This window comes from Dermacentor variabilis, unplaced genomic scaffold, assembly GCF_050947875.1.
Source record: "Dermacentor variabilis isolate Ectoservices unplaced genomic scaffold, ASM5094787v1 scaffold_14, whole genome shotgun sequence".
In the NCBI taxonomy this organism is placed as follows: domain Eukaryota; kingdom Metazoa; phylum Arthropoda; class Arachnida; order Ixodida; family Ixodidae; genus Dermacentor; species Dermacentor variabilis.
Window position 1 is genome coordinate 11223109 of NW_027460302.1, and position 72089 is coordinate 11295197.

Consider the following 72089-nt stretch of genomic DNA (forward strand, 5'->3'; position numbering starts at 1 on the left):
TGCAGAAAATTAGGTGGCAGGTTGCTGCTCCAATTTCACTGTAGAATTTTTTGTCTTAGATGTAGTTCCACCTGCATTTTTATCGACAAGAATCGTTGCATCGAATGACTAGTCGTCACTCTTTAGAAGGAATGGCTAAATAAAGCTAGTTGCTTATTGACTATAGGCAGGGACTTTCGTTTTCAGGTTTCATATTTGCGTGAAATTTGTAAGGACGTAGGGGGTAGGGGGGGAATCTGCAGATTGCCTTAGTTTAAGAATAAAACCAAAGAGACTTTGAAGTTTTGGCTAACCGGCAGCCCAAAATATTAGATTTTCTAGTAACTTTCACAAACGATTTAACACATGTGATGACCTCTTTTTGGATATCAACATATTTAAATTGCCAAAATAATTCACTGGTACATGTAATAGCAAAGAGCTATTTGCAAGTCACGTGTCGTTTTATTTGTACAAATATTCCTTGGCAGGCATACAAAGTGTACAAAAAACAAGAGACGTGTTTGGCACTTCCGTATTTATTTTGTTCTCTGCCCTTACAAAGAAAAAATATATATTTGTGCACATTGTGCGATGCTTTTCCTTGTCTTGCATGCCCTTGTTAATGTTGTTTATGACAAGAGCATTTCAGTGTACATTCCAAAACCTGTCAGACCTTTAGTGCATTTTTTGGTATTGCACCATATGTTCTTGCAAGAAAATTATTTGAATGCCAACTAGCCAAGTCTTCAACGTCACAGCTACCATTCACAATACAGAGTATTGTCAGTGCTGCATTCCATTACTTTTGCATTACCACCTCTTACAACGGAATTTGACATAGGGCTAGTTGGATTTTCGCTAGCTTTCGCATTTGTCTTTCTATGCCAGAACTGCATTCCTACCACCATTTGCATGTGTGAGACGTGTTCCAAATGCATGGCAATGCACCACTGTCATATTCATGTAAATTCCGTGACTTCAGGTGCTGTCAACTGCCACACGATCGCTTTATACTTAAGCACACTGCGTGGCTGCATAGCTTATGAAATGCATTCAGATGACGTGAATGCTAGTTATGCAGCCATGCATTAGAGTGACAAATGCCCATGCAATATTGAAAAGAACGGGTCGTAATTGACCTTCAAGGTAAGCTTGATGTTTAGAGTCACATCTGGAAATGTTGCTGTAAGCATGAAGATGGCAATGTACTTCCTTGTTATTGTGGCGACATTCTCTGCTTTGGTATTTATTTTTTCATATGTGACTAACTCTACATTATTGCTGTTTGCAGGTGTACCTTCAGTTGCTGCGAGGATAGAGTCACGGCTGCTTGCCATAAAGCCACGACAATGCGTGACCAGGCTGCCGCGCATTTTCAAAGATCGTAGCCACTGGAAGGCATCAGATTGGAGGCAATGGATATTGTTTTGTCCACTCCCTTGCCTTGCTGGTTTTCTGCATCCCAAGTATTGGAAGCACCTGTCTCGGCTATCGAAAGGCATCCACATCCTTCTTCAGGAAGAATTGGATGCCCGCGACTTTGACAGAGCAGTAAATTCTCATTTGACCGTGCTATTAGTAATAGTGCGTTGAATTCTGAAGCACTGCAGTTTTATATTGTGCCTATGTGCTTAGGTACAAGTGCATACAGTTGTGCAGATCCCACGCACTTCCGGAATGAATGTAAGCGAAGCTTTCTGTGCTGTTTTCTTTGACGATAATTAGCGGTCATTTAGAGTGATTGCTTAATTACTTCAACCTTTAGCCCAACACGAGAGTGTTGATTTGATGTTAAACATTACCTTGCCTACACCACTGCTGTTTGTCTGGTAGTATACCTAACACACATGGCGCATCGTATCGTGGCAGAAGCATTAAATGTCAATTGGATTATGGGGCTGTACGCGCCAAAACCACAATCGGATTATGAGGCAGGCTGTAGTGCAAGAGCCCAGATTAATTAACTCCGTCGATTTCAAGTATAGTGGACTTGAAATCACTGAGGTGTATATGCTAGCCTCCTGTCTGAGGTCGATGGCTTTTTTTCAATACAACGAGCTTCGCAGTTGGTAAACCTTCATAGCACATATAAGGTCTGTGCTTCGGCATTGCGTTTTTGCCTTGGAAAACATTAATGCCCGAAGGCGATCGAACAACATGAATCTGGCAACTATTAGTGAGAACAGAATTTCTGTAAGACAGCTATTGCTAGGATGGGACGAACAAAACCAAAAGAACAATCAGTTCTCGTTCTCATATCGCGAGAAAAAAATACGTGCTAACGGTGCACTAAAACCTCGCATGGTCATGCCGCATGCTTGGACCATGTGTTCTATAGAACAAAGTGATCTATAACCCAGCATCTACCACTGCTTCGGAAAATCATGCAGTCCGCAGATGATCACTTGACCACTTGAAGTGTTATTCACATTGTGCAGTATGCTGTTGTTACTAACCAGAACTAGCTTGTTCGTGGGCGGTAACCTCGTTGAACAAAAGAGCCACACAGCCGTGAAATCTATCTGCAGATAACAATTTGAACGCCTGTCAAATCCAACAGCACTACTTATTACGCAACAGAAGAGTACCCATGCTTTTGAGATTGTCATCCACTTCGGAACTACTCATTGCTGCTGAACCATAGCTTAGAATTACAGCGAGAATACCGCAGTAAGATCTCATTATTGAAACGAATTTCGAAAAATTAAGAACTGATCTCCGAAGCTGACATTAGGCTCAAACACGCGCACGCATCAGCTGGGTGCTCCGTACGCGTCAACGCTGCAGGAACTCCGGCCATGCTGACTTCAGTACGTCTCACAAAACTGTTTCCCAAGCTGAATGAGCTGATCGAAAGTTTCCTGCTATCTATTGGATAAAGAGAGCTTTGCAACGAGTTCATCGGGTACGCACCCTTAAAAGAGGCATTTTACGTTTGCAGTTTGGCTTTGTTGGGAAGGGGAAAGGTTACAGCCTCTTAATGCTAATGAACAGGACGAACTTCCCCATTTTCGTGGGATATCCATAACAAGGGCAGTGGAGTATGAGCGTTTCATTATGAAGAAACAAGTATTTAACAGCACTGCCTACCAAAGGGCATCAAAGTCTGACATAAGGTTCATCAGCACAAACAGGGGCTCCTACAAATGCATCGCAAAGATACTCTTTGTGAAAGAGGCAGACATTTGTGCTCTCTTCTGTAGGCCACTGATTATTGCCGATGCAACTGCAGTGTCTCCACACATTAAGGAATGCTTCTTGTCACCGGACAGAAATTTATATATGTTTTTTCCAGAGGAGGTGGCTGACATCTGTATGTATATCGATTTCACGAATGAAGGAAAAACATTCATTTGTGATTTGCCAATCAAAATTGAAAGAGATTTAATTTGGGTGTGAATGCATGATGAGAAAAGGCCCGTAAAGGGACGAGAATTTTCCACTCAGGTGGGAGAGGGGTGTTCACACTGACGCAAGTCAAATGTACAAACGCTACACTGTCATCTCCATAGGCAAGCAGTGACCTTGTGCAAGTTTATGTCTGCTCAATGCACTGCTTTCTTATAAGCCTCTGTATAAGCCTCTTATAAGCCTCAAAAACCTACATGAATCTTCTTATTGTTTTATGGAAGCCAACCGGTGCTTTTCTCGTTCTCCATGTTGTAGCTGGCGATGAGGAATGGCGATTGCTGAGGCACAGGCTGCAATGCATCTCTGTCGAGCGGCATCCTCGGAAGGGAGGTTGCCAAAGGTTCAAGCTATTACTCGCTATGATCAGCACTACTTGGATAAATCTCCGAACATGACATACTATAACTTGCCTGGTCTAATTGTTTAGTTGAACAAAACAAAGACCCAAAAACACAATTCCAGCAATGAAAAATATGCAGGTCTTCACTATATCTTGCAGCTCTGTGCTGTCATTCTAAAACTCCAGGGGAACCACATTTTTGCGTGTTCCGGCCAACAATGCCCAAAATTAAGATTAGTTTTTGTGAATTTGTCTCTGACAAATGAAAGTGAAACTTGTCCTTGGCGAGGAGTAGGTTAAGAGAAAGCCTCTATAGAATATAGTGTAGAAAAAGAGGAAAACGAATGATGCACTGAGGGCACTCGCAGGAGTGTACTGTGTCTCGGGGAAAGTTCTTTGCGGGTGAATAAAATGCGGCAATGCTTCAGTAAATGTGCCAATAAAAAGCAATTCTCATTCATTTTGGGTCTCGTAAATGCAGCATACTTTAAGAGGTAGGTGACACGAACGCTAACGCAAGTATTGGATAGTGCCTCTGAGCTGGTAGTTCATTGTACTGAACAGTGTACACATAGGGATAACACGGGATTTTAATTCATGCCAATAGCTTGTGGCTATGACGCATTAGATATATTGAAAGCCCAGTCTAGGCCTCCGCTCAAGTAGCCTGAAAAGTTGTGCTGGAAAAAAGCAGCTGTGTAAAGAAGTAGCCAACATGGTGCAGGTAGAGTGAAACCATCTAGAAAATTCCACGATTTCTCTGTAAGAAAGTAAAAGACCAGTAGAAACATTATATCACGTAATATCAGCAATGCTGTACAGGACCGAACAAATCCTGAATAAGAAGACCAGAATTCCGAAGAAATGTGTTGACGAAATGGACGTACCGGTTTATAGATTTAGTTGAATTACAATTGAGAAAGTCATCGACAGTCTAGCAAAGCTGTCAGTGATGTCAACCATCGGCATTGATGGCTTGGCCAGGTATTAAAAAATGATAGCTGCTCCTTAAGACCTGAAAGCTGGACTAGCTGATCTTGATTCACATTGAAACCTCAGTGTGAAATCGACATGGAGCAACAAACACACTTGACATTGGTAGCCATGTTTACTTTGTTCTCTTTGCCCTTTTTGCACCTAAATATGAATTTGACAGCTCTTATATTGGCAAAGAGATACTGACAACTAGCTTTGGTGGCAAGAAGGACTGTGGTCTGCCTAAGAGGTGGCAACACAATATGCACAAACCTTTAAGCATTAGGGCCCTGAGGGAAGGCTGGTTGCTGAGACGGCAACATAGAAAAAATTGACCAAACACATTGACCTAATTTTGAAATACAGCAGCAGACAGGAGAATAATAAAGGTGAGAATGCTGATCAGGTATTCTCTGTAAATGTTCGTTGTATTCTATATAATGTGAAAGCATAAGAAACAAAAATTGTTATCAAGATGTTGTACTGCTAGTGATAGGTCACACTTTGATATGGTTTTTTTTATCTATACATATTATAAAGTGCTATAAAGGAACCACGGCCATCATCGGCGCTCTGTGGGCTTGGTGGCTGTACCACAACACGCACCAGTAACCGACTTCTATCCATCAAGCAGTTTTTCCTTTCTGCTGTCACACGCGTGCTGCTGCCTGCGATGGTGGTGTCAGCGAGAGTCGGGAGGGAACCGCCATATCTGTGCACCAGGATTGATGCGACTAGTTGGTGCATACGTGTCGACAGTCATTCCGCCTTTCAAAATGCGCCACAGCCTCGAAACTGGATACTTTAGCAATTACGGAGAGCCCTGCTGTCATCGACAACAATTGCAGAGCCAGCTATACAGGAACCCCGGCCATCATCCGCGCTCTGTGGCGTCGGTGGCTGTGCCACAACACACACCAGTAACCCACTTCTATCCATCATGCAGGTTTGCGAACCAGACTACTTTTATACTAAGAGAACTAGTAATTACTTTTTGGTGCAGCTTCCGAGCCCGCAGTGCTGCTTTGATATTGTTTGTGAGATCTATTTGGTTAGTCAGGGGATATTGAAATGAGCCCTGATCCTGATGATGTGCTTGCCGAACTGAAAAACTGTCCGCTGGCCAAACCACACTAATAGCCGACCTGCAGGGCCTTAAAACCAATGCACGGCTACAAGTGCTGCACTCGCCGGCTTAAGCAAGAGGTTAGCGGATCTAGAGGGTCATTATCAGAAAATGCTAGCAATGCAAATCGAGATACAGAGCATACGGACGGATACCGAGCAAGCAGCAAAGCTCGTTCACGCTCTGAATGCCCGCGTTGACGATGCAGAGAATCGCTCAAGGCGAAACAATATTGTGTTTTACGGCCTTCCTGACACAGCTGCATCAGAAACGCCTGCCGCGTCTGAGGAGAAAATTTTGCGTCTATGCACACACCACCTGAACGTGCCACTTGAACTTCAAGATATAGAGCGAGCGAGTGTTGGTCGCTATTCTACTAATCGCCTGCGCCCACTAATTATTAGGTTTAATCATTATAAGAAAACAGAAATGGTGCTCTCAAATGGGCGCAAACTTAAGGGCACTGATCTCAGCATGGGTGAGGATTTTTCTCCAACAGTTAGGCACGCCCGCAGGCACCTTGTTTCCGTTGCGAAAGCGAAATCTGTGCCATTTTCTTTGCGGTTTAAAGCTATTTTCATTGGTTCTAAGCCATACGTGTTCGATGACGGATCGCAGACAGTGAAAAAAACATAGCAGTCATCACATGATCAAAAGACTAGCCATCCCCCTCGAACGAAAGCTATAGCGCATGTTTCCCTTTTAATAACTTATACTAACATACGGAGCTTCATTCCAAAACGAGAACACGTGTCTAACCATGTGCTGTCGTCCAACAGCAACGTTCCTGTACTCACGGAAACGTGGCTTTGTAATGAAATCTAGGACTCGGAAGTGATGGCTTATTTGCCAAACTTCAGCGTCTTTCGAAAAGATCGTGCCGGGACTAGAGGAGGAGGTGCGCTTATTGCCATTAGTCAACAGTTATCGTGCTCTGCTATTAGCATCACATCAGAATTAGAAATAATTTTTATTCTACGCCACGCCGCCCCACAGTCTATAATTTTAGGTGATGTTACAGGCCCCGTCGCAATAGCGCCGACTTCGCTCGTAATCTAAACAATGCACTAAATGTGGTTTGCTCTCGCTATCCTAATGCCGGCCTTATTTTTGGAGCCTTTAACTTACCAGACATTGACTGGCACAACACAGTACCCTCTCTAGTAAGCCAAAACGAAACGAGATTTCCTCGACCTTTGCCTCAACTTTAATCTGGCACAACTCATATTAAAGCCAACGCGCGTCACCCAAGATACTGCAAACTTATTAGATTCAACCGTCCAGACAGTTTGTCGTACATCACCTTTCTTACAAATATTAGTGATCCCAAGGTCATCCATGCTTCTTTTCGGTTTGCTCCCGCTCTGTGGCAGAAGCGGGAGAAACCTACACACTTATACGACAAAGGTAATTATGATGCAATATATAAACGTTTACAGAATTTTCTACCTTCCTTCCGAGATACGTTTCATATCTGCCGCATTCTCGAAACTTGGCTGATATTCAAACAAAAAATAAACAATTTAGCGAACCAGCTCACACCCAAAATCACATTTCGAACACATGAGCAAAAAACATGGTTTAACAATTCGTTAAAAAGAGTACAAAACAAAAACAAAAGCATGTATCGTGCCGCAAAATGCCGCATGAACACGTGTGAATGGGAAAAATACTACGCGACTGACCGCGATTCGCAAGGCGAAAGATGCATTCTTTGGTGATGACCTTCGGAAACATTTAATCAATAACACAAAAAATTCTGGCAGGCGATAAACCCTCAAGAAAGGCACAGTGTAACACTTACAAATGAAGGAGGTGAAACGGTCGACGATGTAGAGTGCACGAACCTTTTTAATGCAGCTTTTGCCTCTTCATTTACAGAAGAGCCTACCGCGTCCCCTTTTTCTTCGCGTACTAATGAAAAAAGCGTTATCCCAACCATTACATTTTCACCAGATGGTATCTCATCGTTATTTGACAATCTTAAACTCACATCGTCAGCCGGCGTGGATAACATTAATTCGAAACTGTTGAAGAATACTAAACACGCCATTGCGGTGTTCCTGTGTGTGCTATTATCGCACTCACTGTCAACTGGTGAAATACCCCATGAATGGAAGGTGGGGAGGATTATTCCCATGCACAAAGCAGGTGACAGGAATTTCCCGCTTAATTATCGCCCCATTTCATTAAGGAGTGTGCTCTGTAAGCTCATGGAACACGCCCTGTACACAGAAATCATGAAATTTCTTGACTCGAACATATACTTTCATTCTTCACAGCATGGGTTCCGCAAAGGCTTTTCCTGGGAAACACAAATGGCCATTTTACTGCATGATATTCACACCAATTTAGATTCAAACCTCCAAACAGACGCGATATTTCTAGATTTTGCAAGTCGACAAGGTACCACACCAACGTCTACTACTAAAACTTTCTCTTGCGAACCTTCACCCCGACATGTTGCGATGGATTGAAGCGTTCTTCACAAACCGATCTCAGTTCGTTACAGTTCAAGAAAGGCACAGTGTAACACTTACCAATGAAGGAGGTGAGCAACCACGCATCTAACCACCTACCAGTGACTTCCGGTGTACCGCAAGGCTCTGTTCTTGAACCCCTACTCTTCTTAATATACATCAATGACTGACCCCTGCACGTGTCTTGCAACGTTCGTTTGTTCGCAGACGACTGCGTCATTTATCCAACAATTACTAGCACATCCAACCAAGACTTATTTCAGGAGGACATTAACTGTTAACAGCAATGGTGCGACCGGTGGTTAATGGAACTTAATCCTAAGAAATGCAACTTGATCGTATTTTCTCGTCGGCACGACCATTTCCTTACCAATATACAATTAATAACATTCCCGTGTGGGCTGCACAGTCTTACAAGTACCAAGGTATTACTATACCTAACGACTTATCCTGGCGAACACACGTCAGTAACATCATTTCATCTGCTAACAAATCGCTGGGTTTTCTCAAGCGTCATCTAAAACGGGCCGCAAACCTGTTAAACTACTGGACTACCAGTCAATAGTTCGAACGAAACTGGAATATGCATCCGCCATATGGAATCCACACCAAACATATCTCATCAATGCACTCGCAGCCGTTCAAAACCGCGCCGCAAGGTTCATTCATTCTAATTATTCATATTTCGTTAGCATACGTCACTTAAAGAAAGAATTTAATTTACTTCCCCTTTGTACGCGCCGGTGCACTGGAACCCTTTCACTTTTTCATAAGTTTTATCACAGCTCGCTTAATGAACCACTCTATATCCTCCCCGCAGCCCAAACATCTCATCATACACGGCACACTCTTCAAGTTGGGCGCTCTCGCATGCGCACTGTTACATTTTCCGCCTCATTTTTTTGCCATGCCGCTACAGATTGGGACAACTTGCCCCACCAAATCACCGCCATCATTTGCCCTTGCACGTTCATGGAGACTGTCACTGCGCACTTTTCACAATGAAAATGACTTGTGTTAACAGACTTATATGCTCTTCCCAGTCAAAAATTCCATCAAGCTACTGGCTTACATGTCTGATGGCTATAGGTAATTTTGGACCTTGAAGGTCTACCAGTCTGATGGTCTACCGGTCTGATGGTCTACCGGTCTGATGGTCTACCGGTCTGATGGTCTACCGGTCTGATGGTCTACCAGTCTGATGGTCTACCAGTCTGATGGTCTACCAGTCTATCGGGCTCTACCAGTCTATCGGTCTCTACCAGTGTATCGTTCCCTACTAGCTTATCGGTTAATGGCAAAAATGCATGATTGCATCAATTTTAAGACGTATTGGCACAGCTGCTACGCAGGCTGAAGGACTAACATTTTTGTTGTGTCTAAACCAGCTTGTATGCCAGTCAGTAGGCAGGCATGTGCGCATTCTACACTCCATTTTTAACAGGACAAACACAATTGAGGTAACTGAAGCTTTATTTGCACTCGACATGAGCAGTTCGGTTTTGTTGTTGCATTGACGAAATTGGTGCAAAACCAACTGTCTTGAAGAAAATTCTGGAACAGCCTCCCCTTTTGAAGCAGATGGGAAGAGAAAAAACATGAAATGCAGAATATACTGTCTTAATGGAAAATATACACCATTCATATTTTACAGCAAGGGTACTTTTGCAGAAATGTAGGGAAAAAACATTATATGTGGGCAAGAATACAGGCTTACAGTATTAGAGATAATTAAAATGACAAAATTGTACTAAATGCTTTATCATAAATGAGTCGCAGTCATTCAATAACAACAAAATGACCTGAAAAACTGCCGCATTAACTGCTGTTGAAGATGCTTCCTGTACTAACCGAAGACAGCATGAATGGAATGAAGCTTTCATTCTGCTTTCTTTGGCACAGGCTCGGTGAAATGTTCCGCTAAAATGCTGTATTGTAGCAGGGTGACAGCACAGAGGACTGCTCTTGCTGAAAATATCTTACCACTATGATTATTATATAAGTACTTTGTTGTCATAGCAAGAATGCCTGAGGATGCAGAAAACAAAAAAATAACAACTGACCACAATATATTATTACTGGATGAATGAACAAAGGCATGCACTTTACAGCTAACACAGAAGCCAGACTAGATTTCAAAAGCTATATAGCATAACCACTGTCACATAACAAATAGGGCTGTACTATATATACAGCAGCCGACTTTAACAAAGGTGCTGCAGACAACAGAGGGGACCACAAAAACATACATATAGTCAGGCAGCCTGGAAAAAAACTTGTTAACAGGCCGGTTCATTAATTGCCACCTGCTTGCTCAAATATAGCCAACCTTTCCGAGGTACTTTATTCCTGTTTAGGAACCTCTATATCACAGCAAGGTTTGGGTACGGGCTAGTTCGTATTCAATGGTATCAATCGTCACTTACAGCGCCTACATAGACGAGGTCCCTCGTCTATGTATGCGCTGTAAGTGACGATTCTATATCACAATCAGTTGTGACCAGTTAGAAGAGATGCAACAGTATCCTTCGGCAATAAATAAATAAATAAATAACAATGAATAAATCCTCCCACACTTGCATTGACCACCCCTCTGGTTGGTGCAACTTTAGCACAGTCCGTTTTATTTGTAGAACAGATGTAACAGTTGCAACAAAACAGCACAGACAGAAGAGTAAAAGGGCAAGAACAAAACAAGGACACAATGGGTAACACACACTTATGCTTGAGTGTGTCCCATCCTATGTCATCTTGTTGGTGCTCTATACTCTTTCTGGGTGACATGCAACAAGAGGGTCAAAGGCAACAAAATTGCACATCACAGCCTTCATGTTCAGCACTGTAGCGTCTGTCACACTCCCGAGACAATAGCTCAAGTACTTTGTGTGTGCCCTCACTAATCGGGCGAATGAAGAACACTTAAATCTAGTGTTGACTGCTTGGACTATCGCCCCTTTTAGGAAGAAAAGATTCTGGGCACGTGGTGAAGAGTTGACTGTGCCCAACGTGCCATAAAGTCTCTTGAACTTTCTACATGAGACTGGTTTAGACGAGAGCCTCTAGAACCTGCGAGACATGCAGACAGTGCAAAATGGGTTTGCATGATAACTTATTGTGTGGACAAGATTACTCTTGCGTGTATTGCATCTACAGTACGCCTCCGCATATTGAATGTGTATATAGTAGCTCATTGTACCATAACAATCACCCGCCACCTACCCTTCCCTGTATTTACCATTTCCCCTTTCCCCAGGGAAGATAGCAGGCTAGAGACAAGCTCTCCAGGCCAACCTCTTCTCCTTTCTCTTCATTAAAATCTACTCTTCCTCCATGGCATGAGGGTATGCATTGATGTGACATCTGGGAACCTGAAGGCTCCGACTGATAGATTTATTGAACACCTTAATGTTCGTGGCTGATACACACAATTCAGCGCCGCTGCACGTCACCAAGCTTTTGTGACAAATGCTTGCGGACCATTTTCATTCGCTTGTCCGCCACCTCCTTTGTCACGTCGCCCATGTAGATGGCAAACATCGCTGCATAGAAAGTGAAACTATTAACCTCATAAAGGAAACACAGAACTAAGCACAGTTCTTTATTACTCCATGGGCACATTCAGAAGTCACTGCAGCACAGTATGTAGGCAAAGACAAATTTAGTTTGCAAAGGAAGCCACTACTGCTTGTGAACGCATGAATTAATTTCCTTAAAAAAATAAGTGCGCTATTATTGTTCTGCACAGTCGTGTGTAACAGTGGTGTGCTTGATTACTTCATATTTAATATGAAGCTATGAAGCATCCATGTATAAAAGCTGTTACACCTACTGCTAGTGAGATACTATCGACATGAAATGACGAACGGAGCTCCTAACTGAAGGTAAAGCCTGCGCCCAGGCAATCGACACCATTGACGTGCACATACTTCCGGTTTGACCGTCCTACACAATGATGTTCCCTCTATACTGCAATATTTTAGTTTCTGTTCTGGTTCTCTTTTATTTGAAAGCGAAAGGTTATAGCAGAGTAATGACGACAGTGCAAACTGTACCACTGCGTTTCATTTGACACCAATAGCATATACGGTTTCACCGCAATGGGCAATAATACTCACCCTGTACTTTGATATTTTAGCTTCTGTTTTCTTCAATTTTTCTTCTGTCACATTCAAATAAAAGAGAGCCAGAACAGAAACGAAAAGGGGGAGCATCATCATGTAGTATATTCAAACCGGATGAGCACGCCTGCCGATGGTGATGACTGGACGGTCCACCCTAAACCTTCAGTTATGCTCTCCACTGTTCACGTTTTATTTGATGCCGATAGTACCACATTTTGCTCCATATGACTTGCAATGCATGAGCACTGTTAACACCTGACCATAATGAGCATCTTAGTATACCTACAGTGATGAAAAATAAAGATATGGCTAACTATCCGAGTGCAGCAAGTTGCTGCACTAACTTCAGTAATGCACCGGTGATTGCAGCTTGCGTTCTTGTGCAAAATTTTAGTCAGAAATCTAGCGCAGTAAAACCTCGTTAAGCTGTACCCGCTTAAACAGTAGTTTCGTTTTAAAAGTAGTACAGTGAAATCGCCGACTCAGTGCCCATTGAAAATAATGTTTTGTATCCGCATAAACCGTACCAGCTTATTGCATGCATATCGGTTAACAAGTAGCGTTTCCACTTTTCATCGCACAATCACAGCAGTGCGTGGTCTCCATCGAGCAGCCCGGCAGAACAAGCCTCAGAAATCAGAATGGCCTCCAAGCATCCTGTGCGTTTGCGCGTGAAGCCACATCAACATCCTTTCGGCGCCACGCTAGAGAGCATTGTGGCATCGTGCAAAGAAGGACTCGCGTCATACGGAAGCTCGGATAAAAAAGACGCCGAGTGCTCAGCATAGAAGAACAAATAGGCATCGTTCGTGCTATCGAACGTGATACGAAGAAGTCGGTGCTGGCACACGACAAGGATCTACTGTTGGCTACGGTGCGTGGCATTTAGAATGCGAAGTTGCTCGGCAGCGCTGCTGCGACCGCGAAGAGATGTCGGCTACAAGGTTCGACTTTTCGCCATTGTTGCCTCTGTTGTTGCCAAAGTGTCAACCAGCAACAGTGACAAAGACGACATGAAAAGCGACAGCACGGACGATTCAGGCCCGACAGTATCAGAAGCTGCGCGTTACGTCAGCCTCATGAATGCAATCGCCGCGATGAGAACAGCACCCGGCAATGAAAAAGGCGCCCCGCGACTTCTGCAGCGCTACCGCCTGCATGCATGGAGAACATGCAATGTCAATGAGAAGATTGTCATGCGAGTGCTTGGCGAGAAGAGGGGGCTGGCTGAAAAGCTGGCTCGCAGCTTCAGTAACACCAGTGAACACTTTTGATCACGATCAAGCCCGATGCGGATCAGAATTCTCGACTGCGATTGGCTGCCTCACGCATCTTGCGCAAATGAGCAAATTATGAGTGAGCCGACGACAGGCCGCTGTTGTTGCTGCTAGGCCGCCACGGCATCAAACGAAAATAACACTTTTTTTGCGCAAAGTGAATAAATACTGCTTGTTCTTTCCCCCTTTCATCGCACTCTCTCAGAGTTCAGTTTTTGACAGGTAAGTGGGCGATCTCATGCTATTTCGGTTAAGCAGTACTGCTGTTTAGTAAGTACTTTTCCCGAGCTCCGGCCAACTACGGTTTAATGAGGTTTCACTGTAAGAGCAAAATATGGAAAACAGTTGGCAGACAAGTATAGTGAAAGCTCATTAATTCGAACTTCAATAATTCGAATTTATGAATAATTCGAACTGTACGATTTTGTCTGGTCAAGCTCCCCAGAAGTCTGTGTATAAAAAAGCCCATTAATTCAAGCGCGAGAAGGTTCCGCCACGGATAATTCGAACTACGCGCCACCGTGCCGGCGGCATGGCGCCTGGCACACTGCCAGAGAAGCGCACTTACTGCATACACACAAGGCTGCATCGCCTCCGGAACAAAGAGAACGGCGAGAGAAAGCAAAATCGGCAAAAGATCTAACCGGTGCGGGGTCAGCCAGAAGGCAGCAGCGGCTGCCTCCTCTCCGTTCTACGTTGGCCACCCAGATCCCGTCCCTCCCGGTGGACTACGCGGCCAACAGAAAGGCATAGATGACGGGGGAACTGTTCGGACAGTGGCTAGCGAAGATGGACAAAAAGTTTGAGCGTTGTGGACGGAAAGTCCTCCTGCTCGGTGACAATTGTTGGGCTCATAAGGTCAACATTGAGACGAAGGCCATTGAGCTAGCCTTCCTTCCACCTAACACTACAGCGGCACTGCAGCCCATGGACCAAGGTATCATTCAAAATTTTAAATCATTTTACCGGCGCCATCTGTTGGAGCAAATTATTTTGTGCAATAATTATCAGGTGACGCTCCTAAGTGCACTACACATGCATGTGCGTGCTTGGGAGCAAGTAACTGCAGTTACGATAGCAACTTGCTATCGCCACTGTGGCTTCGGCGCACAAGCTCTACAAGGAGGAAACCAGCCACCTGCGCCCGAAGACGGCGTCACCGCTCCCATGGCGGACGTTTTGGACATCTTTGCTGACTTTGTCGACATGGACGAGAGTGCAGTGGTGTGTGGTGCGCTGACAGATGAGGACATAATTTCTCAGGTCAGAAGCGCTGAACCTGTCGCTGCCAGTGACGAGGAGGAGGAGAAAGACGACGCGCCAGTGAGGCCCTCCGCTGCGGAGGTCATGGCTGGATTGAATGCTGCCCGTCTCTTCTTCAGTTTTAAAGAAGGCAAAGAGGAGGCCTTCCGCCACATTAGCTCGTTAGAGCAAGAAGTGCTAGCTGTCACCTTCAAGGAAAAAAGGCAGGCTACGATCACGGACTTTTTAAAGCATTAAATTTCTGGCATGCCCTACTACTTCCAAATCACCGTGTACTGTTGTTCTCCTTCACTTTCGTTAGTTCGAACTGAAGCGGCTTCCCCTTGCGGTTCGAATTAACGAGCTTTTACTGTACTATCGGCTGAAAGACCATGGTAACAATAACTCAAATAAACAAGCCTTCAACTTTCTTTTTGCTGCAAAAATACTGAATTGGCCATCACATGCACAAATAACAGAGCTAAAATATTTTGTTTCCGTTATTCAATGGTAGAACATAACACAAGGCAATTAATCAAAATTTATGTGCCAGTTTTATGTAGAATAAACCACATTATAATAAAAATATAAAACATGCACAAGATCAATATGCAAACTTTCTAAAGGCCACAGGAAAAAGATATATACCCTTTAGAGACGAGATTTTTTCCGGCGTGAGTGGCGGCTTTGCCTCGGTGTAACCCAGCGAACGTGCTTTGTTTGAAAGTGTACCTGTGACACTCCTCGTCTTTAACTGGTCTGCAGTCCACAACACAGTAGCAGCGCTTCTACAGAACATGGAGTCCGTGGAGGCACTAAACAAGCAGTCCCAGGCTTTCTGGTCCAACGAGAAGCCACTGCCTGCATAAACCTGCATTACAGAAAGAAACAATCACTCACAAATTAGAAGCACTGACAGGTCTATATCACTTTTTTTTTGCTTTATCAGAGGGCTAGCTGTCAACTCCATAACTAGTGTCATGCCAGATTTCCTTGAATGCACAATATATCACTTATGCACACAAAATGGAGAGTGTGGCTTCTCCATAGAGTTTCTTTAAAAGTTATCTCACAAAAACTGAAAATTACAAAAATTGGACTTAGTGGTCGCAAACTGCTGGTGCATGTGCTGGTCTGGCTGACCAGCACACTGTTTACTGCGTGGCTTGCAACCACTGAGTCAGGCTGTGTAGTAGTTGAAAATCGCCCAACGACTGTCTTGCCGAAAGGCAGGTACAGGTAGGACTTTCATATGCATGCCTGCGAGCTGTCACAGAATAAATTCAGCTCATTCAAGCTGCAGCTCAATTGATCACTTTGTGACAACATTCAGGCAATATCTGCAGCTAATAAATTTGGTGTGATTACCTTTCCGTCATCTCTTCTGGAGCCTATCACGAACTCTGAGGTGGCGTGCTCAAAATCTACAGCCTCCTCACAATGAAGATCGCCTGCACAACAAAATGAGGTTTCTAACGCACAAATTACAAACAGTGTAAGCAAGAACAAAGAAATTGGTATAATAGAATTCCTAGGACTAAATAATATATTGCATAGAACGAATAACTAGCACCCTGTTATAGTAACAGAAAGGGTGGTAAGAAAATGGAAAATGTCACAGTCAGCAGAGTATTTACCCTACCAAGTGTACATTTCTTTCATAAACATTAAACGAACAAACTGAAGCTAAAAATTATTCAAGAAATAAGGTAATGAAAATTGCACATCACTTCAGGGCCTCAGGAATAAATAAATTCATAAAGCTTGCCTTTAATAAAACCAAGGATGCTGCTCAAGTACATAAACTTCCTGTCCTTTGTGTCCTAATCTTTATAGCCCTCTGGCAGCCAATTATGCAGATCCCACACATTGTAGGAATCAATGTTAGGCAAAGCATTACACAGCTAGGTAACTAGCCATCTAGCATATAGGGACACTAATGTAGCGCAAATAGAACAAAGAACACACTGGAGAGCGTAGGCGCCACCCACAACCAATTCATCACAGCCCCTACAAGACTGGAAAAAACATGCCAGCAAGACTGCAATAAATCAGGCAGCCATATGGTGAGCAGCCCATGCAGCTCCACCATATGTTCTTTGCATTTTATTTGCCATGCAATGTCATGCCACCTTCCTCAAGTATAAAAGAAAACTAGGTTGTAGTGTTTTTACATGCCAAAACCACGATCGGATTATGAGGCACGCCATAGTGGGAGACTGGGTTCATTTTGACTACCTGGGGTTCTTCAACATGCACCCAATGCTTGGTACATGGGTGTTTTTGCTTTTTGCCCTCATCAAGATGCAGCCTCCGCCGCTCGGATTTGATCCCACAACCTCGGAATTAGCAGCCCAACACCACAGCCACAACGCCACTGTGGCAGGTTTCAAGTATCAACCAACTTGCCCAACAACTTTAGGGCCGCATAGCATCATTTGGGGTTCCATGAAAATGGTGCAACATGCTTGTATAGGGTGTGTGTTTGTGGCAACAGCAAAGGATGGCAAGGCAACTGATTTCTTGTTCACCAGAGATGAAACATTCAACTTATTCCGGTATGACCAAGGCTAACCTCACAGGCGGATGAACTGCGGCAATCACAAAAGTGGTGCATGCTTGCATGATGGAGCAAACTTGCTATGCAATGCGATGTATGTCAAGCATTTTAAAGCAGTAGCTTGCACATGTGAGGAATTGTGGTAGGCTGCTATTCTCTAATGACCTGTCGTTGCTCAGTGGCTATGGTGTCTGGCTGCTGAGCACGAGGCCGCGGGATCGAATCTCGGCCCCGGCGGCCGCATTCCAATGGGGGCAAAATGCGAAAAACCCGTGTACGTAGATTTAAGTGCACGTTAAAGAACCCCAGGTGGTCGAAATTTCCGGAGTCCTCCACTATGGTGTGGCTCATAAACAGAAAGTGGTTTTAGCACGTCAAACCCCAGGATTTAATTATTCTCTAATGCCATGCATGCGCCTGTGGCATAATGGATATTCCATCAGGCTGTTGCACTGGGTAACCCTAGTGGGTAACCACCACCAGACAATTTTTGTGAAAGAGGCCCCCCAACAAGGCAAGACAGAAACTTCCAGAAATGTACCTTGTAGAAGCACAGAATGGTTTGTATTGAAATGTGCTTTTAAGGTGACATATAATGCATTTTGGCCATTCCCTTATTGGTGGCAGGGTGTCCAGATGAGTGTTACTGCCTCATCATTTCTTATTCTCCCAAGTGCTATGGATTGGAGCAATAATATTCGCAAATATTCAAGCATAAAATGGGTTTGGCTGAGGTGGGACAAGTGTAAACTGGGCACCAGTACGAAAGGTGGTCCACGTGTACAATCTGAATAAGCTGATCATGATGATGATGACTAACATGTGTTTCCTATTCGCACGAGGAAGACAAAGCTGTTAAATGTTCTGCACTGAGCTAGGTTCTACACAAGATATAAAATAGAACAATGTTTTTCCTTCACAACATTACCAGTAGCACACTATTTCTTACCTATATCTTCCAATGGTAGTGGTGCCGAGGTTTCCACAGACTCTGCAGAATAACCACAAATTTATCACATATATTGAGTGACCTAAGCAGCTTCAGACATTAAAGGAGTACCGACACAAAATTTCGAAGTCGGGTTAACATGCAAGATTCATTTATGTGGGCACACATACATCGTCTGCAAAATATCAACGGCAAATACAGCTTAGAACATATTTAAAATCAATTTTACAGTATGTGTAACCTTTTTTCAAAAAGCTAGCAGTTGCATGAGTGCTTTTTTGGTGTAGTGCCACTAGTGCACAGATAGCGAAAAGAACCCACAAACAATCAGTCTTGTTCTTCCTCTACATCCATGTACTAATTGAGCTACACCAAAAAAACTTCATGATGACATACCAATAAGCCCATATCTCCGCACTAATCAACTTAAGTGAGTGCAAAACCTACAAAACACATAAAGAATTTGAATTCCAGCTTTCTAGGAGAATAAATGAATGTGAATATTTATCTTAGTACCTCTTATCCTTTGCTTCCCTGTATGAACCTAAGGCACCAATAAATCTTGATAAACACCTTGCAACTCCCTTCTACAAGTTCACACTGTTTGTAAAACTTGCCCTAACAAATATGTTGACAATGCCACATACACCAGAAGACAGATTTAGTAGAAACAAATCATTTAACATATAAATATTCCTCACCCAACTCTTCTAAGCTGTTAAAATTTGATGCTGCAGCATCGTAGTTCTGAGGAATCTCAGGTTCTGAAGCAACAGCAGCAGCAGCATCCTTTTGGACAGTTGCAGATTCTGAGTAATAAAAATATTCGCATAATTACTGCACTTATATTCAACGACTACACACACCCGCCATTTAGCTGATGGTTGCCTATTTTCCTTAGTTTCTCTACTCACCTGATATTAAACATATCACAGAATTTCTTGATGGCTTTTACTTGCCTATTGACACTAAGCTACCTCTACTATATTTACTTTCTTAGCTGGGAAAATTAGGCACTGAATATGGGAAATTTCAAGCACTTTCTTGATGTACCTCACAGATGTTTCTAATTACAAGGTTATTAGATGTTTCCGCCATGATCAATTATGGTTTGACTTGCAAAAGTGAAAGAGTCCATAGAAAGTGAAATCGCTGCACTTTAAATAAGCAAGCACCTCTTACAAACATCATCAAGCATGCAAAACATCAATGCACAAGTGCATCAGTGTTTCACACTGCCAACAGTTTCCTTCAGGTTTGGCAATGGTGCTGCTGTTGTGCTAAGCTGTAACATGACGTGGCATATGCTGCCAAACTTATTTCAGAAACAGCTAGCACCATTACAGGTATAAATGTAAAAAGAATATGTACTGCACTGTAGTTTTCTTTTCACACAAGAGAATGTTGCATTTTCAGCCATAGCTTCATCACTACTGTTTATGTGAAATATAATCCTGATATTTATATTTTGTACAGTACAACTAAACCATGCAGCTCGATCATAGTTGAAGGAAAAAAACAGTCCCAAAACACAAAGGACAAGAAGAGAGGTTCACACCACAATGGCTGGACTATCAACTGAGCTTTATTAGAAATGGCGTAGTCCCAGCAAGGCCAGCAGAGCATGCACAGCAACAGCATCACTAATCACAGAGCATGAAAAGTCAAGTTATCGCATCTATCGTGACCGACCTAAAAAGGCTAATTCTTTTTCAAGTAAGCGCAATGAGGTTTTACTAATGCAGCCGTCATTAGTACAACCTCGGTGCGCTTACTTGAGAAAGAATTAGCCTTTTTAGTTCGGTCACGACAGATGCGATAACTTGACTTTTCATGCTCTGCTGGCCTTGCTGGGACTACGCCATTTCTAATAAAGCTCAGTTGATAGTCCAGCCGTTGTGGTGTGAACCTCTCTTGTCCTTTGTGTTTTGTGACTTATTTTTCCTTCAATTATGTACCAATTGGCCCGAATTTCAACCCTTCTGCATCTTAGTAAAAGCCCTACGAAGAAAGTATGCAGATAACTTATGAAATTTAGAACTGAAATGCAAAGTTAAAATAAAGGGGAAGCGTTTGTTATTATATTCATCTCCTCAAAAAAGAAGGAAATGAAAGTCGAAAAACTTGCCACCAATGGAAGAAAAACACACAACCTGAGCATCACGTGTACAAGGCTATACAAAATTGAAGTTGTGCATGGCAGCTGTCCTTTATAGAAAATTAAGCAGAGTTGGCAGGTTGGCATCTGCAGTTCTTTCAAGTGCCCCGAATTGCAAGTACTATATGTGTTCCTCCAGGGAAGGAAAAGTAACCACTGAAAACTAACATATAGCACACTACAGTGCAAACTTGCTGCAAATAGCATGTGCCCCTCATTCCTCCTTCCTCAACTGCCTCCCACTCGGATTCTTCCTTTGTGCTCGCAGTCAGGAAAATCAAGTAACCTTACACAAGAGCAGAACAGTAACGGATGCACAAAAAAGAATAAATGTGCACCAGTTGAGACTGTGACAAACAAAAGTTGGAAAAAAAGTAGTAAACAGCTGCCTGTTTGGTCTGCCATGTTGACCTACCACTTTAGCATTGCATAATACAATGTAAGCTCCAAGCTAAAACATGGACGTTACTTACCTCTCTGGGCCAGCTCCTCTGGGACGGTGGGCCTCTGAAGTGGGAGTCTTGCACGTCCTACAGAAAGGGAATACTTGTGAGCTACGTCAAGAAATTAGACGGCCGTGGGAAAAAAAACCTTCTACAGTAGCTTAGGTACCATCAGTGTGCTGGATGCATGGCTTCAGTGAACACAACATAACAGGATGAGTACTGCATAATGCAAATCGCCTGTATTATTAGACAATGACTTACCCGTCTGACAGTGCACCCTTGGTGCTGGCACAACACGGGTTGTGGACCCTAGAATATCAAAACACCAACTGCTGAAAGACCATATAGGAACAAACACTGTTATTACAAATACATTCCTGCAATGCGACATCATTACTAAAGTGATCACAAAGCAAGTGCCTTTATTGCATTTAACATTACAGTGCTAGCGAAGATAAAGTGCAGATTAATAAATACCTTATGCAACCTACACAAATGTTTGCAGAAGTGGTTTGTGTGGTTCACAGCAGACACAATTTCAGCAAACCAACACATAGTTAACGAAAGTTTGGAAACTTTTTTTATTTTGCAACTGTGTTAGAAATTTCAAGGCAATTGTATGTGAAGGCAACTTCACTTTGATTCTACTAAAGCACTGGTGTTCCCGGATATCAATTTCACACTCAGTATGCTAATCTAACCTTCAGGGGCAGAGATAATCTTAATAGATAGGGAAAAGACTGCTTATGATGTAGCTTGATGCAAAAACCTCTTTTGCATTCTGGGAGCAGGAGCACAGCTGTTATCAGCTTTGCCTGGCTTTTACACTGGCATGATATACGCAATATGCTATGTCACATGATGGGTTTGCCTTGTTTCGACTCCTCCCTCTCCTTTAAATGTGAAATTCACACAGAGAGAGCCAAATTTTATTATGAATATAACGAAACAGAAGTACTTCATAAGAACCAAACAAAATGTAGTTGTCCTCAAATATGACCGTCTTCAAATTTCCAAAGTAAATGTACACAACGAATGTGACAAAAAATATAATCAACGAATTTTCATTAATTGTGCATCTCCAGACTCTTGCAAATATAGGCTCGGCAAAAGTGCTGAAGTGCCTGTGCAAGAACAATTTGTATAGCTAGCATAGTGTTATTAAATTTACTGACGCTTTACCTTGGAATGCTGTGTATGTGAGCGCAAGGCTGCACATTATGCTGGATCCATATCATCAGTTTCAATAAGAGGTGCTTCAGTAAGTTGCAAGTACAGCCTTAATATGAATCCTGCACACCAGCAATTTCTCTGTAACGCAACAAATTTCTTTGGGGATAAAAACCATCTTTTTGCTTTAAAGAACTCCTGAACCACCCCTTGGGCTTGGTGAAAAAACAGTCTGCAGAAAGGATAATAATAATATTTGGGGTTTTACGTGCCAAAACCACTTTCCGATTATGAGGCACGCCGTAGTGGAGGACTCCGGAAATTTCGACCACCTGGGGTTCTTTAACGTGCACCTAAATCTAAGCACACGGGTGTTTTCGCATATTGCCCCCATCGAAATGCGGCCGCCGTGGCCGGGATTCGATCCCGCGACCTCGTGCTCAGCAGCCCAACACCATAGCCACTGAGCAACCACGGCGGGTACGCAGAAAGGATACACTGCTATAAACGTCAGTCAAATTTTCCATTCATGCACAGTGGAGCTCAGTTGTGTTGTGCATGTGGAGCTCATAAGCAGACCATGAATTCACCTTTTTCTGAAACACTCTCTTTTCAACAGAAGCCTTCTCACTCTTTTCGGGTGCCATATTTCGTCATATAGCACATTCCCATATGAGGCTGCTGTTGGCCAATAGCAAGAAGGATGCTTAGATCAGTGCACCTGTTTCTAATGTTGCTGTACATATTTATTAACACAGTTTAATAGAAATTGAAGTTAGCAAAAATATGCTTTCGAATTTCCATAAGAATTACGTACTTCGGAAATAAGTCAACTACCGTAAAAACCGGAATATAAGTCGAACTTTTTTCAAAAAATCATTGCGAAAAGTCGGCCCTCGTCTTTTATACCGGACATTGGCGGAAAAACTACGGAAGTCTTGCAACAACGGGCAGATGAAGTAAAGAGCCGCCTTCGCCATCGCCATCAGCAGCAGCGCGGTGTGGCGACATTGTGCACCGCCAATTTCCGTTTACATTGTCGCAAAGTTATATTAGTTAAAGGCTGCTTTTTCATATTTTGTTTCAAAATGAGCGGAAGCCGATGGCAACTCACCGTCGCCTTCAAGAAAAAGGCGATTGAGTGCGCGGAAGCCCACAGAAACCTCGCACACAGCGCAAATTTGGAGTATACGAAAAGAGCATTCAGTACTGGCGGAGGCAGAAGCAGCAAACCAACAGAAAATGGCATTTCGAGGGCCGACCACAGAACTGGAAGACTAGGTTGCAGAGTTCGTCCGGGAGCTGCGTGTAAGATCGCTGCCTGTGACTGCCGAATGCATCCGCTTGAAAGCGGTAGAGATCACGCGCACCTCTGGTCTGGGCAGTGAGAAGCACTCGTCATCCAACTCTAGTTCGGACGACTCTGATCAAAGACGTTGCTCTGGTTCAGAGTAGCGCTTGCGCACTTCGTGCCCTTCTGTGTACTGTACACCCGGCCAATTTTTAACAGTATTGCGCGACCATCGACCCGCATGTTTGTCAGCACCTTGTCATCACGTCACAGAGCGGTAAAATAGCGAAAGTAAGCGCACGTGTACACATGCGGATGTCTCGTTTGTTTCGCCGCTCAGCGCCGTTAATAAGGTGCTGACAAGCACACGGGTCAATGGTCGCGCGATACTGTTAAAAATTGACCGGGTGCACATGCGAGTAGCATTTAAATAAATACTGTCACTATTGTGCATGAGTTGCATTTGTTTCAAGGTAAGGGTGTCTTTCGGTACTTTTGCCATTGAAAAAGATTTTTTTTCATTTTTAGAATTTGTTAGTTGGGGAATCGACCTACATTCTGGTCCGACCTATAGTCCGGTTTTTACGGTATCCTCTGCTCTTGCGCGGCATAAGAATTAAACTTTGGCCACACCGCTTATCAGTGTCGTAGCCGCTGAGTCTCATTACTTTCATCTTCACAAAAAACCAGCGTGAAAAAGACATGGACAAGCAAAGAAACAACAAACACGGGACTGTTTTGCAACTCTTGTTTCTTTACTCGTCCGCACCTTTCACATACAGGTTTTTGTTAAAATTAAACCACACCAACTACCCAGCTATTAGTTTTGATGAAGAAACCCATTACTCTCAATTTGTTTTGAATATTGAACTAGCCTTGAACCATATTAAACTTAGGGTCAGACCCCACGTACATTTGCCAGCGCGTGCTCACACCTGGCCGCTCCTCGCTAGATGCCTTGGCAGACATCGCTTCCTACTGAGCTATTGATAGTGCTAAATTAAGAATGCACAAGTTCGATGTGGTACTATTATTCAGTCAAGCTGTTTCAGGACAAAGCCTGTCCACACCACATTGCACAGCCAGATTGGAGAACATGAGCACAAGTGCACATTCCAGCCAGTGTTGTACATGCAGCAAATGCTGCATATATGCATTACAGTTACACGTTGCTGCGTCTGCTACATAGCGTAGATACTGCGGCTGCCCCAGGGTACTGCAATGAGCCCACTAGCTGAGCTCACTGCAGCTCGCTGAGCACAAGTGCACTTGGCATAGCCTTTGCAGTGCATGGCATTGAAGGAGCACAAGGAATACGAAGGCGATTAACGGTGAATTTGAATGCCACTAAGTCCACTTCTACTGAATGCAATGAAGCACTCTTTGAATGCGAGGTATTTATGAAATAGACTATATTAACTTCAAGCTCATTTCCCAAGTTCTATACAAAATTTTTCACGGTCTCTTTAACAGTACATATGCACTGGATATAAAATAAGGCTGAATGATGCTTTCAAAATGTAATCATTGCATGCTATACAAGCACTCCAGTTGGAAAGTTATAGTCCAATATGATGATACATAATGGCCCTTATGCTACATCAAATACAGAAAAAAAATGCTTTCTTGAGTCATTCTTTGTTCTTTTTTCAATACACTTTACTGCGGAAAACAAAATAGTGCTTCTAATGAAGATTAAACTAGAACACACAGCAGAAGATAGAACTTGCCTCCAATGTTCGAAGGGGTGACAGGGTCCGGCTGCGCCCGTACTGACACATCGAACGATGTGGCATAGACAACTCTGCTTTCTGAAAGGTTTTTGAAGGAGGCATCTGAGCTGTCAACAATTTACCAGCACCTGAATGTCATAACTTATCATGACTGGCACCAGTAAATCACAAATGATAACTTCTATATGAAATAGTATGTACTCCACAAAGACATATAATGTTTAATTAGCCCATTGACAAGAAAGCACAAGTCAAAAACAGAGAATGGAGTAGAAAACTAAGACAACATAGCAACAGATGCTGCCAGCTGTTCCTGCTTGTCGTTTCGCCAATGCTAGCAATGAACACAAACATTTCTCCTAGTGCAACTTTTGCGTTTGGGAAGCCCAGTTGATCCCTTATGTTTCTTTGTTTAAGCAGTGTTGATATGAGTCAAGGAAATAACAGATGTCTGCAGAGCAATAATCTCCAATAACACTGACTGTGCTTGCACAACAGTGTCAAAATACATTAGAAGTTCTTACACTGAAGTGGTGGTAACACAAACATTTCTAGCATTTGTAGCAATGAGCATTAAAGGGAAGCTGAAAGGTTTTCCAGAAAAAATGAGTGAACATCTGTACATAATAGTTTTCAACCCTCCGAATTCGAATATCGTATCGAAATTGAGCGAAAGAAAGCGCAAATATGTTTTACTTCGACGAAAAGTGCAGCAGCGGACACGCCGAGCTCGCGTGTCTCGTTTCCGCCTGTGATTGGTTGGGCGCCTCGTGACGTCAACACTAGTGTTCGTCCGAACCAACCGCTGCCGCTACACATGAAGCGCGGTGCCAGGTAGTTTGGTGCTGTTTTTCTGAGATGGTAATGGAAAATTTAGAGAGACTGCGTTTTTCTGAGGAGTTCGGCGTTACTCCCTACATGTACGAGCCGATTGCGAAGAGCCGGCCTCTCAAAGAAGCAAACGATGCTGGTGCGAGCAGTGCTTTCGACGCGAACGAAAGCGAAGTCTTGGGATCTCCTCGTGTTGGAAATGCTCTTTGGCGAGTATGTTTTTTGCAAAGCGATCTAGTGATCTCGCCAATCTTTCGCCGATCTAGTGAGCTCGTTTCCGGTCAAACAACTGTAGTGTTGTGTTCCTGCATGCCTCCTCGTGGAACGTAAGCGGGGATGCGATCGTCGGCATTTGCGCGCTGTCCAAAGCTGTCGGCAATCTACAAAGACGGTTTAAATGCGTGAAAAGCTTCCCTGTTCATGCAGTACGTGTAGTGACTTTCATCTGTGCGCCATCCGCACACTACTCGTAACCGAAGTCGTAAAGGCGGCGAATTCCGTCGGCTACGTGAGACTGTCGGTTTCTCGCTGTGCGCGAGAGAAGGGGGGAGTGTAGCGTCCTGGCGTGCGCCGGCTTTCCAGCACATGCAAACTCTACATTTGCACTGCGTTATGGTAGCTGCATGCAGGCTGTTTTACAACACACGTGCAAATAGAAAATTAGTGGCACTTTGCAACGAAACCTGCATCAAGGGCGGGAGATAAACATGCACCTTCCGTTCAGCGTGCTAACACGAAGGAGCTCGCAGTAAATCAAAATCCAGGTTTGGGCGAGTTCGTGTATTCATAAGGCCTTCCAACACCAGTTATCATCAGTCAGTCCGCACTCGTGCCGTCTTTGTTTTTGTTGCTCCGATCTTTTCGCGCTGCGTTTAGAAAGCCTGCTAGTGGCAAGTTGTCCTCTCTCATTCTGTGGCCATATGCAGCAACTGCACAGGCCGAATTGCAGGGCTGGCCGTATACGTATGTATCAAGCTAAGGTGCACTTGGTAATTTGACACTAGTTCTTTGCATGTGTTCATGAGTGCAAATGCTTCTTTGGTAGTCTTTCATGGCATTTGGAAGACAACATCGTCGTGGCCGCTGGTGTTCGTGAAACCGTAGGCTGCACAGAAAGCCAGCATGATCGGCCCACCACTTCAGTTGATGCTGCGCACGTTGACTACCACTCTACATACACGCAGACGCACCAACAAAGGAATGCAGGGTCGATCGAAGCAGATTACGATGGCACGCATGCACAAACAAGCACGGTCAGGTACGGTCGCGGAGGCTGCGAAGGAACAGAACACTAGTGTTGTCACAACACCGTGTTTTCCGGTCTCCGCTCGCAAGCGTCAGCAGCAGCGCGCGGCATACGACGGGGAGCGGAGCTACAGCGCAATTTTAACCGACGATTACGTCGCTCCTAATTGAAAAAAAAAAATTTTACCTACATGGTTTATAAGGTTCCCGCAACCGTATATGAGTGTCCTATTGAATTCGACAGACTCTTAAGCTTCCCTTTAAAGCTCAAAACAATTTCACTTTTTATCTTAGCATAGTTTGTTTCATGGAGGCAAAGTTTCTCGCCAGAAAATATGAATACTTCATAATTCAAACAAATTTGCCCCTACATTGCCTTTTTGGTGTAAGTGCAATGCTTTGAAAAGTACATTCTTAACTGAGGCACTTATTTATTGCAGTTCATCTGCATGCTTTTTCTCTGCAAAGGCACCAGCTCTAGTTGATATATTTTCACAACCACTTGCAATTCCCTTTATGAGACACCAAGAAAACTGAAGAAAACAATTTGTACTTTTCCTTTCATTCAGATTTTCACTTGGGGAACAAACAATGAAACAAATTAGCCTTGAAAAGGCAATGATCTCTGCAAATGCCAACAAGCTCGACTTCTGTGTACAGAGCATGGCTGGTGCAACATGTGCATAGCAGATGCACCAAATTTCACAGCTATACTACAACTTTGCTGCATTTAGCTTCTTTGTAGAAGGCATATCGCTTTACCATTGTGCTCTGTATTGTTCATCTATCTAGCACTCTAAACAAGAGGTTCACAGAAAGATTAAGTCTTAAGAAGAAACTTTAACTTGTGGCCAACACCAAGTTCTTTATTGAAATAATGCAAAATGCAAATACGTTTTCATAAAACATCTGCTCGACCAATTGTAATAAAATTCGCTGCACTTAAGAGAGTTAAATTCTAATGATTAAGAAATTTTGATTTAGGAATATAATGTGAAAAATATTTCCAACAACAGAAGCACGAACTTTACAAATCCATAACTCAGCACCAAAAGCAGACATCACAGTTCTGTAAACTTCATCCATTAGAGCCATCTAAATCAGACAAATTTATTAAGATTTTACAGCCTATATGAATTGGTTAAATGTTTACAGGGGTTCTGCAAAAGTCCAACCCATAAATTAAAGGCACATAATACATCAACCTTGTCCCATTTATATGTCATAAGGTGAAATTTACAGAATTGTGAAATGGTTTTTTTGTTGTCGAGTTACAAAGTTGTAAGCTTGATATTCTCATTTTCTGAATTTCTGCAATTTTTAACAATTCATATGAAAAATTGATGGCCTAATAAAAATACCCTTGCTGCAGTCCCTAGATAAACGTTTCTTATTAAATGCAGTAAACCTAATCAAACTTGAAGCAGTGGTTACCGAGAAAAAATGATTTTTCTGTTCCTATGCATTTTGAAGCCACATACATAAACTTCCACTAGTCATTAACAGCATTCAAACAACAGATGTCTCAGGCTGGAGACGATGCTTCAAGAATGGATAAGAGCTCTTGTCCGACTTTTGTTGATCACATAGCAAAAGGATCTCAAGCATTTCCTACGTGTTTCCACTTAACCAAAATTCCAAACATTGCTTCAGTGCTTCTTGCTGCATTAGCATGATCAGATGGCAGTAACAATGCTAGGCTCACAAAGGTTCCTAGAATTTGCAGGACTGTCCCGAATATCAATTACAATTTCTGCGTTCCAACTTTCCCTTAGGAGTGAGCACTAGGTCCACATTGAGGTTTGACGATACTGCTGGGGGGGGGGGGGTATTCTCTAAGTGTCCACTTAGTGGACATGTCCGTTTTGTCTGCTGTTGAAGTTCCGATTGGCTGGGCTGGGCTATGCATCAGAAGGAGACAGGCGACCCCTGGCCAATCAGAACTTCAGCAGCAGAAGAAATGGACGTGTCCAATAGGTGGACACTTACAGAATATCTCCCCCCAGGTCACTCTATGCACAATGAAAGTCCTCCAAATTGCTCAAGCCTGCCTTTTTTTAAAAGTATTTTTCAGGAATGTCACAATGGAAAGAATATTTCATAGAAAAATCAAATGAGTGCAAAACTACCAATGGTAGAGTCTGTCATGACTAATTTCCACCTAAAATGCATTATTTTACACTTTACAGCATGGTCCAGTCTTGAAAGCAGTAAAGTTGGTGCAATGTCATGTACTGCTACCAAACTCCATATGTAAATATTCATTTCTAAGCCATGTCTGCCATCCTGAGCTGCCCATTCTACTTCGCACCCAACACCAGGCAAGTCAAGTGGCCTAGTCGATAGGCCTTTTCTAATACACTCAATCCTGAGCACATGGCAGATTGACCTTCCTCAGGTCGATATGCCACCAGACAGCTGCAACCAGTAAAGCACGAAAAACAATAATACAGGGAAAATATAACTGAAGTGAACCAGGCAACACAGACAGGAACCAATAGCCTCAACTAAACCAGAAATATGAAATATCCTGCATTTGTTTACACTGTATGTCACATGGGGCCCTAAACATTTTTATGGGATCAACTTCATACTTGGCGTGCGAATTTCCCAACAGTACAGTAATGATCCAAAATTCAAGAAATGAAAACACTCACCACTTTGAAAAAGCTTGTAACAGAGTGTCTTCTGCAGCTCCATGTTCCTGGCACGAAGCTGCCGCACTTCTTCATTCAGCTCCTTGTAGTGCTCCTCGGCACATATGCAAGTGCCTCTTGGCAAGGCACTGCCTTGATCCTCAGGAACCTGCTGCGCCGAGGAGACTACTTGAGCATTTTCAGTGAACTGGGCGCGCAAGCTGTCCAGCTCATTTTGCACAGCTTGCAGCTGCAGCTGTAAAGCTGCATATGCACTCCTCGGGACAAAGTCAGACTATCGTCCTGCAGGACTTCGTCCGCCAGCTGCAGCTCCGACCTCTCGCGTACTTGAGTCCTTAACTTCTTTTGGGACTGCTCCACCTGCAGTTCAATAAGGCACAATAGATGCCCTGGCAAAATGAACGCACACCACTTTCTGCACAGAATGTAACAGTTAAGTGTAATGCAGCACGACTTTATTTACCTACATACTGCAGAATAAAAGTAAAACACAAACAAAGCTATATACAATAACCAACTCAATGTGAAAAGCAATAAAAACAAAGCTGAAATGATATTTCTGTAGATGTGGTGCAGATGTTGTTACACTCACAAACAAAAGAAAGCTAGAATTTGCATTCCATATTTCTGCTGCATGCTAGTTAAAGGTGCTCATATTATTATGATGACGACTTGGGATTTCAATGGTACACTCATAACACCAATAATAACTAACCAATTCACATACAATAGGTGTTTCCATTACTATACAAGAATTTTGTTTAAACCGTGTGTGGCAGATAGCAAAGTTGTAGTCCATGAACCCGATTGCTCACAACGACTGCCAAAATGGGCACGACACAAAATAATTTCTGCCAATCATTGAGGGCTACCGGCAGATTTGGAATAAACAGAGTGAGCATGCTATTGGGTGATGACTTCGAAAAGGCACTTCATAATATATTTTACATAATGTATATGATATACTGTACAAACTTGGTTTTATGTTTGTTCTAATGATGTTTGCCGTTCTTTATACTGATTTTGATTATATTTTCATCCCTCTCAGCCAGGACCAAAAGCAAGGTTCGCAGTATTGTGTAAATAAAGAACTTTGAGGATGCCTAAACTTCGCTTTTAAGAGTGGAGCATGATAGTTTTACATTAGCCGATTCCAAATTCAACTTGCAACTTACCTCATGTCATCCCCCAGCTAACTTTCTGCCGTTCTCAAATGTGCTTCCCTTCCTTTGGCACCCATTCTGCAACTCTGATGGTCCACCCATCTGCCCTACGCATTACGTCGCCAGCCCAGCTACACCTATTTTTACAGCACAGCCTTAGAACAGCGAGATGTAGATGACATAGAGGTAACGAATGAGACCGTAACTAGGCTTGCTTCAGAAGCAGCAATTGAAGTGGGAGGCAACGCACCAAAGCAATCAGTAGGTGAGCTCTCCCAAGCAGTGAAGGACCTAATAAAAGAATGACAAAGAATGAAACAGTTCAACTCAAGAGATCAGATAGAATTTGTGGAATTGTCAAGACTGATCAACAAGGAGAAAATAAAGCATATTCGAAATTATAACGTAACAAAGGCTGAAGAAGCCGTAAGAAGTGGACGCAGCCTGAAATCAGTGAGAAGGAAACTTGGCATAGGACAAACAAAGTTGAATGCAATTAAAGATAAGCAGGTTAATATCATCAGCAATATAGAAGATATAGTAAATGCAGCGGAAGAATTCTATACTGCTTTATACAATACCCAGAGCAGCCAGGATATCTCCATTGAAAGTAGTAATGAACAGGTTACGAGGCTCCTTCTATAACTTGCAAGGAAGTTAGAAGGGCCTTTCAAGACATGAAACGGGGGAAAAGTGGCAGTAGAAGATTGAATAACAGTTCATTTAATCAAAATGGAGGAGACATGCTTGAAAAGTTTGTGGCCCTTTATACTAAATGTCTCACAACTTCAAGGGTCCCAGAGAACTGGAAGAATGCCAACATTCTACTAATCCACAAAAAGGAGACGTTAAAGAATTGGAAAATTACAGGCCCATTAGCTTACTTATTATATAAAATATTTACCAAAACAATCTCCAATAGAATAAGGGCAATATTGGACTTCAGTCAACCAAGGCAATAGGCTGGCTTCAGGAAGGGATCCTGTACAATGGATCACATCCATGTAATCAATCAGGTAATCGAGAAATCTGCAGATTAGTCAGCCTCTCTACATGGCTTTCATAGAATACGAAGAGGCACTTGATTCGGTAGAGATACCAGAAGTCATAGAGGCATTACTTAATCAAGGATTAGAGCAGGCTTACATAAATATCTTGGAAAATATCTACAAAGATTCCACAGCTACCCTAATTCTCCACAAGAAGAGTAGGAAGATACCTATAAAGAAAGGGGTCAGAAAAGGCGACACAATCTCTCCAATGATATTCATTGCATGCTTGGAAGAAGTGTTCAAGCTAGTAAATTGGGACCACTTAGGAGTAAGGATCAACGGCGAACATCTCGGCAACCTTCGGTTCGCAGATGACATTGTCCTGTTCAGCAACACTGGGGACGTGTTACAACAAATGATTGAGCACCTTAACAGAGAGTTTGCAAGAGTGGGGTTGAAAATTCAGAAAACAAAGATAATCATCAATAGCCTGGCAAGGGAACAAGATTTCAGTATCGCCAGTCAGCCTGTAGAGTCCGCGAAGGAATATGTTTACCTAGGACTCACAGGGGACCCCAATCATGAGAAAGAAATTCATAGAACAATAAATTTGCGGTAGAGTGTATACGGCCGACATACTCAAATTCTTACTGGAAGCTTACCATTATCACTAAGAAGAAAGATGTACAATCAGTGCATTCTACTGGTGCTAACATATAGGGCAGAAACTTGGAGACTGACAAAGAAGCTCGAAAAGAAGTTAAGGACCGCACAAAGAGCGATGGAACAAAGAATTATAGGTGTAGCGTTAAGAGACAGGAAAACAGCAGTGTGGATCAGAGAGCAAACGGGCACAGCCAATATTTTAATTGACATTAAGAGAAAAAAAAGGAGCTGGCTGGGGCATGTAATGTATAGGTTAGATAACCGGTGGACCATTAGGGTTACAAAATGGGTGCCAAGAAAAGGGAAATGCAGTCGAGGACGGCAAAAGACTAGGTGGGGTAATGAAATTAAGAAATTCGCAGGTGCAAGTTGGAATCGGTTAGCACAGCACAGGGGCCAATTAGAGATCGGAGAGAGAGGCCTTCATCCTGCAGTGGACTTAAAGTAGGTTAATGATGATGATGTATACACATATAGATAAATCACTTTACATGTTACTGAAACTTGCAGCACAGATTCAACCACAACTGTTTTAAGATGCATGTGGCGCATCTTAAATATTATTATTTTAATCACTGCTTTTGCTTTGATATACCTGTGCATGCAGCAGCTTATGTGGGAGAACTTGCATGGACTAGAACATGAAACCTTTTTTACTATTTAGACAACTATTTGGTAATATGGAGTATGTTATGCATGCACAATGCTATATATAAGGCTTCAATTACAAAAAGGCTTGCAGTTTACATAGTAAAATTATTCTGTAAAGGCTTTGTACTGTGACCTACCATGAAAAAATTTCTGATCTCAGCTGCCAAAGTAACTAAAACATTATTAAGAATAAAATTGTGTTTGCATTCTGTTCTTTCTCCTGCAGACATCACAAGATTTTGAATCAGTTATAAGTTCAGAGTGGGCACTCCACCCTCTCGCTTTCATCGCATTTGTCTCTTCTAGCTGTTTCTTTTGTCACCATGCAAACTTGCCCAACTGTCTGCTTTTGCCTTATCAGCACACTGTTGTCTTAGAGGCGATGTGAAGCTTTTGAAATTGACTTGCAGTACATCTACAGTGTGTTATGAAGGTGGAAAGTGCTTGGTTTAAGTGAATGGTGGTGCATCACTTACTGACTTATTCCACTATCACTAATTAGCACGCGGAATGCTTGCAGGTGTTCCTAAAAATTTTTTACCATTCTTTTCGCTGTAGTATGTGTGATGCAATCACATTGACTTCCGTGCAGGTTGGACATCACTGTCATTACTTTTTGAAGACGTAAGGCAGTTCAGCACATAATATTAAGTGCTCTAGCCTTCTGCCTTGCATGCAGCAAATGCAATTATCAACAAGGCATTATTACCTTTTCTTTGCTCCTTTTTCGCCCTTTTGGCAAGTCCACCAAAACCTTCCTGGGGCGCTTCTCCATGTAGGCCTGCATCTCCTCCATCGATTCTGCAGATAATATAACGTTGTGGGATGCAACCCAAACACACGCAGACACAAATATCCTACAAGGCCTACTTGCATAATGTTCCTGCAAGCACGACAACGCCGTTACAATCCAAGGAAAGACGCCGCCTTTTGGAGACTCTACAGCCGTTTTGAAGCACGCCTACATGAAATGCTCATGGTGCAATCATTGTGCGATAGCGTATATTGAAAATTAAAGACTCCAAGTGAATGCACATACAGGTAATGCTACCGCCACTTTCGAGGCGTAACACACATTGTGTGAAAAGGTCTAGATAAGCTGCTTCCCGACTTAAGTTATGTCACTACGGCCGCTGCCTATACACAACGCACGCTCTTCGATCCATGACATCACTACGAAAGGGTACGAATGGAGCTTCACGTGTCACTTACCAGTGAGATGCAGGATTCGCGCTTCATAGAAGTCGCCGTCTGTATTGTCGTCTCCAGGCCAGTAAACGCTGTAAGATTTGGTTGGCTGGAAATCGGCAACGTTCTTGGGCTTGAAGTCGCTTATGGCGCAGTGCTTGACGACAGCCGTCTTGCCATCGAATTCGTATTGCACGAACGCAAACATTGTCACGCAGCTCAAATCAGTGGCGGCAAGCTAGGAGGCACGGGCGAACCAAGCGAACTGTCACTGAGAGAGTAGCACTTGTCAGATCCACGTGTTCACGTTATACCACGTGCTTGAGATGTGACGTCCTATTGACGACATTACCCAATGTCATGTGATCCAAGGCGCGAACATACGAATGTGCTACACTGCTTTCGTGCTAGTGTAGCTGTTTGCGGGACGCACAATAGAGCCTTTTCATTCAAAACGCGTGCTAAATAATGTGAAACAGGTGTCCCCACTAAATGAGCCACCATAATGCCGTTATAAGGTTAGGAAATGTTGGCTGCACTTTTTTAATCTTTCTTTTTTAATGCAGACTTTCGTTACATCTGCGTCAAAAGTTAATTTTGCACAACGAACGGGAAGTTTCCGAGAATTACATGCAAGATAAATTAAAACGGCAAGGTGAGTGGGTGTAATAAAAGCGAGATGAATTTTTTTTTCTAAATTCGGTATTCGTATCATATTGCATAACGGGTCACTCTGTATATATGGCATTGTATATATCCCATGATTTTCTCATACATTTAAGTTTATCTCAATTGACAACAGCGACAATAGCTAATAATAATAGGGAAAATGCAATTATTCTGTGGAAGTGAAATTGCCACGTCGTGAAATTACTGCTTTGAAAGTTGGCAGTGAACACTTTTTAGGGCGCTGCACGTGTACACTGATGCAGCTGGACACAAAAGTGAAGACAACTTTTACGCTTGGCACACATTTGCAGTCACAACTTGCTTGCTCTCTTCTGCATTATTTCACTTTTGGTAAGCTACATGGTGTATCGATCGTGAATCCTCGAAATATTTTAATTGTGAAGCGTGCGGCGCTTGAAGCACGATTGACTGTCGACCTACGCTGCGTTGGATGCGCCCAGTTACCATCCTCAAACACCTTTTCTTCCTGCTTCCCTTCCTTTCTTTCTTGTTCCTGCGTTTTTTCTTATTTTTTTTAATTTCCTTAATTACTATTGTGGTCTTCTAGTTCGTTGTCCTCCCGAAAAAACCCTGGCTTAATTCCCAGTCCCGTGGTTGTTGTTATAGCGCACGGGCTAGTCTAGCTTCGGGGTTTTGACGGTTGTTAATCTGTAACTTTTCCATATATGGTCATGCACAAGCTTCTACAGCGATTCTTTAAAACTGATGGTAGCGCTAAAAAGGAAGAACACACGGTGAAAAGACGGCACGACGACGAGGAAACGCTACTCACAATTGGTTTATTTTTTGAAAAGGGCTATTCAATATTCTAGATTCTATATTCTATATTTAAGAGCTATTCAATATTCTAGAGCGAACAACTAACATTTCAAAATATGAACCAAGCTTAGTTCTTGCAAGCCAAGAGCAATAATGCATAGTGCTTCATGCTTGAGTGTTTGTACAAAACATGTGAATACTTATGCTTGATACGGAGGTATACAATCCTACGACTTATACAAGTGGGCATTCAGGAAGCTGTTTATACAGCGAGATATAGCAATGCATATGCTGCCGTGACGGGCCCGACTCCCCCTATTTCATTAATGATGGAACTTGTGTTGGGAAGAATTGATTATACGAGAGTGCAGCGCTGTAGTTATATGTAAGTATTAGAGTGCTGCAACTTATGATGATCGGCTAAAGTGGTGGAAAGCGTTTAGAGCACCCTGCACATGTATCTTGACTTCTGTGATTTCCGCCAACATCGTATAATCTACAGAACGCAGATCAAAAGTCATGTAAAAGAACTATAAAGGATAACTTATAATTTCGGTATAGTGTGCATAATTACACTGGTATCCACAAGTGTGCTGAATCGGCCTGGTTCATCCCACGCACGGTGGGAATCAATGTTATGCGAAACATTTGCATGTAGCGGGCTCATTTTGGATTGCGCAAAGCGTTACCAGGTACATATTTGTGTAATACGAATAGCTCTGTGTCTGACAGGAGCGTGCGTATTACGACATCAGCAAGACGACGGTGACGACCATCGCGTGACGACGACGGCATGATTTCGACGTGAGCTTATACGACATGCCGATTGTTGGTTTCAACACAGGTATACTAGACGAGCGTAAGAGAGAGAAACGCTAATAAGTGGCCGCATCAGCCTAAGTACAGGGTCCTGAATATTTCGCTGCGCGCGTTCTCAAAAAGGTTTTGTGCTCATCCCTGCACTGCTCTTGCTCAAATTTTGCAGAACGATCGCATTTTTGCATCGAATTCATTTAGTATAACACTTCGCACATTTACTTGTTTGGTTTTTATGAAAAAAAGTGCAAATATACTGCACATATGAGAATGCAAGCTGCTGCCGTCACTGCGCAAGCATAAACGTGTGTCGCCGCCTGCCATCAGATGCAGAAAGCAGCGTTTCAAGGAGGGCATTCGCCTGTCCCAGGAGTGGGCAACGCGCGGAAGCCCTCCCTGAAACGCTGCTTTCTGCAGCTGACGGCAGGCGGCGAAACAAGTTTATGTTTACTAGCAAAGAAAAAAAAGCAGCGGCCAGGTGGCGACCATCAATGTTTTCCATCTCACAAAACACAATATATATCCATTGCTCACGCATGGCTCCATAATCTTGGATAGTCGGCCGCGTGGTTCGGTTTGTACATGCCTCCTTTTGGGGTTTCGACTAAGTTTTGTGGTATTCCGAAGGTGAAGCTAGCTCTTAGTTGTGTTTGCCCGCAAGTATTTGCAGCAGCAGTAATAAGCGTACGGCAGGCCCAGCCTGCTCTCTGCTAGTGTTTGCGCGCAGCATGTCGCAGAAGACGCGAGGCCGCTACAGGCGGTACTTGGAACCGAACTCAACTGATCAAGTACCAAAGCAGACCCTCAGCAGCATTGCCAAGCGAGCGAAAACACGCAGCACTAGCAAGGTACGTGCAATACTAATAATTCAGTGATTATAACAAGTTCTTTTTGGATGGAGGGGGGGGGGTAGGCAGTTTTTGACATGCCACTTTGGTTTAGTGGCTGTGGCGTTCTGCAGCCGAGCACAAAGTCGAGTTCTGTGCAGAGAAATATAAACATCTTTATTGACTAGTCCGAGGACTGTTGGCGGGGCCCCTAATCCAGGGCTCCCATGACGATTGCCGCGGCGCCGCTTTACGATGCAGGCAGAAAGTAGAAACAGTCCTGTGTAGTTTTTCGTACAGAGCTCGATCAAGGCTCTAGTCTAGAACGGTGAAAGCAACTGCGAGAGCATCAGACGACCACCAGGGTCAAAAGAGAGAATGCGTCACTTAAAATCACGACGTAGCTGAGCCGCAGCGAATTGCGTCTCTTTTTCTCAAGCTCTAAACAAAAGACTGGGCTTGAACGCGTTGAACTACCACAGAAGAATTGCTGCTGTGCCCTATATTCAGGTAACAAATCTAGAATGGACAACGCAGTTGCAAAAGTTCTCTGATTTCGATTGCTTGTGTAGGCAAATGAGCATAAGCAATAACTGAGCATGTGACAATGTAGGTAATTGTTGCCCTCAAATATAATACATTTCTTTCACATGCTACTACCACATCGACCCAAGAGGCCAGTGCATCAATTCCCTTTTGCAGGATTGTGCCAACTCGTTGGATTCTTTCCCTTGCCGTCAGATCTTTGCATTTCTAAGTACTTGTGCACTCCTTGATTTAACAAATAAATAAGCACACAATTGTGATAAAATATAATAAATTGTATTATATTAGCTTGATAGCTTAGGGGAGCTTTCTGTATCCTTGGCATTGAGATTTGTCAGCAGCCATTTGTATTATTGGAAAACAGGATTAGTTGTATTTTAAACTAATGCACATGATGCAACAAAACAGCATCACTGTGTTGCTTCCAATGGGCGTATGTTTTCTCTATTTTGTCATAATTTCATCCTTTGCTTATGTCGGTATGAACTTGAGCGCAGCAATTAAAATTAATCCAGGTTATATTAAGTGTCATGTTCCCATACGATTCTGTGTACAGTGCACTTAGAATATCCTGCTTCTAAGATGCCTTACGAACCACCTGAATTGAGTATTTTGCAACTGATTATATGGCAGCATGTTATACACATATTGTAATATCAATTATTATTAATGGCTGAACAAGGGAAGCCTCAGCCCAGAGCGAGCCTTCCATTGTGTGACCCTTTTTAATGTTTTGGATATCAATTATATTACTTATTCTTTGTGTTGTTTATTATTAGTTGTGATACTTCTGTTTATTACACATCACTTCCACTGTAATTTATCTGCCCAGTACGCAGTAAAAGTTATTACCACTTAATTAAAACTGGAAGGCCTTTTTTTCCAGGTTATTGCACCAAACAAGCAGGCAGCGACCATTGTTTGTGCAAAGGACTCTCCAGTTCATCGGACAGCCAGTGTTTCTGAAGATGCATCTCGGGATGGCAACCTGAGCATGTTACCAGACATGGCTGCTAGCTGCCTTGATGATGAACCGCCAATGCCTTATGCCAGCAACACATGTGAAAGAGACGAGAGAGACGAAGATGAATGCTCTGTTCCTGCTCCCAGTGTTGCCATGCAGGATGTCAGCTCTGAAACCGAAGAGGCCGACCATACACAGGTGCAACATGACAGCGAAGGTGACAGTGCAGCCGAAGATTGTGACACGGAACAGTTCGGTTTGGGTGATGCCCCTGAGCAGTACTTCTTGAAACTCTCAAAGGAAACGCTCCCTTCGCAGTCGACGACAAAGGCAGACGCACTGTTGCTCATCTTAGCTTATGTTGTCAGTGCTGGACTGACGTGGGCTCAAATTAGAGGTCTGCTAATTTTGATAAATGCCCTGTTAGGAAGCAATGTAGTGCCTGGAAGCACATATTTCTTCCGAAAGCTCTGGAAAGACAAGAAAGAACTGATAAAGCTACATTTTTTTTGTCACACTTGTCATGAATATTTGGGGAAGTTCTCAAAATCTGAAGAAAATGTGTCGGTGACTTGTCAGTCATGTGGCACGGAGAAGACGCTTCAGAGCCTGAAGCATTCTGGGAGTTTCTTCTTGATGTTTGATATGAGGCAGCGGATGCTAGATATATTGAAGAATGTTGGTGGTGCACTGCTTCAAAACTTGCAGTTGCTGGCATCGCGACGCTGTATACCAGGAACATACAGTGACATCACTGACGGTGATTTGTATAGAAGCATAAGGAAACAGTTTAATATGAGTTGGTCAGATTTGACACTGTGCTTCAATACAGATGGTGCACCAGTTTTTGAATCGAGCAAATATTCAATTTGGCCAATTCAAATTCTTTTGAACGAGCTTCCTGCTCAAGTCCGGTGGCAAAATATAGCAATTGGCGCTCTGTGGTTTTCAAAAGTTCACCCTCCAATGCATCTTTTCATTGGCAAATTTGTTGAAGAGCTTGCCAATATTGGAACTCTTACATGGTCCCATGGTGGAAGACGAATTAAATCAGCGGTCCATGCAGTTGCTTGCTGTGTTGATTCGCCAGCTAGAGCTGCAGTTCTGAACATGAAGCAATTCAACGGCTACTTTGGCTGTAGTTGGTGTTTGGAGAGAGGAACAGCTGTAGAAGGTGAGTGCATGCATGGTACTTAGTGCCCATAGCTACAAAGCACTTTGAATTGATGTTGTCAAACTCTTATTGGCAACAGAAGCAAAAATATTAAGTGAGTACTATGAACCAGCAAGTGGAGGGCAAATTGAGTGCAAGCTTAACTTTACACATTTATCATAGAAAGTGTATTTATTTGTCCAGCACTGAGGCTAGAGCTGGAGATCTATCTTGATAGATGGAAAAGCTGGGTGGGTGAAGTTTTGTTGCATATGTTCCCATCTACTAAATGGTCTGGATAGTTGCAATGTTTTTATGCCACATTGGGCAATTTTTGACTAGTTTTTCTCAAAGCAGTGTATATATTGTTTTTTACAGGACATTTTCTATAGAACATTTCTTTAGAGAACTGGTAGTGGAATTTAACATAATTTATCTCCGTATGAGCAAGTTATTTGTGGCTTAGAAGTATGGTTCTTTGTGCTAGTTGGTTAGATGGGGATCATAGCGCTATAGGACACAGACTAGAGTGAGACAACAGGACAAGCGCTCATGCTGTTGCCTCCGTCTTCTCTGCTTCCTATAGCGCTATGATACCCATGGATTAATTTGTGGCTTCAGCCAGACGATTTGCAAATTTATTACTTGCAGAACATACTATTCAGCTGAACCTATCAGTGATGGCATTATGACAGCATGCTATGAAGCCACAGGAACATTAGTATTCCTGAGCCAATTTCCGTTTGTATCTTCTTCAGAAGGTACTTTTTTCAGAAGGTACTTGAAAGCCCTTTTTAGGACTAGTGTGTAAGTCAGGAGAAAAGTTAAGTGCTTTTGCCTGTGCATGGAACGGGAGTTTAAGCTATGCTGCTGCAATTACAAGCTCAATGGTCTTGGTAAGCCGACAATTCTAGATGCATTGCAAAAAGTGTGGTGAAACTCGCATGTAATTTTAGGTCTCGTTGCCCTCGTTTATGGAACAAATCTCAATGGTTGCTCTCCGATGTGGCTTTGGTTGGCGTAGGCGTGCTTAGCTCGGAGATCAGAGACGGCATGCATAGAGGAGCTACTGCCCTACAAGTTGCAGATGCTTCCTGTTCAGGAAGGGCACATCTTCATTGCAGAGTACAGCTCGTAGGCGCTTGTTCTGCGGCGAGCGTTGGCGTAACTGAGCAAATGACCGCAGCGAAGAATGAAAGAGTGAATACGGACTGCAGTAGGGGACGAGATGTGAGGAGGAAGGCTGTGGAGGAGGGTATGGCGAAGGCGTGAGAAGAAAAGTGTAGTGTAGCGATGATGGCTACGAGTCGGTGCCAGAGTAGTGCGCGTCACCTAGGAGGTCTGCCAGCGGCTGCTGCTGTGATTCGCAAGCACGCGTCACACACACGCTGGCTCCCGCAATCTCTAAATTAGCAAGGCAGTCGCGCCGTACTTCACTCTGTTTGCAGTGGGCTGCACAAGACTGATTGTCTGTGCCAGCCAATATATTGCGAAATGAAAACATGTATAGAGCTGTGCTCCAATTCTGCATTAGGGAGTATCCTGATTGTCGGTGAATTTATTTCTTCCTTCATGCATTGCACTTTTTGTTTTCAATGTGTCATGGTGGAGTGATGCAGAAGAAACTTCCAAAAAAATAAGCCAGAAGATGGTAATGCCAGTAGTTGTGCTGCGATAAGTTATGTTGTTTGGTTGAATGGTTGCTTCCCACTAAAGAAGACCCAGGTTTGAGTCTCAGCAGAACATTGGTTCTTTTGCTTTATTACTTTATGTTTATATTTTACTTTATATGCTGGTGCTTGATACTTGTTTCCATTGCTATGCAATGTCAAAATAAATCGAGCAGAAATTGCAGAAAAAAAGTGATACATTTTAGTAGCACGAGCACCGAGTGACACTCTTGTTTCTTGCGCAGCACTTCCGGTCACCTCCTGTGATGACCGGGAACGAAATTGAATATAAAAAAAAATAGAAAAAAAAACATGGTACAGTGCAAAATTCATGGGTACAATTATATGTATGACATCAAAGCATAAGTTTAGAAACAAGTTGAGTTACTGAAATATCTGGACCGCGCCAACATCTGCACAAGTTGTCGCAGTTGCTCCAGTCATCGTTCCACTGATGCCTTCAAAACCAACGCCGGCCCACATGGCTTCCATGACTACCAGCGCACCTAGCCAAACCAGCTATCCGCAGTGGCATCCTCCTCGTCCCATCCGCTACTACTACGGCTATCGTGGCCACATAGCACATTTTTGCCATAAGTGCCAGCAAGACGAGCGTTGCGGATATGACGTATACGAACGGGATGACTTTTCGCCCAAAGCTACTTTCCATTGTCTAGGGAGCCTCCATCGTCAATGCCATCCTTATGCTCCACCACGCGGCCGCTCATTATCGCCTACTGTAGCATCCAAGATGGCTCCGACGTACCGTCCTGCGAGACGCTGCTCGCCATCACCCCTTCGCCACTCCACGTCCCCACTTGGACCTGCTTCTCAATTCGCAGAGCGTCGTCCGGCTTTTGGAGGAAAAGCTGCATCAAACGACAGGACAGAAATTCCTCTATCGCGTCCGTGCAACATGATATTGGTTGTAGTAGAAGGTGCACAAGTAGAAGCTTTGATAGACACTGGTGCTAGTGTTTCAGTTATTCACCGTGAATTGTGTTCGCGACTTCGGAAAGTTACGACCCCCTATGATGGACCTACGCTACTCGCTGCTCAAGGGGCCGCCATTCGACCTACCGTCATGTGCATTGCTTGTATATCCATTGATGGACTTCTGCATTACGTACAATTTGCAGTGCTAAGTTCGTGTGCCCAGCAGCTCATATTGGGATGGGATTTTCTTTCTATGGCCTCCGCCTCCATCTGCTGCGGGCAACGCATTCTCCACATGAACGACGCGACCTATTCACTTCATGCAGATGATGCTCCACTTCACTTCACTTGCTTGCTGCAGAAGATACTGCGCTACCTCCTCGCCATCAAAACATTGTTACTATGACGTCTGATGTCATTGACTGCGGCGACGTGCTCGTATTGCCATCTGCAAGCGGTCTCGCAAGAGGGATAACCTTTGCATCAGGACTGGCTTAGTTTTATCATGGCTCTGCACTTCTCTACGCTACAAACATGACATCTGAAGATATTCTCATCCCTAAAGGCACTACATTAGCTTGCACCACTGAATTGGAGTCTATCTCTGTTGCTTCCTTTGACAGTTTTTTACTGCAGATTTAGCTGCCACATGTATGCGAATAAAGTGGGAATGCACTGAAAGGTAATGTTTTAAATGATTTAAATGTAAATGAAAAATAAGTGGTTAATTACTTGGGCATGGTAGCTATCTGCCTAAAAAGCGCACATAAATTTATGCTGAATGCTTGGCTTTTTGAGCTAGTGTGCTAAACCACTTATAGAAACCTAAAAATCATTGTGGTTTAAACATTGGTGGATTAACTGCAGAGTCCATCAAGAATTCATTTAACCCTCTTATTTACATCGCTGATCATTTTCCCACTGTACTGCCGAAAGCACCATTGCTGCAATGCTCTGTGCTGCCACCAGTAGTAGTGGTACCACATCACGTTATGTTTAGGTGGCATGCTCTGCACACTTTACCAATTTTAATAGCTGCAATCACCATATTTTATCTGGTTTTGTTATGCTATATGGACAAAGGCCGATTGCTGAGTCACTAATTTTGCAGGAATACTTCTTAGTGTATGTGAGTGAAGACTTACTAAAGCTGAATTGCTGATACTGCCATATGATGTAATTCATAGCTTATTCTGATGCGTTCAGGAGATGACCTTTGCATTTGTGCGCTTATATTTGCAGGAACACTGAAGTACTTGTGCCATGCAGAGCCAGCCCCAGAAAGGACGCATGAAGGTGTTTTCAAGGCGATGCTTCAAACTGTACACCAGAGAACTACAGTCGCTGGTATTAAGGGGCCATCTCCTTTGATGAAGCTAAAAAGTCTAGACCTTGTGTGGGGCTTGCCCCCAGACTATATGCATTGTGTTTTAGAAGGTGTAACAAAACAGCTGACTAAGTTGTGGCTTTCATCTGTAGGATCTGCCTATTACATTGGCAGAGAGCTGAAATTGCTGGATGGGAGGTTGTGTAGCATCAAGCCACCAATAACATTCGGACGAACACCGCGACCACTCTCGGAGCGTTCTTTTTGGAAGGCTGTTGAATGGCGGCATTGGCTTTTATTTTATAGTATTCCATGCCTTTCAGGTGTGCTTGCACAAAGTTTCCTGGCTCATTTTTCTCTGCTTTCGAAAGCTGTTTTTTTATTGCTTAAAGATATTGTTACTGCAAGTGGCATAAATGAGGCAGAAGAGCTGTTGCTGAGATTTGTTGCTCATATGTCAAGACTTTATGGAGAATCTTCAATGACATTTAATGTCCACCAACTGCTACACTTGCCGAAGTCAACACGCATGTTTGGTCCTCTTTGGGCAACATCGACATTTCCCTTTGAAGATGGCAATGGCTTTGTATTGCGTCTTATTTCTGCGGCGAAGTTTGTGCCAATGCAGGTAGCTGAGAGGTGCATTATGCGAGAGATGTATCGTAACTTGGAAAGAACAGTGACTATGTCTGCTCGCATAGCATCTGCGAAAGCGAAGATGGAAATTCAGTACAAGGCATGCTTTCAGACATATGTTCTTGGTGTGCCCCAGCCATTTTCAGGGATGTCAGAAACTTTGCAGGAATTGTTTATATCTAAATTTGAGAGAGTGCCTGAAGTTTCAAGGTACTTCCGAGCACAGGTTGGCACAGTAGTCGTACATGCTGCAGACTATTTAGTTCCGCGAAAAACCTCTTCATATTATGTCAGCATGAAGGATGGCAAGTACGTGCATGTCTTGGGAATTTATGCGGACACAAGCTCCATATATTTTCATTGTCAGCACATGCTCATTGGTGCTTGTGCTTTTGATGTACCTCACATTATGCACTGCCAACACCCACCGCCCTCAGAAAATCACTGCCTGTACAGCAGTGATGACTTGCAGGCACAGTGTGTATTCTTCACTGTAGGCAGCTCATCCTACATCTGTGATGTTGGGAACTCTGTAGAGAAGTTTTGATTCCACCTGTAGATGTACAAGGCCTACAGGGACTGACTACTGATCTTCTAAAGGAATCCTTTGTGGTGAAATGGCGAGTTTACGAAATGTGTACAGCGAGCTGAAAGTATTATTGCCTGCAGTAGTTAATCATATGAACTCTCTTGATGTGCATCAACACTAGCAATGTTTGAACTGAGAGAGCAGTGGGGACTTCATTCTGCATAATTTACACCATAGTCTCTTGTATAGTTTCTGAGCCACCTCGCATTTCAATCCAGGCTTGCAGCGCTCTCTCTGTCGAAGCACCTATGCGGAAAATTCGCAATGGCAGTGTATGCACTTCTGGAAGTCTTAAAATGTGACAAAACCTGTTCGCCTTACTAAAACTGTGGCTTGGGATTAAGGATATAGTAATAGAGCAGTGACTGCTGTCTGTGAAGTAAAGCACACATTAGGCTGTCATAGCAAATCTGTTGTTTTGCATTCAAGAGCCGCTTACTTCGCTGTAGGATTTCAGTGGCTTACTTTTATACAATGAACTAGCTGCATTGGCCGAGAGCCCCAGTCGTGTGCCACATGAAAAAAAAACAAAATATATATGTATTGGTTAGTGTTCTTGTTTTGCACATTGTCAACAAGTCGCAAGGTTAATGTGCTTGCGTTTAAACATGTAATGGAGTTGTCGTCGACTGTGTACCGGGTTTGAAAGCTTAGATTTCTAATTATTCTTGCTGTTAAATGCCATTTTGCGATCAATGCAATTTGATCAATGCGGCACCATAAGCATTTGTGTGTGGTATTGGCAAAAATGGTGCTGAAGTGCTGCGACAGCATTAAGTCTTAAGTATTCAGGCCCCAGTGATCACGAGAAGTTGTTCAAGACAACTGTGACTAAGTTTTTACCCTCTATGCTAACTAACTTTTCCCTGGAGGTCGTAGACAAGAATGACATTGCCAGAATGTTTGCACAGAAGCTCCTGTCATGAATGGTCTAGAAGCTGTAGATGCAAATGATAGCAATACTTTTGTTTGTGTCGCACTTCGTATTGACTTTTTGCTAGGCTAGCTTGTAATACTGTTTCCATGTGAAACTAAAGCACAAGGAACCATCTGATGATAAATGAGGACAATCTGTTACATTTGTTCCTGCACACATATTTTTTGCAGCATATGCAATTTTTATTTGTGGCAATCTCTTTGTTCTTGCCAGTGGGCATTACAGGCACGTAGATTCAGTGAAGTGAAGCTGCGCAAAAAAAAAGAAAAAATGCTAACTATTAGGTGTCTGTTCTACTCTGAGCTTTTATTGCTGAGTGGTATAATCGAAGCCTATATTTCTTTTGGACATGGTGGAAAGGTTGACATCGCGACATTTGAAATTTGCCTTTATTTTTCCCATATAACAAAAATCGGGAGAGCACCACAGACTAAAAGCTGCAAAAGTGTTTTCAGCTTTTGTTAGGAATGTTCTCTGCTGATGCTGCATGCATGTTGACCACTTATTTGTCAGGGGTTCTGTTTTCTGTCATTGTGGGTGAATTACAGTTTGTTTATTTCGCCTGGCAGTGGCAAGCAGGCAGGCTGTCATGGCTATTGGCTAGCGCTATGTGCAGTGCTCAATTGTTCTTTAGCATGGCCAAAGTTTAGCCGCCCTTTCTAGTTCTCAGGAATCTTTTCTATTTCACCATACAGTCGTGGATTGCTTGAAAACTGTGCCCAGTATACTATTGATGTTGGTGACTCTAGAGGCAGGCATGTCCTCCTTTTGGCATCTGCACATCCATGTTCTTGTAGGAATCTTAACTGCAATGGTTCTGTGCCAAGTCTTGTAGACTGCTGCTGAGAAGGGAGCTGCTTTGTTACGTGCGTGTGCTCTGGCCATAAAATTGAGTTTTTCTACCTTATTGATAACATTGAATTGGGCTTGTTGGTCTGGCCGCAAGCTGAAGTAGTGTGAGGGTATAATTAATTTTTCCCCCTTTCTCGATCACTAATGTGGCATTTTTATTTATTTGTATTTTGCATCTGGTCATCAACATGCTTAAAAACTGATCAATAGTCCTGTCTGCTGATATTGTTTGCAAAGTGTCTATAGTAGAACACTTTGCACAAACCATTGGACTGTTTATTTTATTATGTATTTTTCACTGTTATTGTGTGCGAGTAATGACATGTGAAAGCTGTTGTTAGTGAAGTGTGTCTGTCATGGTATGCTTTGTACAAACTGTTGTAATGCTGTTTTTTTCCCAGTGCCTTGCACTGCTGTATTGCTACTTCGTTTCTATGTGGCATTGCATGGTGTGTCCTGAGCTTTTGCAGAATAGCTAGTTTTCTATTGCTGTTTCTTGTTTATTGTATCATTTACTTCTAGTGGTCCTTTTATAAAACGAGAATCGATCAATATGTAATTGTTCATCTAATTTATTAACCGATATTCCACAAGTTGTATTTCTTTTTTTGCACCTGTATAAAAAAAGGCTCTTTTCATGCATTGCATTACCTAGATATGTACTGTGCTCACGGATTGAAACACGACACTGTGAGAGCGTGGCCACCAGTACATGCAGCACTGCTCGTAGAAGCAAGGTGTTGCATTGTGGTACTTTGCGAGAGAGATTGTTTTGAGCGTATGCTTACTGCTTCTGGCTGCCTATTAATGGGACTGCGGTTCTCTGCAGCGCCGGAGGGGCGCGGCAAGCCTGGTGCGCTGGAGCGTGCTTGCGTGCCGATGGTTTCACGACATTATTTGCTCACGCACTCTTTTTATACATGCCCTTCCTATGCGGCACATGTGTTGTCCACGTAAGGCACATTTACGTTCATCTGAATAGAACGAACTTCTGCACGAAGGAATAGCAAACTTTATTGCAGAATGTAACCTTCTAGAAAAAAAAAGAAAGAATAACATTTGCTATTCCTTCATGCAGACATTCATTTTATTAAGATGAACGTAAATGTGCCTTACGTGCACAGAATATCTGCCATATTGGAAGGGCATGTGTAACAAGAGCATGCGAGCAGACAGTGTGACGACATTGGCGGCACACTCTAGCGCGCCAGGCATGCAGCAGCAGTGGGGCGCTGCGGGGAACCGCAGTCTCATTCATTGGCAGCTGGAAGCAGCAAGCCTATGCACAAAATGCTCTCACCCTCGCGGTATACCACACTGCATCACCCTGCTCCCACGCGACATTGCATATACCGGCGGCCACCCTCTTGCAGTGTTGTGTTTCAACCTGTGAGCACCATACATCATGCTTGCCATGTAATAGGGTGTGCAGACCTCATCAAGCCTTTGTTGCTTCTTGTCTGTGTCCTCGTCAGTGCCTGTTACCGAAATCACCTTGGAACTTGGAATGGTCGGATAAAAGAAACTTGAAGTAAGCATTTCGACAAGAGGACCTAATTGGGGTGGCAAATGTAGCAGCTCATGTTCCAGCACTCTTGACGTAGATGCAGCAAGGTGTAGGAGCTGTGTGCCTCTATTACTATGTGAATTTGTGGTAAGGCGGGCGAGCGCATGCACCTCCATAAGGTTTACTAATGGCTGCTCGGTAGCAATTTCATCAAGTGTGCCATGCCTTTCATTGTGAGCCGTCTAGAATGGCAAGCAGAGCCGGCTTTTATGCCACCACATGTAACAAATGGGACCATGGCAGATGAGAAAACTGGTTGTGGGAATGCCATGAAGGCCATTACTGGTTGTATGGGATTATGAATAACTTATGATGCACGCAAAGAGTGCAGCCATTCCCTCCTCTTACGACATGTAGAATAATGCCATAGGCTGCTAATGAAGACAGAGTTGAAAAGCATGTGGAGGCATTTGAGGAGAGGGAGATGCCACGGTCATGGTTCGTCGAAGCCAAATAGCCTTGAAGCTGAGAGCATTTCGCAAGTGCAGCTGCACAGGCCAGTTGTGCTAGCATTTTATACATGCACAAATTTGCTTACAGCTTTCTTCGTCCTTGGCGATAATGTAGCTGATTGGCGCATTTCTGCTAAGGTACTTCCCCTAGCATGCAGTGCGATTGAATAATATATGCAAAAGAAACGCTCGAATAAGAGAGTGCGTACACATGGTGGCAGTTCATAGGGCCAATTGGGCTGTCCTGGTCGAGTTCATGTTGGGGTGAATGGTACATACGGTTCTTTAGAGGTCAAGGCTGAGAGTGGTGCTGGGGATGGGCGGTGGGTTGCATAGATTCAAGAAGTACGTACATGCCAGTCGTAGTTGCCTATCTGAAGGTTGTCAGCTGCGAGCCTGCAGGAAGACATAGCCATGGGAAGACCAAGCCTGTGGCTGTACATGAAACGTGCAGTCTTGCCCACTGACAGTGTTATGTTGAATATACATCTGTTTTTCCAGTGTGACTGATCTTGGAATCGGGGCCGAGGTGCACCAGGCAGGTGTATGCTGAGGGCAAGGGTCCAGCAAGGGCTGATGTTGAGGACCGTGTCATCCATTGGTGCTCTGATGGCACTGGCATAGTACAGCAAAAGCTGGTGTCTGCACGATCAGTCGCAGCTGATTCATGCTATTTCACAAGCTTAGCTGCAGGAACAATGCAAAGGACAGGTGGAGGTGGCTGGTGCGAGAAGCCGTCGGGAGTGGTGTCTTGGTGTGGTAATCTCGGTGTATCTGCAGTATCAATGTCTCATGAGGGATTCCGATAGCTGTCATTGCTTAATTTATTAAGAGCAGGTTTACTTGCTGCTGGGGACATGAATATAGAGTACACGAATTTGGTGGCAGCAGTGATACCAGAAAAAGCGGCAGTTGTGTAGGACTTGCAGCTGCAGCATGGTGGCGTGGTGCCTTACTCATGCTGAGGTAGAATTGACACTCAAGCTGAATGAATACATGGCAAGGCTACATCTGTGAAACTTTTGCAGTTCAGGCATCTGTGGGGATCAAGAGCACTGCTCTTCAGAAGACGGTCTACTTGCTCCTGCTTGCTAGGAGAATTCCTATGACAACAAAGTTGGGGCGGTGGTGGTGGTTGCTCGAAGTGGTCCTTGGACTGTCATGTAGAGAAAGTGTGCCTGGTAGAGTGAGTGGTAAAGCCTCGGAAATGGTTGTGAGAGGTCACCAGATACAACAGGTTGGGATGAGAGCCCGTGGCAGTGTGTAAGGAAGAAGTGGGAGTTGTAAAGAAGCGGACAGGATTTGTGGTTGGCTCAGTTTCCTTTTGTGGGAACAGCAGGTGTGCGGACTTATCTGAGCTGGTGTGACAACTCATGGGATGAAGAGAGGTTGAAGGTCTGGACTGGCATGTGATAACAATCAGCATGGGTGAACATGGGTAAGCATTGTGAAGATATGCAATGAGGCCACTGGTCATGGGGTGAAAGTGGTCATGACAGCGTGCTGGGAGGAAGACGAAGTACAGTAGCAGATTACGCTGTGCCGCAGGTTCTTACAGATGTTTGGCACAGGAGGTGCCATTCACAGTTCCACAATTCGGCCCTCTGAAAGCTCCCCTAATGCATGGTGGTAATGCAGCAGTAAGTCAGTCACATTGTTAGTGAAATGGCTGTCCGGCTGGCTAAACCAGAGGGCTCGTTAGGCGATGCAGAACTCCAGGAGGCCGTGGAGCTGTGGGAAGTCGGCTGGTACAGAAAGGCTGCCGTCACACTCGCTCTAAGTGGCTGTGCTTGTGCTTGCATGGTTGGCTCGGTTGCCTGAAGTCGCCATTCCGTGAAGGTGGTTGGGGAGAGGTAGCAGTCAGGTGCAACTGTTCATTGAATTGACCAGCCATGGCACCAATAGTTTGTGAGAGTGGTTGGTAAGCTCTGCTGCCTAGGCAGAACGTGCTAATGTGTTCTATTCATCTGCAAATCTGCATGTGGCATTCTCCTTCCTCAGTAGAGCTGTAGCCGATTGGTGCACCGCTACGATCCAAACCCAAGCTTGTGTGTTTATTTGCTTTCGTGAAGTACCTAATAAAATGAATGCCCCTCAACATGCTCAGCGGCAACTTTTGTACATTGAGGCATTCATAGTTATAGGCACAGGCACTTGAGAACCATGAGTGATACTTGTGATTTTGATGTAAACAAAAAGTGCTTACTTAGAGACAAGCATGGTGAGAAAATTTAACAATGATATCACTACATGCACATTATCTGACAAAGGATAAGTGACATATACCTACACATTGGTGCATTTTCTTGTAGGCTTCACTGTTGGGTCTCACAGTTATGATAATGTTGCACAGTTATGCAAGTTTGTTTATTCACGTTGCCCCTAAAGGCCCTCCAGGAGAGGGTATTACATAGGCGGGGGTGGGGGGTACCCTTGCAAGTACTCTTGCATCCCCATTTATGACACTACCACTGAGAGCTAGCTTACATGTTGTATTATCTGCGGTGTTTGTTTGCATAGTGCTTGGTCTAACTGATGTGGATTTTAAATAGGCTATGTTGCTCATTTTTTAGACGTTTTTAAGAAAATTGCTTTGTCACCTCTAAGCAACTGTTTTGTCAATGTATCTTGTCACCTCATGGCAATTGTTTAGCCCATGCTTTGTTGATGTACATCTGTGCATAATTTTTATTCACCAATAAAAAGTGAAATTTTCTGAACATATTGTCTTTTTTAAAATGAAGCGTGCGAGACACGGACAAATGAGGAAAGACAAACACAGTGCTGTGTCTTTCTTCATTTGTCTCTGTCTCTTGTGGTGTTTTTATTATGAACATGTACTACCAACATGCCCAAGTCAATTCTTGATATTTTCTTTTAGCTCTCTGCAAGCCTGTAGGATAGTTGTAGACCTGTCGAGACGAGAGGATCGGTACGACCTTCGGCTGGACGGGCAACAAACGAAGTGCCTGGTACTGTTTATACTGGTACTGGTACAAATGCCCGGCACCACTATAGTGGTGTCCTCTATTAGATGGGTAAGCCACATTAGTGTTGTCAGTGGTGTTTGTGGCACCCCGTGGATTAAATGCAACGACACACTAGATCTTACTTTCCGTGATCGGATTTATAAGTTCAGTCTCTTGGGTGGCACCACGCACCTTCAAGGCCTTGCAACCTTTTCGGGGATGCCACCCAATATAGATTGAATATTTGATTTGAGCTGATTCTAACTTGCAGGTGCAAGTTAGAATTGTCCAGCCCAAGACGGGTATTTGGATATAGCAGGGAGAGGCCTTCTTCCTGCAGTGGATACCAAAATAGGCTGATGACGAGAATGAACATATATGCAAAGAATCCACTATGAGTGCAGTGTACTTCCTGTAAGATATTTCATGTAGAATGTTTAACAAACTGTACAGTTATAGGATATTTGTTGTAGACCATTGTGAATTAGCGGACTATTGGGATAAGCTTCATGTAAGATCAACATATTTTCAAGTGAGACCACATGTTTTATGAGCTGGTTCAACACGAATGACTACAGACTGTGCTAGCAGAACAAGGATGAACGGGGATGTGAGGATAAATGTGCTAAACTTGCAGCAAGTAGTCTAAAAGAATCGGTATGACAATTGGTGAAGCATCCTTCATCAAACGTGTGATGGGAGATGAAAAAAAAAGAAAAATTATATTTTCCTTGAAGAAACAAAACCAGCTTGAAGTGAACACAGAAATGAAAGCTGTATCTAAACAAAAAAAGAGGGGCAGTTGAATAAGCTGCCACTAGCAAGTGTTTGTGAAACATTTTTGTTCAAAGACTATCAGGTACAACAAAAGTTGTTGCAGTTAACAAGGGGAAAGACTGATGCAAAGTGAGGCTTGATGCAAATGAGGTGTGCAATGGTATGATTCTAATTTAGCAGAACCACAGTTGTATAGAGACAAGAGTTTCTGGATAAACACATGGAGGGGGTCACTTATGCGTAATAGTTAACAGCCCTTGAGTGAGCATGTCTTGCTTTAGGCTGCCTATAATTTCACTGTCTTGATCTAGACACCAATTCATTATTTGGGAGATCTTGCCACATTTGCATTCCTTCAAAATGATGAATGCTGCTTTATATTGCACTTAACTCTCAACGAGAACTACACACTAATATCTATATATGCATCTGGCATCTGGCATTTATTTCTGCACAGACCCCATGAAACTTTTAAGTTTTGTTTATACATTGGGCCTGTTTGATACTTGAAGGTGGCTTTCCTTGAATATTTGTATCCAATACAATGATAAAATATTGCTTTTTGTACACTATTAGTTAAAATGAAAAGCATGAAGCCAAAGGGAAAGCTCGTGCAATATATTGCACATGCTGCAGTGACGGAGCTGAAGCCATCTAGTGTTTGAGGCATGCCTGCCTAATAGCAATCCTGCTTATATCTGCTGTAAAACACGTTGTGGGGCTAGTTGGTGCATAACTTACAATAGAATAAGCGCCAAAATTGACAACACACAAGAAGGAATACGGACAGGACAAGGCGCTACTTGCAACTGTTTATTGAAATGACAAGTGGCTGATTATATAGCCATGGGGAGAGGAGAATGAAAAAGAGGGACACTGAATAGGTGAATGCGCACGTGCGAGAACACTGAAGATATAGGGAATCACGCTTAATCTAAATATAAAACTTATCTAAAAACATGCTTTCATTCGTGTATATACTCAAAGACGGGGTGCTGACACAGTTGTCCCCTCTTTTCTTAATCTCGTTGGCTTCCAATAATTCACGGGCAACAGAATCTTTACTTTTATACATGATTGTCGTATCATGAAGCCTCGCTTCACATAATCAGCCACTTGTCATTTTAATAAACAGTTGCAAGTAGCGCCTTGTCCTGTCCGTATTCCTTCTTGTGTGTCGTCAATTTGGGCGCTTATTCTATTGTAAGTTATATCTGCTGCTGAATTCAAACACGAAACCTGTTTTTCATGCATTTATCACCTTCCTAAAGTACTGTGGGGCAAAGCTGTTGCTACATTAAGCACTGATTGACATTGAAGCAGCACTTGTAACATCTATGTCAAATTTATTTAAGAAGCATCAATTGCTGAAATCCTGCAGGCAAGTTGGTAAAGTGCCGTGGTATCAGGCAGCATGAAATTGATGAGTACACAGGGTAAATGTAGATGTAAGTAAGCACTGACTTCAACCAATTTTATTACACAATACTAAAATGCTGACATCTTGTTCACCTTACTGATGATCTATATATACAATTTCTGATATACAACACTGCTACAACTACCAGCAAAAAGAGTTTGTCACAGCCTTTGCTTAAATACAGAACACATTTAACATTATGCATTAATTGTTTAGGTGCACTTTTTTTGGTGGCATTGACATGGTCACCAGGCTAGCAGCCTGTACAGGTTGCTAAAATTTACCAGAAGATATAATTGTGGACTGCATGCATAGATGACAGCCTTTATCATGGAAAAAATAAGTGGGCTAGCTGTTACAGCATTTGCCAGTGTATGTGGCATATGGCATATTCTTCAGGCTCACATATGCATCTTCGGGGCTATAGAGCATATTTTCACCGGCTGGCTGTGTGTTATATGTTAACTTTGCAGTTTACACATTTTGTGACAGTTGCATTGCATGGGTGTGCTCCATGTCTACCAATAATCAATTGATGCACTGACTCAAAGCTAGACTAAACACACAATGTCTGCAGAAACATTGAGCCCTCTGCCTGAAGATAGCTCCGTGCACCCACAGCAACAATATGAGAACCGTATAGAATTTCTGTATATCCTAATGAAAATTTGTCAGCTGTTAAATTAATTGCTATGCTGATAAAAATTTTGTTTACTCGCTTCAGAATGAAAGGCGTGCAATGGAAGTCTGTTCATGCAGCATTTAGCGTGAATGCATGCAGATCTATCGCATACGCTATAGTAATGATCGGCGATAGCGTATATAGCCCAGTTTAGTACATGCAGACATATGATTTCCCGTTTGTAATCGAATTGGGCCGTATGCAACATACGGCAGTGCGTATACATCGGGAAAGCTCTTCGTTTTCCTAGCGGACGTATGGTGCATGAGGTATACATCACAAAACTGCACAATCGCTCGCGCTCAGGGAGGTCGCGTTTCGACCACGATTCTGCTTGTGAACTGCGCGCCGCAGCTGTCGCAGCGCTGCATTCAGATGGTGCGTTCATACACTCGATTCGCTGTAAGACGTCGACAGCCGTTTACGCCAGTTCTGGACAGTTTCTTCACTAAATGATGCCTTTCCGATATACCGCTCCTTGCCGTCACGGGGATGTTTTGATCTTTAACTGAAAACGTGTTTGTTTAGCTGCCAAAGCTAGGCACGCGCCGCCGCGGCCTTATTACACTGTATATATTGCGCAGTGACGTTGTCAGAGCGGACGGTTCGGAAAGACGCGCACACGGAGAAAACAATTAAGCGAGAAGCGAAGTCACAACGCATAGATGCATGGTGTATTGCTCGGCAGCCACAAAAATAGAGTACGAGATCTTAATCACCCGCTGAGCTTATCAGTTGATGACAAGTCACCGAAAAAATTCAGTTTGTAGCGCAGCCTTCATTCTGCTTCTAACTGGCCCACCCTGCGAGGAAGTCGCCCAAACTCATGATAAATAAATATTTTCTCTCTCTCTCTCTCTAACTGGTCCAAGTTTGTAATGTCGCTTATATATACTATATATACATAATATACTCACGCGGTAACTGTGCTAATAGCGGCAATTAGTTTCTGCTCTCCTCGACACTCTTAAGGTAGCGCAACTGATGTTATTGTAGCTGTAATTAACATGAGGTGAAGAAATCCTTCGCCTAGTGAACTGCGGAAAGCCACTCGGTTGCGAGTTGCCTCACGCATCTGCCGATCTCGACAACACAAAGAGTAAATAAAAGTAGAAGCACCAAACAAAGACTGATCGCTTTTGGTTACTGCAGCTTTTTCACGAGGATTTACACGTTCAACTCAGTTAATCGGCTGGGCGGACGCTTTCGTTTCGGACGGCCATGATGCCCGTAGAAATCTATCTAACCTTTACGCGCCCTATTGGTCTACGAAAGCTACATGTAAAGTATCTCCAATAAATGACAAGACTCTTATTGGCACTGGAAGGTTGCCTGTAAGAGTCTTACATGACTTTTAGGAGCCCTGTTTGTATTGGGAGGGTGCATATAGACACTCTTGACTGACCTTTAAGAATCTTATTGGTATTGGGAGAGTGCCCGTAAGAATTCCTGACTGAACTTTAAGAATGCAATTGGTATTGGGAGAGTGCCTGTAGGAATCCTTGACTGACCGTTAAGAATCCTATTTGTATTGGGAGAGTGCCTGTAGGAATTCCTGACTGACCGTTAAGAATCCTATTTGTATTGGGAGAGTGCCTGTAGGAATTCCTGACTGACCTTTAAGAATCCTATTGGTACTGGGAGAGTGCCTGTAGGAATTCCTGACTGACCTTTAAGAATCCTATTGGTACTGGGAGAGTGCCTGTAGAAATTCCTGACGGACCTTCAAGAATTCTACAAGTCCATCAAGATAGCCCTGACGGATTTTTTGACCGGGTTGTAATGTTAGTTTGTATTATTTAGGTTTATGTATTTGCGCTGACGTATGTAACACTTTAGCTGATGTAGTTTTTTGTAGTTGTTCGCGTGTTCAGTTATGTATTATGCAAATTATGTACTAATGTTGCCCACCCCTTATTTAATACCCCTATTAAGAAGTTTTTAAGGCAATATAATGAAATCAAAATGAAATGAAATATGAGGTGTAACTGTAAATGTGGGGAAGAGAGCGGTTTGGGTCAGAGAGTAAACGGGCATCGCCGATATTCTAAAAGACATTAAGAGAAAGAAATGGAGCTTGGCAGGCCATTTAACGTGTAGGGCAGATAAACGGTCGACCATTAGAACTACAGAATGGGGGTGCTAAGGGAAGTGAAGTGCAGTCGAAAATGGCAGAAAATGAGGTGGGGTAGTGAAATTAGGAAATTTCCAGGTGGAAGTTGAAATCAGCTAGTGCAAGACGGGTAATTGGAGATAATTTACAGAGGCCTTCATCCTGCAGTGGACATAAACAATATGCCGACAGTTATGACAATTTGATTATTATGCGCAACAAAAAAAATCATTCTTTTGTAAACAGGAGGCAGCTTTATTTCATCTAGTTTAACAAATGTAGTTTTGCTTAATTTTGTTCATGGTTTCATCTCTGCATTTCATTTGCCAAGCACTGTAGAAAGTTTGTGTTGTTGTGTGCCTGTTTTTTCCTGTTGCGGTATTTCAGATTCATGCTCGACTGCCAAGGAAGTACTAGATGCAATAATGTTTTAAGATTAAAAGCGCAAAAAGCATTGAGAAGGGTATTGTATGTAAGTATCAATACTGTAATAGCCAATATTGCCCATTGACTTCATTCCATGATTTTCTTTCCAATCTGTATAAAACTATCGTTTGAAATCCCAAAAAATCTTGAGATAGCACTTTTCAAGCAAGCTTGTTTCCTTGGTCCTGTAAGTTCCATATGATTCACTAAGTGGTATTATGAAGTACCTGGTAGTATAGTCATATATGCTTTTATTCCGCTTCATCTGCTACCCGTCATGGTTACTTAGTGTCTGTGGTGTTGGGCATCATAGCGCGAGGTCGCGGGATCGAATAGAGGCTATGGTGACCGCACTTTGATCGGGGTGAAGTACGAAAACACCCGTGTACTTATTAGATTCAGGAGCGCATTAAAGAAACCGAGGTGTCCAAATTTTAGGTGTCCCCCACTATGGACTGCCTCATAATCAGATCGTGGTTTTGGCACTTAAAATAGCACAATTTAATGTAATTTTGCTTTATATGCTAGGTGTTCTCAGGAAGCCTGAATGGAAACCAAAAATGTGTTTTTTACTCTCGCAGTTTAGTGCTATGTGCGCTCCTAAATCTTGTTTTTCAGTGCAGTCATTACGTTGCAGCCTCTTTGAATGCTGGTATATGAAGTTGATTTGTGCTTATGAATTTCGAGCTTACAGAAGTTTGTGCTATTAGCATAGCACATTGTTGGCTCATTTTTAGTAAAGTCTGAAGTGCTGGATTTCTGAATATATTTCACTGCAATGGGTACCATCAATGCCTTTTTTTCGGTTCCATGTCGTGTACTGCTGGTGCAAGTTTCAGAAGTATATGAATAACAAACAATTGCATTTAACAGCTATAGGTTCTGTCGGTAGAGGATGGTGCCAGTTCAAAGTATCAGACATTCATGCTAAAGTCGGTAAGCATGAGAACATGGCCTGAATAGATGGCCTTGACTTCGTTCTCCTAGACGCAGTGGGCTACAGTAGTTCATTTGTGATGAATTTATGTTGCTTTGTGCTGCTGTGCCACCTTAAACAGCTGCACTACAGGGTAACAGTTTTCATGTGACAGGCCTGTTATATGCTGCTGCAATGCAGTGTACGTGCAAATAACAATGAACATGCTTAAAATTTTAGGCATTCATATTATGGTATTTTACTGCAGTGTGCACTGACAGGAGCTCATAAAATGGAATTCCATGAGAACTTTTTGCAGGGTGGCAGCGTAATCCAGTTTTCTTAGTCTCCCATTATCTGCACAGTGCACATTTTGTGGGAGGGAGAAAGGGAGAGAAAGATGTTTATTAATAAATTATGAAAGGCAACCCCTATGGAACTTGTGGTGAAGTGCCCATAATACGTGAATTGTTTCTCTCAACAGGTATCAAGCTGTATCAAGATCAAGCTGTCTTATATAGCGTTCTGGTGGATAGGGGCATTTATAGGAAGAATAGTCATTTAGCGTAGGAATTGAGCTCTGTAGTCCAGCAAGGAAGGTATTTTGCAGCAAGGAGAGAGAAAGGCATTTCGATAGCAAAGTGTGGGCTGGGGTTGGCTCATCCGTGACGCAAGTGCCACAGGTTGGGTCTAGCGGCTGGCCAAGGCATTGAGCTCTGAATGGTAAGTTGAACCTACAGTTCTTGCAAAGGTTCAACTTAAAAGCATTTCAGCGCATAGGAAACATAACAAGCCTGTCATTGTGACCAATTGTTTGCGAGTACTACTTGGTTGCTTACTGTGCACTGTCAGAAAACAAATCTGCTCGGGTTCTTTCGTGTCTCTTGACAATGCATGAAAAATTTACAGGCGCAGTGTTGTAGTAATTTATTCTGCTATTAACTTCTTATGCATGCACGTATAATTTTCTCATTAGGATATTTTGTCAATTCTGAACAGTAACACTATATTGGCACCCTCAGTGAATAAACAGGAAAGGTGAATGAGCACCTTTAAATGCACCTAAGGTACTCTTAGATGTTATTCAGTTCGCCCGCTGCAAAGCACATGATTAGTGAGCCTGTTTCGCCACAATATTTTTATCATTGCATTTTAGCATTAAGGTCAAAAATACCGCATGTTTTGGAATAATCTTTGTTTGCCTCAACTGAAACGATAGTGTTTTGCCTGTTATATGTATTTTGAGGGTATGAAACCTTTACTGCGAACAATGTTGACGAGATCAAACTTTCCGAAGAACTTATTCTTGGCCTAGTTGGTGTTAACTGAAAGACATGTATTGACCATAATACGTAGCATAGACAGGGATATCATATCCTCAAGTCATTGTTCTTGAAGCGTACAATTCTGCTCTAAAATAGGTGGACTGTTTTATTTGCTAGGGCACGTTGCAGGGTTACTTGGTTTCTATTCATAAGAGACATGGGGTAGTGCAATATGACAGGGAGCAAGATTAAGAAGAGATATACACAGTGTTATTGCGCTGTGCATGCGTCTTACTAATCTTGGTCCATGTCGTATTGCGCTGCGCTCTCTATTTTGAAATGTTTTATTTACTGCACTTTCTCACAAAAGATGCGGTAAATAAATGAAACTGCAAAGAACCTAAAGGGAGATTCGGGTGGAAATGAAAAGACGATGACTTATAGTGATCGAATCCAACACATTCTTTGTGGCTCATATACGAATTGCGAAGTTTAGATTGCCAGGAAAAGTAGTGTGAAATGGGATTTTCTGACACTTTACAATGAAACAGTGCTAGGGTTGGATACCTACCACGTGACTTCTAAAGTCGGCATAATATTTTAAATGATATTCATTCTATTTTTATGGGTTTGTGCTTTATTCCATGCATACTGCATGGAATACTGCACAACGCATACGAATACTGCACACGGCACAAGTAACGCCGGAAGAAGTAAAGAAAGCCTTGGGAGCTATGCAAAGGGGGAAGGCAGCTGGGGAGGATTAGGTAACAGCAGATTTGCTGAAGGATGGTGGGCAGATTGTTCTAGAAAAACTAGCTACCCTGTATACGCAATCCCTCATGACTTGGAGCGTACCGCAATCTTGGAAAAACGCTAACATAATCCTAATCGATAAGAAAGGGGACGCCAAAGACTTGCAAAATTACAGACCGATCAGCTTACTGTCCGTCGCCTAGAAAGTATTTACTAAGGTAATTGGAAATAGAATCACGAACACCTTAGACTTCGGTCAACCAAAGGACCAGGCAGGATTCCGCAAAGGCCACTCAACAATAGACCATATTCACACTATCATTCAGGTGACAGATAAATGTTCGGAATATAACCAACCCTTATATATAGCTTTCATTGATTACGAGAAAGCGTTTGATTCAGTCGAAACCTCAGCAGTCATGGAAGCATTGCGGAATCAGGGTTTAGACGAGCCGTATATAAAAATACCGAAAGATATCTATAGCAGCTCCACAGCCACCGTACTCCTCCATAAAGAAAGCAAAAAATCGCAATAAAGAAAGGCGTCAGGCAGGGAGATACGATCTCTCTAATTCACAGTGTGTTTACAGGAGGTATTCAGAGACCTGTATTCGGAAGAATTGGGGATAAGATTTAATGGAGAATACCTTAGTAACTTGCGATTCGCTAATGATATTGCCTTGCTCAGTAACTCAGGTGACCAACTGCAATGCATGCTCAGTGACCTGGAGAGGCAAAGCCGAAGGGTGGGTCTAAAAATTCATCTGCAGAAAACTAAAGTAATGTTTACCACTCTCGGAAGAGAACAGCAGTTTACGATAGGTAGCGAGGCACTGGAGGTGGTAAAGGAATACATGTACTTAGGACAGGTAGTGACTGGGAATCCGGATCATGAGATTGAAATAATCAGAAGAATAAGAATGGGCTGGGGTGCGTTTGGCAGGCATTCTCAGATCATGAACAGCAGGCTGGCATTATCCCTCAAGGAAAAGTGTAAAACAGCTGTGTCTTACCAGTACTCACGTACGGGGCAGAAACCTGGAGGCTTACCAAAAGGGTTCTACTTAAATTGAGGACGACGCAACGAGCTATGGAAAGAAGAATGATAGGTGTAACGTTAAGGGATAAGAAAGATCAGATTGGATGAGGCAACAAACGCGAGTTAATGATGTCTTAGTTGAAATCAAGAAAAAGAAATAGGGGGGGGGGCATGGGCAGGACATCTAATGATGAGGGAAGATAACCGATGGTCATTAAGGCTTACGGACTGGATTGCAAAGGAAGGGAAGCGTAGCTGAGGGCGGCAGGAATTAGGTGGGCGGATAAGATTAAGAAGTTTGCAGGGACAGCATTGGCACAATTAGTACATGACCGGGGTAGTTGGAAAAGTATGGGAGAGGTCTTTGCCCTGCAGTGGGCGTAACCAGGCTGAAGATGATGATGACTGATATAAAAGAACTTCATGCTTAGAAGCTGTGCCGCCTATGTGGCAGCGAATGCAATGGTAAATCTGTCATCCCTCCTTGCTTGGAGATGCGCATTACGCTATTTTGTAGTTTCGTATAAATGTAAGTTCTTATAGCTTGGTCAGGCTAAAATCCTTTGCTCCAGTCACCTAACTTTTCAAGATATATGTTTCTGAATGACAACGTGCTGAACATCGCGTCATTTGTCAAAGCAGTAGTGAAACAGTAGTAAAAGCATTATTTCGTCTTTGAAGATGTAGCTTTTTGTTAGAGAGAACGTGGCTTGACTTGTATATGACCAAAGCGTATGCACAGCAAACCATCAAGAGAAATCAATGTAATTATTACAGAAATAGTTCAATAGTTCAAGGACCATTAACCGCCTAAACAGTGCCTTGATAAATTATTTTTGACAATATTATTTCTTATGGCTACGGTCGCACTAGTGAGCTTCTTATATATTCTGGTGTAAATTGCCATCGCGCTTGCTTATTGTTTCCAGTATAGGAAACAAACATTGTTGCGATTGCACATTGAAAAATTCTGCTTAATAATGTTCAATGTACGTGTCACCTCTGCCGTATTGATGAGCCTTTACCAGTAAAACCTAAACTACTAATGCATTTTCAAAAATGAGTACGACAAAACTTGGTTGTTGGTATCTTTAGTACCTACGTATAGTCTAGCACAGTTTAGTTTTAATAAGCAGAAGGCAATGCACCCTCGTGTAACAGTAGTCCTCATACAAAAGCGTGGTAGTTCGGGCGAGTTGGTATGTCATGACTGTTTCAGGCTTGTAGCGCAGCTCAGAAAGAGCAAAAAAGGAAGGAGGTAGGGGTAATCGAAGGGAACGGAAAACAGAGTGAGCGCTAACTTCCAACTCATGGTTTATTTCGTGACGCAAGGCTACTCATACACTCGGCAAACCATATGACATCAAAAGATTACAGAGAACCAAGCAACAAAACCGATAGTAACGAAGTGGCAACATATTCAGACAGCCTGTGGCTGCTGTCGGAGATACGCCAATTCATTGCTTCACTTATACGCCAGTTCATTTCATACGCCAATTCATTGCTTCAATTCACTGCAGCCACAGGCTGTCTGAATATGCTGCCACTTGGTTAATATCGGTTTTGTTGCTTGGTTCTTTGTAATCTTTTGATATCACATTGTTTACCGAGTGTATAAGTAGTCTTGTGTCACGAAATAAACCATCAGTTGGAAGTTAGCGCTCACTCTATTTTCCGTTCCCTTTGATTACCCCTACCTCCTTCCTTTTTTTGCTCTTTCTGAGCTGCGCTACAAGCATAAAACAGTCCTCCTACAGAACACTACTCGTCATTTATTTTGTGGATAATTGGGACACTTTTAGCATCTCCTTGGTCTCCTCGCGTGCAGCTGCGTTGCTCTTCAGTACACTACATTGAACAGCATTACTTAAGCGCTGTGACTATAGCCGAGTTGGTGCTGACCCCACTTGATGAAGTCGAGGAAGATGTTGTGGGGTCGAAGTGTGCGTGTAGAGAGTTAGAAAAAAAGGCTTGCATGTACATTTTAACATATTGCAACGGACACGAAAAGTGCGGACAAGAAGAGAGGAGAGAAGACGCAAAGAACGAGGAGTTTGAGAGGCCGGGCTGCGCCACGATCACGCTACGATCATCGTCCATCTCCTGTAAATATAACCATTTCTTCGCAACTCTTCGTAACTGTGGTGGTGAAAGGTGCAAGGTAATCGACACCCGAAGACGGAGGTTGAATCACAAGTTCTTCGACGGCGCTGTCGCCTTGCTGGACTCCCAGAAAATCCACCGGAGTTGAATATGTCCCACGACGCCGACGAACGGCCCATTCCAACTGCTGCGCCGACAAGTTCTCTTCTGCAACTGGAGATGCGCGTCCTTTTGCCGGAAGATCGGACGAAGACGTCGAGGAATGGCTCATCCATTATCACCGGGTGAGTGCCGCCCACAAGTGAAACAGCGCTTCTCAGCTTTCGAACGTCGTGTTCTTTCTAACGGATACTGCGTTGTTGTGGTTCGACAATCACGAGGAAACATTCACAACATTGGGAAGATTTGTTTCGGAAACCAAAGAGCGATTCGGCGACTCCGCGACGAAAAAGAAAAGGGTAGAACAGACGCTACTGCCACGTGCGCAAGTGCCAGGCGAAACCTGCACGACCTACATTGAGGGAGTAATAAAACTGTGTAGGATGGTGGACTCTGGAATGCCCGAGGAAGACAAAGTCGGGCATATCCTAAAAGGAATTGCCGGGGATGTATACAATTTCCTCATCGCAAAAGACATCCTGGATTCCGTCGCTGAAATCATTCGGCACTCAAATCTGTCCACTCAAGACATTATGTGGCAAATACAGCACGATATCCTACATCCAGGCCCTATAAGAGCCACCCCTACAATTCTAGGGCTGGACGTGAGTAAAGCGTTCGACAATGTGTCACATGCTTCAATACTCACTAACCTAGCCCAAATGAATGTCGGGAAGCGCACTTATAGCTATATTACAAGCTTTCTCAAGGATCGCACTGCAGAAATACATTTTGGGGACATTAAAAGGGGACAATTTCAATTAGGTACAAGGGGCACCCCTCAGGGTGCGGTCCTCTCCCCCTTCCTTTTTAATGTGACCATGCAAAACCTGGCTCCATTACTGGAAAGGATCCCGCATATCAAACACTCCATCTATGCCGATGATATCACCATCTGGACAAATAGCGGTTCCGATGGAGAAATCACGGAAGCATTACAAGCGGCCGCGGATACCGTACAAAATTTTGTGCGACAGAATGGTCTAGCGTGCTCGCCGACAAAATCGGAGCTTCTCGTCATCCGTGATAAATCAACCAAACACGCCACCGAAAGGGACGCCACCTTCCCTATACGAGTCAGTATGGAAGACGGCCCAGTTCCGCCCGTACAGATTATAAGAGTCCTGGGCATGTTAATTCAACATAACACCCATAATTCTGAGGCGATTGTCCGATTACGGACGACAGCCCGCCAAATATGTGGCCCAATCAGACGAGTAGCCACACGACACCGCGGTATGAAGGAGGCTGATATCTGCCATTTGACGCAGGCTTTCCTGATCAGTCGCGTCGTGTATTCCTTCCCTTACTACCACCTACGCCTTTCTGACAAGGAAAAGGTTAACAGCGTCATTCGCACAGCTCATAAAGCTGCCCTTGGTCTCCCGAGGTATGCGAACCCTGAACGATTACTTGAGCTAGGTATATACAATACCCTAGACGAACTCGTGGAGGCCCATAAAACAGCCCAACGTGAACGACTCTCCCGCACCGCAACTGGCAGAGTTATTCTAAGTAAACTCGGGCTGAATCCCGTTATGAATTCAGCAGGAAGAACACCATTACTCGGTGTGGTCAAAAGCCGTTTGGTTATAAAACCATTACCCAAGAACATGCTCTCTGGGAGACACGACAAGAGGCGGTCTGCCAGAGCCAAGGGCCTTCAGGAGAGGTACCAAAGCAACCAGCACACCGCTTATGTCGATGCAGCAAAGCAAAATCACCAAACTTACATAGTGAGCGTCGTGACCGGAGAGGGAAGTATCCTCAACGCCGCGACCATAAAAACAGCGTCCACCGTGGAAGCGGAAGAGACTGCCATTGCTTTGGCCATCATGAATCCCTCCGTGCAAACTATCATAAGCGACTCCAAAAGGGCAATAGTCAACTTTTCGAGAGGCGGCATAGGCGTCTGTGCAGCGCGAGTCCTACGGGACTTTAATAATGAAAACCCTGTTGAACTCGTATGGGTCCCTGCCCATTCGGGGAATCAAGGGAATGAGGAGGCGCACTGGGTAGCCCGAGGTCTAATCAACCGGGAGATGTGCCCCTCAGACTCGGATCCCATGGATGAGGCACCGACGACATACCAGGAAATAACAAACTATTACAAGCAAAAAAGGCGAATTTACCCGCCTCCAAACGCAAGCCTCATGCGAGCGCAAGCCTCGATCCTGCGTCGCATCCAAACTAAATCGTTCCCCAACCCACAATGGCTAGCCATAATTACCAACGGGCAATGGAACCCAATATGTCAAAATTGCACAAATCAATCATTGGCTACCCAAAATCACATTCTTTGGGGGTGCGAGGGCTTACCCTCTCCCAGGTCGCTCCTGCCAGCTTCCTCACAACAGACGTGGGAAGAGCTGCTCAGAACGTCGGATGAAACAGTACAAAAAGCCCTCGTTGCCTGGGCCGAAAGGGTCGCTCCTCGTGAGGGGCCATTCTAAGACTCGGGCCTGCCAGGTCATAACTGAGCAGAGTCTCAATAAAGTTGTTACCATCACCTGTCGCACTTTCGAGCAAACTAAAGACGAGGCGCATCACGCCGAAGTTTGGCTGGTTAGCCAATGTGACGACAGTTGCAAGCGTGGGCAGCAACCAGCCCCTTGATCTTCCATCAACGATCCGACAAATAGTTCGGGAAGAGCTCAGCCTGCACGCGCAAGTGACACATCCAGGCACTCATAGCTTCCGCCTACCACCAGATTTCGAGCGAAACGTCGCATCCTTCTTCCCGTATCCTGCCACAACGAGCACTGAGGATTATGAACTAGCGCCCTGACAGCAGCCGCGACTCTACGAAAGAGGCCCTACTTATGACGCTCGGCCACGACGAGAGCAGCCGCGTTTTTATCCCCGAGGCCCTGTGACTTCTGTCAAGCCGCGACAAGAACAGCACGGACCCTACTACAACGACGTGACTAATGAACGATGTAATGGATTTCAGCAAGCAGCAGAGACACTTTATCCACATGACAACGAACTTTCTGGCCGCCCGCAGCCGCCTACCATTCGTTTCAACGAAGACGCTGTGAACCACGACCCTCCCGTGTGCTACAACTGTGGTTCCACAGGCCATATAGCTCGGTATTGTCGCCAAGGCCGTCAATCACGTAGGACACCACCGATGTTCTCGCCACCCAGAACCAGTACTTCATATGACTTGCGGACGACCGGTTTGCTTCGAATGGACCACTTCTCACAGGAGACCAGACACAGTGATTCGTCAGCATCTGATCGGAGTTTGACGCAGCCAAATAACCGTCTCCGTCGCTCTCCGACCCCTCGGCGCCGTTCTTCCTCACTGCCGCCGGGAAACTAGCATCCGCGGGCAGTGGAGGTGTGGTCACCGGACAGTCTTTGCAAGAAATACCTCTGCCTGTTGTGATGTTAAAAAACAAAGTGAATGTCACGATTGACGGAATACCGACCATGGCGTTAGTTGATACTGGGGCGACTGTGTCTGTGATGCGCCTCGCTTTCAAAAACCATGTAGTCCACAAAGTTATGTTTCCTTGGAAAGTCGGTATTACCTTTCGTGGAGTAGGCGGCGAGTGGCTGCACCCCTTGGTGTTTGCGCGTTGAGTGTTTTGTTCGCTGGGAAAGTGCTTGCGTCGGAATTCCTTGTTCTTTCTCGTTTTTCGCACTATGTTAATCTTGGTATCGATTTTCGTAAACAGTGCGGCGCTTCCGTGGACTGTGGTTGTGGCGAAATATCATTGAACAAGTCATTTCTACCAGCACAATCCGAACGAAGCTCGGGGGGTGGAGACAGGGACACAGACACACTCAGTGTTCATGATGAAGTGATTGCACTATCGTGGTGCCTGACGCCCATTCGTGTTTCTGCAACTATTGTTGATGCTGATTGTGTTGACCTTGTTGTTAGGCCTCTCCGCATAAACTGTGCTTAAAAAGATGGACTTGTGCCCTGCTCTGTCGTGTGCATGACGAAAGGAGTCGCCACATTGTGGGCGCTGAACTGTTCCGCTACCCCGGTTGTCCTTCCTCGCGGTATGAAAATCGCTCTCTTCGATGAAGCCGCATTTAGCTCAATAGCGGCACTAACTACGGACGTCTCTACAGCTTGCTCTCCCTGCGATAATTGCCATTTTGAAGAGCTAATGCTTCGCATGATCAGCAAGGTGCTCGATACATCGGTACGGCAAGCACTGGTACAGGTCCTTGCCAGGCATGAGGCTACATTCGACTTCACGCATGTAGGTGCACCCCATCATTTACCGTCGTCCCGCGCTCGTCAAAGGATACCGGCTCAGCACACCTCATCCGCCAGAAGCCCTACCGAGTGTCATCGTCCGAGCGCAAAATTATTGCCGAGCAAGTCAAGGAGATGATGGACAAAGGTGTCGTTCAAGAGTCGTCTAGTCCATGGGCAGCCCCAGTAATCCTCATCCCAAAAAAAGATGGCTCCTGGACATTCTGCGTGGTTAAAGACATCTAAACGCAGTGACGAAGAGGGATGTCTATCCACTACCGCGAATCAATGACGTCATTGATTGCTTACACGCTGCTTCTTCTCAAGACTTGATTTGCGATCGGGGTGCTGGCACATACCTATGGACCCTGCCGACAAGGAAAAGACAGCTTTGCTGACTCCAGATGTCCTATTCGAATTTAATGTTATGCCTTTTGGCCTTTGCAAAGCTCCTGCCACCTTTAAGATTCTTGGACACAGTACTACGTGGTCTAAAGTGGGAGATATGCGTGTGTTACCTGGATGATGTTATAAGCATTGGCCGCACGCTTGAAGAACATAACGAACGCCTCAACCTCGTTCTCAACTGCACTGAGAAAGCTTGAGTGGTTCTAAACTGAAAAAAGTGTCGGTTCGGCGAACGTCAAACACTGGTCCTGGGACACTTAGTCGACAAGGATGGCGTCATACCCGATCCTCGTAAGATTGAAGCGGTGAGCTCCTTCAAGCCACCGAAGTCAGCACGAGAACTCCGCTCATTCATTGGCATATGTTCGTATTTTGGTCGTTTTGTTCCCCGGTTTGCCGACGTCGTTTATCCGTTGACAAGTACTTTGCGACAAAATGCATCCTTCAATTGGACACCAGAGTGTGACGCATCATTCTCTCAACTGAAGTTTATACTAACGTCAGCACCCTTCTTGCGTCACTTCGATCCATCTTGCCCGACATAAGTTCACACTGATGCTAGTGGAATCGGGATAAGAGCGGTGCTTGTACAACGTCACAGTGGCGCAGAACATGTTGTCGCATATGCCAGCCATTGCCTGAGCAAATCTGAATGCAATTATACAGTTATGGAACAGGAATGCCTGGCAGCCGTTTTCGCCATACAAAAGTTTACGTGTTATGTTTGCCGTAGACCATTCAAAATTATCATTGACCATCATTCTTTATGCTGGCTGGTCGGTTTGCGTGATTCCTCTGGTCGCCTCGCACGTTAGGAGCTGCGGCTCCAGGAATACGACTTTGTGGTATCGTACAAGAGTGGCCGTCTTCATGCTGATGCAGACTGCCTCTCTCGGACTCCTCTTGCGACTACCAACTGCGATGCTGAGAATTTTGACGACTGTCTCGCTGCCGTTACTTCTACGTTACCTGACGCGGCAGACTTTCAGCGAGAACAACGGAATAATGTTACCCTCGATTCGCTTTTTGTCGCCGCCAGTACTTCTAAAGGGAGCGGTCGCTTTACTGCCCGTGATAAATTGCTCTACAAAACTAATTACTCCTGGCATGGTGCGCGTTTTCTGCTTGTTGTCCCCGAGAGCCTCCGCTAGGACGTTCTACGCGCCAAGCATGACAATGTGACATCCGGCCATTTGGGCTTCGTACGAACGATGCACCGCATGCAGGAGCGCTTTTACTAGCCCAAGATGTACGAAACAACCAAGCGCTATGTCGCTACTTGTGAAACGTGCCAACGTCACAAGCGACCGACCACCGCAGTCCCGGGTCCCCTTCGGCCATTGACACCTCCCACACTGTAAAAAAGTTTGCCTTACATTACAGAAAATTTGCTGGTAATTTGTGACCGAGCACTCTTCCGTAAATTAAGAAGGGTCATTTCCGTAGAACGCACAACTGTAAAAGATAAACCGTAATACAAGATACGAGTGCTTCTGTATCTAGAAAACGGAAGACTATGTATTCTGAATCTGTACTATAACCGTTAAAGTACGGTGCTTCTCATATTCAGAAAACAGAACACACTGTATGCTGAATTTGTACTATGACCGTTAAAACACAGGTGCTTGCCGTATTCAGAAAACGAAAGACTCCGTATGCTAAATCTTTAGTATATCCGTTAAAGTACAGGTGCTTCCCGTATTTCATCTTGCAGAGCATATCCATTGTTCGAAGAATGTGCCATCGGGGACAAAATTGCCCAGGACGTGCGAAAGTCGACCGAATTTAATGGTGCAACATTTGCTGGAATCAGCCGTGCTACCATCTGCGTTGGGAATGTGCATACGTGACCCACTGTTTTCAGCGTTCTCGAACAGAAATGCAATTTGGTCAATGCTCGCACTTCTAGGGTACTTTTGTCTACAATAGTACATCTCCTTTAATGTAAATGTCATGAAGGCAGCTCATAGCCATAGCAGCAGGTCACCATTGAGAAAATTGTCTTGCCAACACACTGACATGGCTGCAGAGATAAAACACTGCACTTTGTGATATGAATGCACTGCATAGCATATATACAAAAAGGTGCAACATTTCAGTCAAGTTCTTAGATCAAAGAAGCAACTTTATTTTCTTCAATCACTAGTCTTGCATTTCTTCCTGGTAAAAGTTGTTTTTGACCCCAAACACTTGCAAAGATAACTTGTTGCTGTTAGGAGAAACAAATAGTATTCGTCAATATCCATCCTAAAGAAAGCGGCAAAAAAGTATAATCACAGAACACCACAAAGCAGTAACTTCTGTGTTAGAAAAACATGTAAGTAGAGCAACATTGTTGGAACAAGGGATGTTCTTGTAGCCAACATTTCGACATAGGTGCTTGTCATTAGGGTAGCAAATGTTTTCCTTGGCTGTGTTGTTTGGATTGTGCATAGCTCACTGGCCCCTAGCCTCATTGGAGGAGAAGAAACTGGTGCATATAACAGGTCAAGAGAAGCCAAAGTGTTAAAATAAAGGAAGGAAGGGTGTGCTTAACATGGTGATTGTGATGGAGCGGGTATGAGCACTGCTGTCAGTACTTGCTAAAAGTAGGGGTGACCAAAACAGAAAACGATGTACACATGTAAGCAGTCATTAATCCAGTAGACCTAATCTTCCCAGAAGACAAAATAGGTATCAAGATAAACAGTTTGCACTTTTGGAAAAGGAAAACGAAGAATTAAGGATAATAAATTTTGTATCAAAATGCATCTGGTTAAGATCACTGTAAATGGTAAATGAAGTTACATTATGAATATATATTTTGTTGAAAGCTGATGAAGAAACGATATATTAACCAAATATTAAAAAATAGGGACATTAAAATTAAACTGGGTATGACCATAAAACAGTAAAGAACAGCCTGTGGAAAAAAAATTGGGATGGACAATATGATAACCAGGTGCAAGATTGCAAAACGTCGAGCGCTGTTTATATTCATGCTGCTGTTGACGGCTTCAAGTTTCTGTCTTCCTGTGGAACCTTTGTCTTACTTGAACAAGGAAATGGGTCATTTCTTAAACAAGTCAGTTCAAATGCAGTTCAAAGCTTCCGCATTATTATAATGAAAGAAAAGATTATGGCCAGTTCTCCTGGGTGTGCCCTCATTCACCAGTTATTTCCAGCGGTGTAAGCTCAAAATTTAATTGTATAAATGGACCTTAGCTCATGCCAAACCATTAGCTGGTCTTTTTTTTCATCACAGATGCCTGCACATTATATGTGTTGGCAGGAGTGCAAGCGAACCACATTGTACTTGTTGCCACAACCAAAGTGAAACGTGGTGACAGTGATTGAAAAAAAACCAGCATTCCACAATATTGATTCAAGTCGTCTGGAAAAGTTGCTGAAGTTAATGTACACCCCCCACCCCACCAGACACAATTATACACCACACTGACTCTCATGGTGTCAACCATG

General features: G+C 43.6%; 1 long non-coding RNA gene across 1 annotated transcript; it reads right to left on the reverse strand.

Annotated features, from left to right (window-relative positions):
• Positions 1–30277: 30277 nt before the first annotated feature.
• Positions 30278–34718, reverse strand: LOC142567727 (uncharacterized). Its single transcript, XR_012825227.1, has 3 exons — positions 34679–34718; positions 34176–34267; positions 30278–30354 (listed from the first exon to the last, which is right to left on the reverse strand). It is a non-coding gene; the product is annotated as an uncharacterized LOC142567727 (long non-coding RNA).
• Positions 34719–72089: the final 37371 nt, after the last annotated feature.